The sequence below is a fragment of the Lissotriton helveticus genome, chromosome 2_1 (genome assembly GCF_964261635.1).
Source record: "Lissotriton helveticus chromosome 2_1, aLisHel1.1, whole genome shotgun sequence".
In the NCBI taxonomy this organism is placed as follows: Eukaryota; Metazoa; Chordata; class Amphibia; order Caudata; family Salamandridae; genus Lissotriton; species Lissotriton helveticus.
The window spans coordinates 577087712-577159800 of record NC_136059.1 but is presented as its reverse complement, the minus strand read 5'-3'; the positions used below and the strand labels follow the sequence as shown (position 1 = coordinate 577159800).

General features: G+C 44.7%; 1 pseudogene; it reads left to right on the top strand.

Annotated features, from left to right (window-relative positions):
• The first annotated feature begins 19373 nt into the window (after window positions 1–19373).
• LOC144820139 (small ribosomal subunit protein RACK1-like) lies at window positions 19374–43812 on the top strand (annotated as a pseudogene).
• Window positions 43813–72089: the final 28277 nt, after the last annotated feature.

Below are 72089 nucleotides of genomic sequence, written 5' to 3'. Positions count from 1 at the left end.
TAGTGGTGGGTGTATAGCTGTATATGCAAGTAAATGGATGTTTGATAGTTTATTTGCATGTGTGAGTTTGTGTATGAGTAACTCTATAGATGAGTGTCCATGTGTAATAAGATGTATAGGTGTATGAGTACATATGATGAGTGAGTACATGTATGAGTGCCTATATAGAACTGTTAGTGAATGACTGGATGTGTATGTAGATTTTGGAATTACTGAATAGGTTGTTCTAACTGGAATTGGTATCTCCATCGTTTTGAACATTTTAGTTTCTATTTTTGAATGTATATCAAGGGTTATATTACGGTGAGAGAAGGTCTGACACTCTTTCACAAGGATGATGTAATCAGTGATATCATCAGTGATGACATTTGAGATGTCATCAGTGATGTCATGAGTGATGTCACTGACCATGTCATGAGTGATGTAATATGTGACGTCATCAGCAGTGCATTGCGGGCACGCGAGTTATAGTTAGCTGAATTAACTATAACGGGGGAATTTCAATGGTTTTGTATGAGTGAAATGTCCAGCTAACTATAACATGTGTGAAACCTATGGTTTTTTCAGAGAATTTCTAAGGTTTTTTTAAATGCTAATTCCTAACTATAACGTGTGTGAAACCTATGGTATTTTCAGTGAATTTCTAAGGTTTTTTAAATGCTAATTTTTAACTATAACATGGCTGAAACCTGTGGTTTTTTCAGTGAATTTCTAAGGTTTTTTAAATGCTAATTTTTAACTATGACGTGGCTGAAACCTATGGTTTTTTCAGTGAATTTCAAAGGTTTTGTAAATGATAGTTTTTAAATGTATTAATTGTTATATTTTTTTATACTGATTTACTACATTATTTTAAACTACTTATTTTTAGCTATTTTATTTTTTAAATTAAATTACACACTTTTAATAAAAATTGAAAAAAAATGTTTTTAAAAATATTAAAATTGTAATATTTTTTTATTTAATATTATTTTAATTTATATATATTTTGTATAGCAGGCAATGATATCCTATGGAAGGCAATTCAAGGTACTGGTAAGTACAGTTAAATTTACTTTTCAGGAATAGTAGTGAGCTAGATTGGGGAATTAATTCCTCTTCAATCCTGAGGTCCCCTGTGAGCCAAATAGCCCACCAGGTACCTCCAGTATGCGCCAGGCAGCTGGGTTGCAGAGAGTCTTTCAAAGGGCATGCCCCCTTTTTACCAAACTCTGCAACACAGCTCTGTGCCGCTTACTGGAGATACCTGTTGGACTTGTTGCCCCCTAGGGGACCTTTGGATTGAACCGGAATTAATTCCCCAACTTAAAACGTGCCTCAGGGCATGTTTGCACTCACATCACCTCAAGCCCCGCCCCCTACCTTCACCACTGTGCTATCGCGCCCTGTAGAGTGTTCTAAATTGGGGGATTATGTCCCCTTGCATACTGGGGGTCCCTGGGGGCCAACTAGCACACCGGGAACCTCCAGTATGCGCCAGGAGGCTGCTTTGCAGAGACGTGTAATGAGGCCACGCCCCTTTTTACACCTCTCTGCAACGCAGCCCCCGGGTGCATTTGCAGAAGGGGAACTAATTCCCTTTGGATACTGGGGGTCCATAGGGGCCAACTAGCCCACCAGGAACCTCCAGTATGCGCCAGGAGGGTGCATTGCAGAGAGGTGTATTGAGGCCATGCCCCTTTTTACACCTCTCTGCAATGCAGCCCCCGGGCGCGTTTGCAGAGGGGGAACTAATTCCCCTTGCATACTGGAGGTCCATGGGGGCCAACTAGCCCACCAGGAACCTCCAGTATGCGCCAGGGGGCTGCATTGCAGAGAGGTGTAATGAGGCCACCCTCCTTTTAACACCTCTCTGCAATGCAGCCCCCTGGCGCATTTGCAGAGGGTGAACCACTTCCGGTTGCATACTGTGGGTCCTTGGGGGCCAACTAGCCCACCTGGAACCTACAGTATGCGCCAGGGGGCTGTGTTGCTTAGCCCCGGGGGTGGTGGTCCCTGGGGCAGCGTGGGGGGGGATTGGGACCCCCCATACTTCTTTTTCACTATGCCCCCGGGATTTGGTCCCCCTGGGGGGTAATTTGAAAAAAAGCTGACCGGGTTAAAAAAAAAAAAATTGGGGCCTTGGGGGTCCTTGTGGGACCCCCTGAGCAGGCCTAGGGGGTCAAGCTGTTTCTACCCTGCCCCCTTTTTGTGTTCTACATGTTTGTTTTTCTGCTTTCTTGTGCCTCCGTCTACCGAGCACAAGATGGCTGCCAACAGTTCCTGGTTTGGAGTGTTCCCAGCCAATGAGCATGCAGCTCGTACTCGGAAAGGTACGCGTACGGTACTCGCTCTGTACTCGTACCCCACGATTTTCGTCCCCCAAAAAAATTTGGGGGGCCTTGAGGGTCCTTGTGGGACCCCCTGAGCAGGCCTAGGGGGTCAAGGTGTTTCTACCCTGCCCCCTTTTTGCGTTCTACATGTTTGTTTTTCTGCTTTCTTGTGCCTCGGTCTACCGAGCACAAGATGGCTGCCAACACTTGCTGGTTTGGAGTGTTCCCAGCCAATGAGCATGCAGCTCGTACTCGGAAAGGTACGCGTACGGTACTCGCTCGGTACTCGTACGGTACTCGTATCCCGCGACTTTTTGTCCCCCCCAAAAATTTGGGAGGGCCTTGAGGGTCCTTGTGGGACCCCTGAGCAGGCCTAGGGGGTCAGGGTGTTTCTACCCTGCCCCCTTTTTGCGTTCTACACGTTTGTTTTTCTGCTTTCTTGTGCCTCAGTCTACCGAGGCACAAGATGGCTGCCAACACTTTCTGGTTTTGAGTGTTGACAGACAGTTGACAGCCAATTAGCATTCAGCTCGTACTCGGAAAGGTACGCGTATGGTACTCGTATGGTACTCGAACCCCACGATTTTTGTAAAAAAAAAAATTGGGGGGGGCATTGGGGGCCCTTGTGAGACCCCCTAAGCAGGCCTAGGGGGTCAGTGTGTTTCTACCCTGCCCCCTTTTTGCGTTCTACACGTTTGTTTTTCTGATTTCTTGTGCCTCAGTCTACCGAGGCACAAGATGGCTGCCAACACTTTCTGGTTTTGAGTGTTGACAGACAGTTGACAGCCAATTAGCATTCAGCTCGTGCTCGGGAAGGTACAGAGTACAGTAAGCTTACAGTAGGCTTACCGTAACACCTCCAATATATATCTATGATTTTACTTTTGATTTTCTCAGGAACTACTGAACGGATTTACACCATTTAACAAAAAGGCCCATCTGTGAAAAGAACTCTACCTTTTTGCCAAGTTTGGTGTAATTCCTTTCAGCCGTTCGGGCTGTAGCCCCGGCTAAAGGTCCTTTGGGAAATTGCATGGGGAAAACACGTTTTGGGACCCCCCTTTTTTCTCGGCCCCCGCTTCACAAATCACCCCCAAACTTTCAGGGAAGGAGCAGAGCGGAGCAGGCCATCTTCTTGGAGAAGATTCGTCCACCGGCCCAAAAGTTATTCCAAATAGAATGTTGCGTATTTCCTATGGAAACTAGGTTATAACTATAACTACCTACTGGCGACCGCCTGTAGGTAATATATCGAGTCAAACACTCCCAATTTGCTTGTTGCAAGACAGAGAAACAGACGCTTTTTCTTCTTCTTGAAGTGCCAGGTATTTTTCCAACAAAATTTTTTCAAGTGAACTGCATATATATATATACTAGCAGCCCGTCCCGACGTTGTCCGGGTATGAAATAGAATGTGTGTAATGTGTGTATTCAGATACGGTCATTCGCGTATTCCCCCGCTTGAGACCCAGCTGCAGCCCTGGTTGATGTTAGCAGGCGCGTGTCCCCCCGCTTGAGGCTTAGCTGCAGCCCTGGTTCATGTTAGCAGGCGCATGTAATTAGTGTAGTGATCCGCCGCCTGAGTCCGGCTACAGTCCTGCCTGATGTTAGCGGGCGCGTGTAATTTGTAATAGTTCAGTAACAGCGCACATGAGAGGCTGCAGTAATTGTCCCCGCAGACACGCTCAGTCGCGTGTGCCCCCGCTTGAGGGCCAGCGGCGACCGTCTAACAATTAGAATTGTGTGAGTCTTGAATGATTGTTTCCCACTGTTCTTATTTTTTTATGACCCACACCAATGCTCTTCAGCCCGAGTGCTTTTTAGACGCACTCGGGCCAAGCCACACACTGCGTTCGGCCCTTTCAGACGCACCCAGGCCAAGGCACACACTGCTTTCGGCACCCCCAGTATGTGTGAGACAACGGGTAGTCCCCCAAGGGAGTCTTGCGAATGGTTACTTACCACGCTTCGAGGTGAACGCCTTTGTGACGCCCCCAGCACACGGCCACAGCAGATGATCTGATTAATGTACGACCCAGATGGCATGAAGTGCGGAACGTAGAACACGCCCCCAGCGTTTGTCACGCTCCCAGCGTGCCCCTTGATGCGGCGCAATTGCGTAATTGGCGCTTCACATGGCATTAAGGGCGGACACACGCCCACAGCGTGGACACACGCACACAGCGTTTGTCACGACCCCAGCGTGCCCCTTGATGCGGCGCAATTACGACTCACATGGCATGAAGAGTGCAACGTACCACATGCCCCCAGCGTTTGTCACGCCCACATCAGAAAGCAGACACGCCCACAAGGGACTACTTTGCTGGCACGGTTCTTTTACCTTTTAAATGTATATGGTGGCCGTCTGCCATTAGTATGGATATATATATATATAATATTATAAAGAGAGAGCCCAAACCTTTGAGGCGGGTAATCTCAGTAACCACAGCACCAATCACAAAACCCAATACAGCTTTGAAAAGGGCAGTTGCATCAGAAGGACATAGGCTATGCAGACGGCCACCATATACATTTAAAAGGTAAAAAAAACGTGCCAGCAAAGTAGTCCCTTGTGGGCGTGTCTGCGTTCTGATGTGGGCGTGACAAACGCTGGGGGCGTGTGGTACGTTGCACTCTTCATGCCATGTGAGTCGTAATTGCGCCGCATCAAGGGGCACGCTGGGGCCGTGACAAACGCTGTGTGCGTGTGTCCGCGCTGTGGGCGTGTGTCCGCCCTTAATGCCATGTGAAGCGCCAATTATGCAATTGCGCCGTGTTGTGATTGGTGCTGTGGTTACTGAGATTACCCGCCTCAAAGAATTGGGCTCTCTCTTTATAATATTAGTATGGATACATATATATATCCATACTAATATTATAAAGAGAGAGCCCAAACCTTTGAGGCGGGTAATCTCAGTAACCACAGCACCAATCATATATATATATCCATACTAATATCATAAAGAGAGAGCCCAAATCTTTGAGGCGGGTAATCTCAGTAACCACAGCACCAATCACAACACCCAATACTGCGTTGGAAAGGGCAGTTGCAGCAGAAGGACATAGGCTATACAGACGGATAAAAAAATGTATAAAAAAAATTGCAAAAAACGACATTATCCAGAAGGCCGAGGGCCAAATTAACATCAAACAGTAAATGATGTAATACTGTTACTCACTATATTGAGACTTAGAGCCTGGAGCTAAGTTGATTGTGAACAAGGGATATGCTATCCCGAAACGCGTAGATTTGTGCCTGCCTGCTTGAGAAACTCCATGCTATGAGGATTAAATAAAAAAGCACATGAGTGAAGACAAATGCAAGTTCGTCCCGTTTTTCTCCCAGCTGGGGGAATTGGTTGAGGATTTAAATGCGGCGTGGTTCTGCCGCGGGTATTTACGAACCGGCGAGAGAGCACTGCAAATTCTGGTGAAAAGGAACCGAGGGGTATCAATCCATACTAATATTATAAAGAGAGAGCCCAAACCTTTGAGGTGGGTAATCTCAGTAACCACAGCACCAATCACAACACCCAATACAACGTTGGAAAGGGCAGTTGCAGCAGAAGGACATAAGCTATGCAGACGGATAAAAAGTTTATAAAAAAAATTGCAAAAAACTACATCATCCAGAAGGCCGAGGGCCAAAATAACATCAAACAGGAAATGATGTAATAATGTGACTCACTATATTGAGACTGAGAGCCTGGAGCTAAATTGATTGTGAACAAGGGATATGCTATCCCGAAACGCATAGATTTGTGCCTGCCTGCTTGAGAAACTCCATGCTGTGAGGATTGAGTAAAAAAGCACATAAGTGAAGACAAACGCGAGTTCGTCCCGTTTTTCTCCCAGCTGGGGGAATTGGATTTAAATGTGGCGTGGTTCTAACGCGGGGATTTACGAACCGGCGAGAGAGCGCTGCATTACCCGCCTCAAAGTTTTGGGCTCTCTCTTTATAATATTAGTATGGATAGTTTATGCAGTCACAATCATTGATGGATTTGGTAAGGTACACACAGAAATCCACAGCTACCCGATGGCTCTAGGACATGAACCAAACCACCACTGTAGAAGGCCAAAAACCACCATACATATCACCATCCCTCCCCCTCTTTCCCACATCTCAACAAAGTGATTGGGACTTACAGAACGATACATACAAGACACACACATTTTTCAGTTTGGAGGTTTTTTCTCTTCTCGAATCAACAACAGGCACTAGCATATGTGTAAGCTATGTTGTTGACATACATACAATATGATCTACATAGATGGCGTATATTCTTTGGAATTATGGCCACAACCAAACTTCAAATTGTATGATTTGATTAGCCAATAGCCTTTTCACTTTACGCCAGCTCCAAGCTACACTAGGTGTAGACCTTTCAAGCTCACAGTAGAGCTTGGAACCCCTGCCGATTGGTTTATAAGAAGAAACATGCAAAACATGGCTGTTAACGTCACATCTAATCTCATGTGCACCCTGCTACCAATGTGCTGTGCCGGTAACGTTTATGCATTCAGCCATGTGCTGCAGTTTCTGTGTGCAGACATTATGCCCTCCTCCATGTCACACAACCAGCTGTGTACAGCCTTATGCAGTGCTCACAGTGCTGTGGGAACAGGGCCACAAACCAGTAGTATGTGGTCTTCGGTTATGTGTAGTGGGCTATCGAACTAAAACAATGTCTGGATTGAAACCATGCCTTCTGCCAGCCACGGTGCCACTGAACTATGTGTGCCTGTAATTTGGCCATATACAGTGAGCTCTGGCGTCCATTATGCTGCATCACACATTTTCTTTGGCATTTGCACAGTGAATTTTCAGGATTACTTAAAAACAAATAAATAGAATTTAAACAAACTGTGTGGATGAAAATGTAAGGATTTGAGCGCCCACATTTTGAAGCATGAATCCCATTATGGTAGTGTGCTTGTTGCTAAATTTAGATATATGGGGCGTGGCCTAGCCACCGACCTTGATGGCCGTGTAAGCTAGGAGCTCCGCCATTAACTCCCTCTTCAGAACCCGCTGTGGCAGCACAGATGTCTACACGCTTTTGGACATCCCGTGAGACGCAGTAGACTATGCAACAGCTGCTGTCGGTGGAGCCTGCTCGATAGAGTGAGGCCTAAAGCTGCATGGGAAGCAGGAACCTCGATTTTGGGCGCCGGCCAGAGATGGTGCGCCTGTACGTGGGCTGGCTTGGAGATTTGTCCGGGCGTTGGGAGCGCGGTGGTGTGCGGCTGTGGCGGGGGTAACAGGCTCCCTTCCTCCACGGCAGGATGCAGGCAATTCCCGGAAGCCCCGCAGCGACAGGGGCTGCTGGCGGGCTTCGGGATGCATTTCCTCAGCGAGCTCTTCCCACTGTGGCTGTGCCCCCGCTACTCTCTAACTCTATACCGGCTGGACGCCTGCCCTATGACTGCGTGGGCCCCCCATTGTTCCTCCTTAGCGCCTCCCCAGAATGGTGCACAGTGTGGTCTGTGTGGAGGGGCACGGGCCCATGTAAACTACGGGGCCCACATTGTGTTGCTGCTCTGGCTGCAGGGTCTGCAGCGGATTGTGCAGGAGACGTGAACCTGGGTGCCAGTACTGCGTGAGAGCAGCACCTGCTTGCCACAACATCTAGCTGTGGGCTCGTGGCTTTTTTGCCATACCGACCTGGCCATCGGGCATCTGTGTCCATCCTGGTTCAGTTGATTATCTTCTAATTGCCATCTGTCAGGCCGGTGCTCATTGGGCCCCACCTGGATCACTTGCCTTTTGGCGTCTTGCTCATTACTTGGCCCGCACTCCTCCACAAAAGGATTTGGCACCGTCACTGCTTGGCATGCACTACCCATTGTTTAGTCCATGTTGTGCAGTGCCTCCTGTGTGTCGCCCCTGTTTGCCCGCTAACCTCAGTTCCTACACCAGTACACCACCTGTTGATGTTTCTGGGATCCCAGTGCAGCAGCTTAGTGGGGTATGGGGTGTAAGGACCCCAAACAAAGCATGTTCTCCTTCTGGCCGTCCGGCCCTGGTACAGCGGCGCAGCAGCCAAATATCATGGAGGGTGGTGAGTTGCATCCAGCAGAGGTAGCTGGGCCTGATGGTCTGTTGGTGGAGCTCCGAGCTGGCTTCAAAGCCTTGGACACTAGGTTTGACACCCTGGATAGGCGATTAGACTCCATGGGGGCCCGATTAGATCAGCATGAGGGCCGGATATGGTCGCGGAGAGTAGAATATCTAACTTGGAAGATAGAACAGCCCAAGCTGCTAAGAAATACGAGAGGATGGAGAAGCTGCTTAAATCGGTTGCCATTAAAAATGAAGATTTGGAGGCTCAGGGAGAAGGAACAACGTCTGCGTTATGGGTGTGCCCGAATCAACAAACATGGGGCTGCTGGACCACTTTGTTGAGAAGCTCCTGACTGATCTCTTTGGCAGTAAACCATTCACCAATACATTTGTCATTGAACGTGCAGATTGTATCCTGGGACCGCGCACGAATCCTGGGTGCCCCCCGTGGCCGATTAAGCCTACCTTTTGAACTTTAGTGATAGGAATGCCACCCTACGTTTGGCCCATGAGAAGGGCCAGCTTGACTGGCAGGGTTCGAGTATTTCTTTATACCCCGACTTCATGCCATGGTCCAGGATGCACACAGGAAATAGGTGGAGTTGAAGCTGCCCTGCGTAAGATGGGTCTACAATACGGGATGCTGTATCCTGCATGGCTGAAGGTGGATGTTGATGGACGCTCTTGAGTATTTGAATCTCCCCACGACACTCAGGAGTTCTGCCAGAAATATTCCAATGCCGCGAAGAAGAAAAACTTGGCATCCCCGCATCAGTTACAGGACATTCCACATTCCGGGGAAAGTGTGGACCTTTTTATCTCAAACTGGATGCTTGATGCCTGATTCCTAGCCCTGCAGTATGTAGTCATCATGATCCAACTCTTCGAGCTGCACCTCACGGACTCGTGCTGCTGGCACGCTCGTGTGCAGGCATGAACACATAAGTATGCAATTTACAGGCCTATGTGCCAGATGGGGGGGAAATGGTGGGGTGTTGCCACCTCCCAAGTGCGGATGTACACTTCTAAGTCCACGTGGGATTGTAGTACATTTGGTTTATGTTTGCCTGATTTCTTCACTATGTTTGGAGGTTGTTTTTCCTCTAATTTATCATTTGCAGTATAGCATGCACAGCTTCAGTGTCAGTGGTTCAGACGCGCTGGAGGTAGATTATGGCTAGTAAGGTTGTGGCGGAGGCCAATGTGGTTCTCATGTCTTGGAATGTTAGGGGCTTACATAACACCCGTAAATGTAAACAAGTGACCAACTATATGCAACGTTACCAGGTAGATGTAGACTTTCTACAGGAGCCGCTTATTGCCGCAAATGTTAAGGCGTCAGTGGCAACGAACTGGGGTGCGTATAGGTATTTTGCAGGAAATAGCTCCTATGCTAGAGGGCTGCAGTGTTTATACATAATCGGTTGCCTTTCCGGGAGGAGGAGGTCTATATGGATGCACGGGGTCGATATGTGCTTGTTAAGGGCTATATTTAATATTTGTTAATATATATGCCCCGGATGTAGACGACACCGAGTTCTTTGACAACGTTCACAATCACATAGCTCGCATGGGGGCGGACAGCGCCTACTTGGGAGGAGATTTTAATCTATTGCTTGAGCCGGACTTCGATAGTACAGCTCCTACAATGGTTACGAAGCCAAGAGCAAGGCGGCTGTGTTGGACACTATGGAGCAATTTGGCCTGGTGCATGCATGGAGGTATCACAGCGCGCGTAGCATAGGGTACACTCATTATTCTGCGCCCCATCATACCTGGACACGGTTAGACTATTGGTGCTTGTCAGCTGGAGTGGCGTTGTCGGTTGAGGTGGTTTCTCATTTGCCGCGGACGTTATCGGCCATTCTCCGGTGCTGGTAAGCATGCGGGTCCATAGAGCAGGGGGGATGGAGCGCACCCGCCGATTTCCAGATATGGTTTTGAGGGATCCTGTTTTTGAAACTGAACTGGGGGAGGCTATAGTGGAGTTCTTTGCGATAAATGTTGGGTCGGTAGATTCTAAAGCCACCCTATGAGAGGCATACAAGGCCTATGCGAGAGGGGTGTGCATTTCTGAAAATACAGGGGTGCTTAAGTCTCTGTGTCGCACGCTTGCGCAGAAAGAGATGCAGCTCCAGGAGTTAGATCATAGTGCGTCCAGCGCTGGCCCTCCTGACATGCATAAACACGCTTCCCTGTTGATAGAATTCCGTGAGGCCGCAGAACAAGAATCACATTTTTGGGGGAAATACGCCATAGCCAGGTGGTATGGGGAGGGTGAAAGTCCTGCCAGGACATTGGCTAGGCCGATGCAACATACCCGGAGGCCCACTTACATAGCTGAACTCAGCAATGAGGATGGTGAGTGGATCACTGGTAATGTGGGGGTATTACGGGAGGTACTTAAATATTACATAACGTTTTATACCTCCAGGACCGTCGACTCCCCTGATGACTACAAAGATTACCTTAACGAGGTCTCTCTCGAGCTCTCCCTTATCTGGATGGACAAGGATCACCAGGAGTTCTTGGCAGAACACTGAGGATGAGTTAACGGAGGCCATTAATGTGCTGGACGGCTCAAAAGCGCCAGGTCTGGATGGCTTAACGGGCTGTTATTATAAAAAATAAAAGTTTCCCCTTGTGCCACATCTCATTGATGTGTATCAGGAAGCTATTGAGAAGCGGTTGCTTCCGCCCATTCTGAAAGATGTCGTTATAATATTGTTGCCCAAACCTGGTAAGGATGGCTTGAAATGTAGTGCCTATCGGCCTCTGTCGCTCCTGAAGTTTGTCTTAGATCTTAGCTAAAATGTGGACAGCCAGGCTTGCATTAATAGTTGAGAACTTGATCTCTCTATCACAATCAGGCTTTATCCCCAACAAATCCATGGCCTTAGACACACGCTCGCTATTTGACACGTTGAACAGGATTTTGCCATCCGTTTCGGCGGCAGCTGTCTTGCTCGATGCTGAGAAGGCATTTGACTTGCTCGAGTGGCCCTTCCTCTACGCCACCATGAGGAGGTTGAGGGAACCGGAACGGTTTCTGGCAATGGTTCGGCTCCTATATACATTGGCCATGGCACACATTCGTTTGAACGGTACATTGACCAAAGCGTTCCCTCTTACTTGGGGTATGCGATGGGGCCGCCCCCTGTCCCCCCTTCTCTTTGTATTTGCACTTGACCCGCTGGTGCGCCTTGGAGAAGCACAGTCATCGGTGCTTGCAATTCAACACTCTATACTGATGATATTATTCTTTACGTACGGCATCCTGACAACAACCTTACACCGTTGCTCCTAGAAGTCACTAGGTACAGCACTAAGTCAGAACTTCATATAAACTGGGAGAAATCGGAAGAGCTCCCGCTGACTGAGGCGCCCTGTGCTAGAACGGGGGATTTCCCGTTGGTTTGGTGTGAAGACTTGGTGAAATACTTAGGAGTCCACATCCATCAGGACAGGGATCGCATCCTTCAGTTGAACTATGGTCCGGTAATCGAGAGATTAGAACGTAACATTGGCCGTTGGTTGCAGCTCTCTTTATCCATGGCAGGAAGGATAGCCATAATTAAAATGGTGGTTCTGCCACAATTCTTGTACCTCTTTTTGAATATTCCTATACCACCAAACAATATTTTTTTTGCTAATCTGCGCACGTTGCTAACCCGTTTGGTGTGAGGGGGTAAGCGGCCCGCTTTGGATGGGACACCTTAGAATAACCTTATGAGAGGGGGTGGTTCAGTGTACCGAACTTACAGATTTACTATCTAGTTGCACAAGCGAGCTATACCAGACACTGGTACACATGGATGTTCGGATTCCCTATTATAGACCTGAGGCTGACCTGGTGCTACTGGCTACGCTTAATACACTGCTGCCGCGTGGTTTTCCTAGGGATCCACATGACATCCAAACAGTATCTACCACCAGCTGGTCGTGGCACAAATTGATGCGTGTGACTGGTGCACGTGTATTATATTCCCCGGCGCTGCCGCTTGCAGGAACCAGCTGGACTCCCAGCTTGCAGGAGGCACTGGTAAAGTGCACGTTGTCCAAATTTCACCTGCTCACATTTGGTGATTTATTCCCTGGGGGCAAATTTTTTCATGTACTGAGGATCCCCGTTTCCGAGCGGCTACCACAATGGATCACTTTGTTCTTTTGAGAGTGCAGAAGGCACTGTGTGCGTGCCTTGATAGCTATCCCCTGGAACCCCATGACTTTTTCATCCTGACAGTGGTTATACAGGGTTGGGATGAGAGCCACTTGGTGGCACGGATGTACAATGAAGTGGTGACGCTGCTTCTGTGCCATGATACCAGTGTGCGGGCGTTGTGGGAGCGGGATCTGGGCTATCCCCTATCAGACATACAGTGGTGTCGGTGCTACGTCCAAATACGCTGCGTGTCCCCAAATCATCGACACAAATTGTTGCATTTTAAGTTTCTGTGATGGGTATATGTGACTCATAGTAGATTGCATCGTATTGACGCCTCTCGCTCTGATATGTGTCCAAGACGGTGCTCTCCAACTGTGTACTTTGCACATATGACATGTACTTGTACAAGAATAGAGGATTATTGGAGATCGATATTCAGGGAGATATCCAAGATGGTAGGGGTAGAGATTGTGCCGTCTTCCTTATTGATCCTGTTGGGGTACGTTTATGACCGTCACCTTCATCGATTTGTTGCCATAGCGCTTTTGATTGCTTAGCGTAAAGTGGCTCTTAAGTGGGCATGTGGTATGCCCCCCACACTCAATGCATGGCTTCACAGCATGACATATTGTAATGCCACAAGCGACATTTATGCGCACTTGCAACCACCGGCCTCTAGACCTCTAGATATCTGGAAACCTTTCCAAACATACCTGTTAAATGTGCAGTACAGTAACCGCTTCTCGACACAGGAGTTGCCTGCACCCACTGTATCTGTGGACACCTTAGGTTTAATCTGTATTAACTGAGCCGTATGTGTTTTGGTCATTGTGTTGTATACTTGTTTATCTAGAATGTACGGATCGGGGATGGAGATGCCCATGTTATTATATGGGGGCCGCCATGACCACATTGGTCACCTTGTTGATATGCTGCATTGTAAACGTTACTGCATGTGCCATTCACCTGCATGTTAATGCTGCTCATCTCTATATTGTATTTTTCTTCCTCTTTTTTGTTGTATTTACTTTGGAAACTTCAATAAAAATAAATAAACAAAATTAAAATTTAGATCTGAAATAAGGCATGATGTTTTGCTTAGGTCTAGTGTTTTTAAATGCATATTCACATGCATGTGTGTAAGAATTCCATTGAGATTTTTCACAGGGTGCCTCAGACATCACAGTGACACCTTGTCATGGTCCTGTAGCAAAAACAGTACAAATAAGATGTCTTATGCCTTGAGCTGTCTGAGACAGAGAGGCTCACATTCTTCAACTCATGGACTTTGTCTCCTTATGGGCACTGACTGATAATGCAGTTAGGCTCTCGCAGACTAGGCACGGCAAACTGGGGAAATTCCTCCTTTAGCTAACAGCCATACAATGCTGTATTCCACCTCTCCTTATGATAGATGTTTTAAATGCGAATTTTCATTATTCAACACCGAGTAGGAAGGGGAATTATGAAAGAAAAAATATTTATTTATACAATATTTACATTCTTCATATTCTTTAATTCCAATGTAACTGCAATATTTTTCCTTTTATTTCCATGTGCTCTGTCTTACAGCCAGATTCATCAAACCGAAATCGGCTCGCAAAGGGCCAGATTCTGAGATTCTGGCCCTTTGCGAGCGCTATTTTTGCATTTGGGATTCATCATCCCAAATGCAAAAATCGCAATTCTAGAAATCGCTAAATTGCGATTAATTGCATTTAAGGAATCTCAATTTGAGATTCCTTAAATGCAATTCATGAACCGTTTTAAAATTGCGAATTCGCAATCTGGGGCTGCTATTTACCGCGAAGTCTAACTACGTGGTAAATAGCAAAAACTTGTATGTTACTCACACACATGTCCTTTGGACATGTGTGTGCGCAACACCAGTGTACATTACCATTTCAGGGGTGCTACGGAGTGTCCTTTGGAATTGAAATTGCTTCCTTATTTGCGATTCGCTAATTGCTAATCGCAAATAAGGAATGACTCCCCATTCATTCCAATGGGCCTTTTAGGACTCACAAAACATGACCATGATGAATCTGGGGGTAAGTTCCTTTTGAATAAAAGCCTCTATTAAAACTCGTTCCGATGACTTATATGCATGCTGACTCAGGGAAAGTGTAAAGGGAACTGATTAACGATCTGCATTTGGTCGTACTACTTACTACAAAATGCAAATCACAGACCTACGAGTGGAAGTTTTTTCCTCCATCTCATCCACAGAAACTACCCCCCCTCTATGTAATCCATGCACTCCGAGTGACTGAGGGGCCATTAAAGAAAACACTTAGACCTCCTTGAACCCTGGCTAGGATCGAAGAGTCAAATGGCCCTCTGGGCACGCCATAAGAATCCATGGCATGCGACCAGATGTTCTGGACTCGGAGTAACCAGATCTCCGGCCTTTAAGGACGGCTATCTGGTTGCTCCAAGTCTTATGAAAAAGTATTCCATTCACTCTTGGATTGGGACAGGAACTCTGAGGAACTCGTTCTCGGAGCCCGAGCTGGGTATCAGGCAAATGGTTATGGGGGCCTCACAAGGTTCTGACCTGGATCCAATAAGAGCTACTGAACCCAAACACGTAGGAGAGACCTCACTGGGTCCGCTCAGGCACTTTGCAACCCGGCGCATTGGAGAAAGGAGCCCATGGCCACGGGGTTCCAACCCAGGGCCCCTCAGAGATCAGACCCAGGACCAGCTGAGAAATGCTACACCCAGACAAGCAGCGGGACCTCCCTGAGTCTGCAGCACCCTGCCCAGCCAGTTTCCCACATGGTGGCCAGAAATAGAAGACCAGGCTTGAGGGCTTTCAACCCGGGGCCAGCCAGAGCTCTTACCCGGAGCCTGGTCAGAGATTGTTATCCCGGGCAAGCAGGGGAGGCATCCCTTGGCCCGTGGTTCCCCGGTCTGGGCTCATAGGTGCAATGCAGGCCCCATTAGAGCACAGTCCCCAGGCCCAATCACAGCTTTCTATCTTGTGCAGGCACGGGGAGACTTTCCCGGGCATTCAGGTTCCCATCCCTTGCTATTTGAGACCCTATGAACCATACAATGGATCCCAGGGCTGGGGCTTCCAATCCAGGGCCTGATGGGGCTCTTATCTGGGGCCTGGTCAAGGTTTCTTATCCCGGGCAAGCAGGGGAGGCCTTGCTGGGCCTGTGGGTCTCCATCCCCGGTCTTTGAGAACTGGTCTGGCTGGGTAACTGAGCCAAGGACAGAGTCTTCCAACCTAGGGACCACTGGGCCCCTTATCTGTGGCCCGTTGAAACATCCTTCACACAGGCAAGCAGGGAAATCCTCCACGGGCCTGTGGGCCCCTATCCAGAAAATGCCCAATGGAAACTAGGTCCCCAAGGATCCTCACCCTTGGCCCACCAGAGCACTACGCATTCTTGTAATAAATACACACCAAAAAGACAGAAGAAGTCTTTGGATAGAATGTATCCGGCCTCCTGAAGACCTGACTGTCATGAAGCTGGAATGAGCCCTCATTGGGACTTCCTGGGTAGCTCGGAATTCTGAACACTGAGTCATGTGAAGCAAATTACATTTATTTATTTATTTTATTTTATAACAACATTTATAGAGCGCGAACGAAGGCCCTTGGGCATCTCGGCGCTAAGGTTGCTGCAGTGTTTATCCAACAAAAGGGGTGGGAGTTCATTGGTTGAAAAGCCAGGTCTTAAGTTGCTTACGGAAGGACAAAATGGTGGGGCTGGCTTTAATGGAGTATGGCAATGTGTTCCACAGTTTAGGTGCGGCTACAAAGAATCTTTTGTCACCCCAAGTGACAGATTTGGTTTGGGGGACCGTCAATTCAAGTGAGCTGGATGAGCGCAGCGTTCTGGGTGGGCAAAAGGGGGAAAGGTTTTGGGTAAAGAACGAGGGTCCGGCATTGTGAAGCGCCTTGTATACCAAACACAAGGACTTAAACTTGATCCTCGTTCTCACCGGTAGCCAGTGAAGCTGTCTTATGGTAGGTGACACCGGTTGATATTTGGGGATGTGCCCTAGAAGCCTGGCGGCTGCGTTCTGAATAGCCTGCATTTTCAGTAGCACTCTTTCCTGGGGACCCAGGAATGAAGCGTTGCAGTAGTCTAAGGTCGACAAGACCAGGGAGCTCACCAGTGTTTTGCCCGCGTTCTCGGGTAGGAAAGGCAGGATTTTCTTAATAAGCCTTAGCTTGTAGAAGGCTGAGGAGGAAATCTGGTCAGCGTGTGGTAGGAAGTTCAAACGATTGTCGAACACAACTCCCAGATTCCTCACCTTGTTGACCGGGTCTGGGGGCTTACCCATGGATGGGGGCCACCAGAGGGGGGACCACTCCGGGGATAAATTGCCAAAAATTACGACCTCCGATTTATCGGAGTTAAGCTTCAGGCAATTGTGAGCCATCCAGCTCTCGATTGCCAGCATGCCCTGATTGAAATCATTGGCTATTTTAAACCCATCATTCTTGACGGCGAGGACCAATTGAGTGTCATCTGCGTAGGAAGTCAGGCTCATCCCATGTGCCCTGATGACTTTGGCAAGGTCCGACACATAAATGTTGAATAGTGTCGGACTTAGGGATGAGCCTTGAGGAACTCCGCATGGCAGTGACAGCGGAGAGGATTTAAAAGGTCCAACAGTGACCACCTGGGTCCTGTTCGCCAGGAAGGAGGCAAGAAGATTCTTAGCATTGCCTCGGATACCTATGCTCTCGACACGGTCGACCGTGTCGAAGGCCGCCGATAGGTCCAGAAGGATCAGGATAGCTGTTCCTCCCGCATCACGGATGCATCTTATATCATCCGCCGCTTTGACCAGGGCGGTCTCGGTACCATGCAATTGGCGGAAGCCAAACTGAGTCTCATCCAAGAGTTTGTTTTCCTCAATAAACGAGGATAGTTGGGAGTTCATGATTTTTTCTACTATTTTTGCTAGTAGAGGGAGACTGGCAATGGGACGGTAACTTTTGAGTTCTTCCTTGTCAAGGGTAGGTTTTTTTAGGAGTGGTTTTATGAGAGTTTTCTTTAGTGTATCTGGGTAAATACCTGTGCAGAACATGGAGTTACAAATAGCAGTCATGGCCGGAAAAACTGCGTCCATAATCGGACGCAGGACCTTCAGGGGGCATGGGTCTAGGGCCGAGCCGGATTTGATGGAGGATACCGTGTTCTGTACCTGTGAACTAGTGACCGCTCTAAACTCCGATAATATGGGACCCAGATGGTGAATTAGAGGCTTTTGAGAAGGGGTGGGGTTATCAGCAAAAACGCGATGGATATCGTCAACCTTGCTATAGAAGAATTTAGACAGGGCATCGCAAAGAGCTTGGGACGGGGGAGGTGTAAGATCAACGGAGAGACCAGCTAGATATTTAGTGGTCTCATATAGAGATTTATTGGAGTTTATTGCTGTTTCTATTTTATCACAGTAATACTTTTGCTTAGCATGAAAAATGAGACTTTTGTATTTTGCCACTGATTCTTTGTACAGAACTTTAGCTTCGACTGAATAGTCAGTCCGCCAGTGTCTCTCTCTGTTTCTGCACTGTTGCTTTTGTGTACGTAATTCCTCAGAGTACCATGGGGCCGACGGGGTTGATCTGTTGCGAGATCGTTGTTTAACTTGAACCAAATCAGTGGCGGCGGAGCTCACCCATTTGTAGAATTGGGAGGTAGCGGCGTTAGGGTCGGTAGAAAATGTGGGGGAGGTGTCTTTTAGCAGGGTTTCTAACCTGATATCATCTATGTCATCCCAAGCAAAATAAGGTTGGCGGGGTTTGGAATTAGACTTGTCTGCCAAAGAATCCTGCGCTGGTAGGGATGCCAGGATAAGATGGTGGTCGGACCAAGTTAGGGGAAGTATTTGGGTCACTTGAAGGCCTAAGGCATTAGTGAAAATGCCATCTAGCGTGTGACCTCCTTCATGCGTGGGGGAATGAACCAGGGGAAGAAGACCAAAGGTAGACATGTCAGCTAAGAGCATTGCAGTATCAGAATTGTCCGGAGTATCAAAGTGAAAATTAAAATCACCTAAAATGGTGAGGGAGTTGTCAAGCGCGAATACTTCCAGAAAAGACCTGAGGTCAACAATAAAGTCGTTCCTTGGCCCCGGAGGGCGGTAGAGGAGAATCCCTTTGAAGGTATAAGAGGGGGACAATTTAATTGCAAATTCTAAGGCTTCACAGGAGGTTTGGGTAATCATCTTGGACCTTACAGCAAAGATGTCACGGGCAATGATGGCAATGCCACCGCCTCTTTTCTGTTTTTGCCTATCCAATCTGTGTGTGGTAAATCCATCAGGAACGGCGATAACTAGATCTGGGTCAGACGCCTGATCCATCCATGTTTCTGTCATGACCAGGAGATCTATTTCATGATCCATGATCAGCTCGTGAATGTCTTGGCTGTGTTTGCCAAGCGAGCGAACATTCGCAAGTGCGATGGTGTAAGTTTTCATGGGGTGAAGTTTACCACCGGGAGGTTGGAGGTGGGTGGAAGGTATCGTAGCGTGGCAACCTGGACAGTACGTGGTTGGACTTGTGGACGTAGAATTCAGGTTAAGTGTAAGACACGTCTGACTGGCCAGTGGGCGTAAATACAGGAGCTGGGTGGCTGAGTAGTGAGTACGAGAGGGCAGAGGATGTGAGACAGGGGGGGTCGCCCTGGGCCCGGGACAGGCGCGGACGGGCGCAGACGGGCTTGCCTTTGGCGCGCCTTCGGCGCGCCCCCTGCGCGGCCGGGCAGGTCTCTTGTTGATATACATAGTATGGGCGGGGCGGGAGGAGGGTGGGAGGGGCGCAGAGCTATCCGGCCAGCCTTCCCAATTGAAGATGGCGCCCAAAGTTGTGCTAAAGGCTTCCCAGCGCCTGGGGACAACTGCGCTGTGTGAAGATAGCGTGCAAAAGCCTCAGCGAAGTAATCTCGCTTCGAGGTGGGGGGCAGATATGTTAAAAAAGCACAATTAAAATATAGTACAGTTTTAAAAAAAGCGATTCTTAAATCAATCGATTTCAGACTCAAACAAAGGGCAAGGGAGCATAGAGTACCTCCGGCTTCCGCCTCAGAGGGAAAACATCAACAAACCTTATTTTATAGCTTATTTTAAGAACAAAACATCATCAGTGACGTTCGTATGGCACATGTTGTACCACCCATGTAAGCATGGTAATGGCCCCTAAGTTGAATTATAGCCAGCCCTAGTATTGGCAAAGTTAGTTTTTTTTATAGATCTATTTTACCATACAGCATAGCCTATTGTTAGCAAGAACTTATAGTGTCTTAAAGCGACCCTTTGTTTACCATTATTTGTCTTTATTGTCACTCTCCTTTGCTTGCTTCTTTTTGCTTGGATTACTATCCTGTGTTTGTCCCTCTCCTAGACCATTTCCTCTTTAATTGCGTCCTTCCACTGCTTACTTTTGAAATACTGTTTTTCTTTTTGCCTTAGCACTCCATGAGAGTGCATGTGTGTGCTGTTGTCTCCTTCAGGTGCTTCTCTTATCACTGCTCTACCTGTGCTTCCCTCTGTGTACAGCATAAACAAAAGGCATTGGCAAGCCAACTGCTCTAAAAAGCGAGACCTATTGGCTTTGTCAATGCTTGTTGTTGTTAGGAGCACATTTCACCAGTAGTTTGAATTATAAAAAACATAAAAATATATCTATCCTTCTTTTAGTTCACTAATCACGTGCATCGTTTAGAAATGGATTAAAATCTGATGAATTAGCATGACTGTGGTCTGTAAACACGGCCAAATCTTATTGCTCTATGGAACTGCTGATATTTTCTAAATTGACTGCACTGCTGGTCCTCAGTCAGCCAGCTTCCCAATGCTAACTAGATATTTTGAGGGATGGGGAATGTGTAGAGAGACTGTATATTTTTGCAATACGATGGCACACTCCAGAGTGGTAGAAAATGTTCTCATACTCCTCAAAAATACACTTGAAAGCCAACTTTGGTCCTTAGAATGAAAAAATGAAAAAAGTAGGTCATTTGTGCTGGTTATTAGAAAAGCTATCACTGTCGCTTCTAACCCCACTATAAGATCTCATAACTGAAGGCGTGTCAATGATTTGTTTCCAAGGTTTTCCTCCTCTCTAAAATTAATACTGTTGAGGTTGGTTAAAGAACCTTGCATTCGCAAATCTTTTTATTTATACTGACACAAAAGGAAAACACTAAATGGTGTAAAGAGCTAGCTTAGTATTGATGGAGCAAGGTTGGAAACAAAACTTTTTGTATACCACTCGTGAAGTTACTTCTCCATAACAGTAACATGAATTAATCGTGTGGTTTATGAAATTAACCAACATAGAATAGAATGGACACACACAAACACACGTGGGATACTAATTTTGCTTATGTTGTGAACCATATTTTACTAATTGAGTGAAGTTGTCACGTTATTTGTGCGCATTTGTCATAATCTAACCAAAGTTTGCATGAATATGCTATTTGTCTGTTTAACTGTGGCATAAATTATGGAGAATGGTGAGTAAACCATGCTTATGTGTTGCTGAATTTGCTAGGTAATAACTAATTGGGTTACCTTAGAATGGGGGGGAGGTAAACTGAAGGGCTATATTTCGAAAATTAATGTTTAATTGTGTTTGTTTCTATAATAGTTCCCATTGTGGCCTATGCGGCCTACATTAAAACGGAAGCTGTCTGCGACTCCGAGTTTGCGATGATGTACGCTTGCGTGACTAAACTCGAGAAGAGCGCGAGCAGCCTGTGCCTGTGCAGTATGGGTCAAGGACAGTGTGACCTGGACGCCCAACAAATTTGAATGTCAGCATCGTGGCCCTGGGAAAATCTTCACAACTTACGACTTAAAGGACACAAGTGGAAGAGACTGCTAAGAAACAACAGCGACTTTATTTTTTGAATCATAACGATGACTTTGCGGAAATACGAACGATAAGGTGATGAGGTTATGCTTATCCACCCCTCGACATGTCTAATCAGAACAGTCAAAGACCCCAAAAGTTACAATTTTTAGATAGATAAGTTAGGGGAAAAGGGTATAAAAGAGGACATTTGGAAGTAAGAAGAAAAGCTTGCTTGTGGATTTTATTTGCACCCCGACATGTTGCCGGACTGCTGAATCTTTCTATGGTGCAAGGACTTTGACATTTTTGTGAACTTTAACTTTTTGAATGGGTGCGGAGTCCTTATGGGAGGTGAACATCTCAGAAAGAATAGAGAGGTGGTCTTTGGGAACTATTCTGTCCTTATGCTGATGTGATGTCTGTGTTCTGTGTCCTGAAATCTTGGTAATATAAGTTTCTGCTTATTTTTCTGAACTGTTATGCTAATAAATATAAATGTTTGAATTTAAACTCTTTTCTTCTCTAAGTTAAATAATGTTTAAATGACTATTAAATTAGAGTGAATAAAACAAAGGTCGTGTTAGGAGATTTAGGGGTCCATTAGGATGGCGGGCGGGCTTTGCCCGCCCGCCACCCTAACGGAGAAGTGGACCGCCCGCTAACAGTGCGGGGGTCCCGACATTGGCATTAGGATGCGCCCGCCACACAGGCGGGCGCATCCTGTATGTTTACCATTGCGGCGGGCGGAGCAGAAATCTCCGCCCGCCGCAATGGTAAAAGTGCACGTTGTGCTTTGGAAAGCGCAACATGACAGGCACCGCACGGTGCCTGCCATGTTGCACTTTGAAATGCGGGGGGTACCCCCCAGGTGCAACCCCCCAAGCCAGGGACTCCCAGGGGGCCTGCAAGGGGCCCCCGCAGGGAGTCTCCGCATGCCTTTCCGCCACGGAAAGGCATTGTCCAAAGCCCATTGTAATATGGCGGGCGGTGTCTAACAGACACCGCCACCATGTTACTGGTTTTCCGCCCCGGCCGCAAGGCGACCGGGGCGGAAAACATGCGGGCGGTGTTTGTCACCGCTGCGGTCCCTCCCGCCATACTAATATGGCGGGGGGGAATTGAGCTGATGATGTCGGGCGGATATCCTCCGCCAGGCTGGCGGCAGCCACCGCCAGCCTGGCGGAGAAAATCCGCCCGACATCATAATGGACCCCTTAATCTCTAAAAATAAAAATTAAATAAATGGAGAACGAAGCTGGTCTTGTTGTACATTAGTTAACTTTTACTAGCAGATCCATTGACAAATAATGGTGGTGTGTTTAAATGTTTTCTTGAAAATAAAACCATGGTAATAGAGATAAACTGTGGATGTTATTAGTGTACAAATTTTAGTATTAATTTAGACACTCTGCTAAAATCCAGCAGCTCTCCTTCTGGTCTTCACCGAATTCCTAGAGCAGGGTGAATGTGTGTATAAATGACTTGCATTGTTATGGCCCCCACTGATGAGTAAGGTGTGACTAGTTCTCTGGGGATAAGGTGATGGTTTATAGGAAATTTCTGGAGCTGCGCTGCATCAGTTATAACTTGGTAGCAGAGCATAGGTTGCTATAGGTTAACTAGGATATATAATGTATAGGGCAATTTATACAGAATTTTGATGTACAGAATTTATGACTAACATTATATGTTGAGTCTGTATTGGGTTATATGTAGTCCAGAAAAGTCTTCTGGGAAGTTGGAAGCTGGTTACTCTCTCTGCAGGCAAAGGACGTGTGGCATGTGAAGTCACACATCACATAGTCTGTTTCAAAGTGGTGACATCATCGTATGTTACAAGTTTAGGGACCTTTACATGTAAAAGTGGTGAATGTATAACGAAAGCAGCCTATAAATTCCTGGCCTTAGACAAAGGAATGGATTTTCCGACTAAAACTTATTGCTAAGAGAGTAATAGAGCTTAACCTAAGCTTGAGAGAAGGGTAAAATAGAGGGATGTGCTACTTTATCGGTGAAACAAAAATTCTGTGGTAGAGAAGAGGTAAGTGCTGTCCACTGGAAACACAGAATCCTTGTATGATTGAGGAAACTATCACTTTTGTTTTAGCGAAACAGACAAATGGAGTTATTTTATGTGGTTACTAACTTTTTTTATATAAAGGTGTAAATACAGTGTGCCGATACATTTTGTAAAGGAGCGGTCAGTCGAAGCTGCAGATGCCGGAGCAGGGCTGACGTCAAAAGTGTCGCGCTGGGATTGGTCCGCGTGACTAGGACGGAGTGAGAGCTGATTGGTGCATCAGCTAAGGCTGTAAAATCATTGGTTGTGTGTAAGTGAAACGTATCTTATTCTAATTGGTGCTTTAGTGTGAACCGCGGTGTGATAGGTTGGTAGAAGGAAACAGTTCGCAGAAGAGTGAGTCAGGAAATCATTAGAAAAATGGGGTTCTATTACGGAGGGGAAAAGGAAAAACCTAAATGGTTCCAAAAATTGAAAAATGTGTTTAAAAAGGATAAGGCAATAGTGACGAGAGAGTGAAAATTGCTTCCTCCACCTAAAACGCCTGCGTCGTACATGATGACAAAATATGGCTACCATACATGTATATGCTTAGAAAATTGGGCTAGATATACCAAGAATGATGGTGCATTAGCTTTTCCAGAAGTAGGATCTTTTAGTCTTGCGGACTACGAAATTTGAGAGAAAAGATGATGAAGCTTGAACCAAGACCTAGACCGACTCAATTCGGAGCATTAGCTGAAAGGGAAGATGAGATGCATGGATTGGAGCGAGAAAGGTTTGAAGAGTTCAGAGGACCAAGAGGCATATTTAGTGGATTATGGAGAGAAACTCATGAGAGTAGAATGCGGAGATGGAGAAATGTTGATATGTGTGATGGGATGTATCCGGTTAGAATGGTTGATGAAGTGGTAGGACGGAAGTGCATGGAGAAAAGAAATAATGTGGAGACAGAAAGGAAAGGTTATGAGGATTGTGAATCAGAGGATACAATGCTGTAGGAGATATTAAATAGAAGACCACCACCATATCAACCGAGTTCTGTAAATACAACCCCAAATGCTCCACCAATGGAGGATAGGTTTGCTGATACCCAAAGACGATTTTCAAATTTCAGAGATCTTCCAGAAAGAGTAGACATGAGATATGATTCTAATGTCCCATTAATAAAAACTAGACTTACTGGTACACCTAAACAAAATGATGAAACTAGAGGAAGTGTGGCTAGAGTAGAGAGGCGAATTGAAGAACAACCAAGTACTTCTGAATATATACGCTCTACAAATAAACTACCTGAAAAGATACAGGAACCCAGTAAAAATATAGACGCTGTAACTGTTCCAGTAACAATAGGTTCTGTGATTCCAGTGTTCGAAAATCAGAAAATAAAAGAACCGTCCTTAACAATCCTTTGAATCAAAGTTTGCAAAAAGTAAGAGAAAGGTTTATCCAGATTTGTCTGAGGTTAGGCGTACTAGCCAAATGACACCGCCTGACTTGACTTTCAACCAAAGTCTTCCATATAAGTTTTCAACTGGTGCGGAATTTGATTCTGTGACTCCTGAGAAAAGTATAGAGAAAATAGATTTGTCACAAACCCCAGTAGGACCGAAAGAACAGGAATTAAGTGATTGGATTAAAACTATGAAAGTAAAAGAACATGAATCTAAAGTACTAGATGTGGCTAGACTAAAAATTGACATGGAAGAATTAATAATTGGAACAATTGGAACAGATAGGTTAAAAGCAAACCAAGATAATGAATTAATGTTTATGTGTAAAAGCATTACTTGGAAAGCAAAAACTATGTATGATCGATTCGAAGGATTGGCAAGTGAACTAAATGTAGATTTTGTAAAGCATAACGTGTTACGGAAACCTTACAGAGTAGATTTTGCAGAAAAAGACATTGAGAACATGAATACTGCTGGAAGTTTAACCCAATTAAAAGAGCTAATTGTATTGCTGAGAAGATGGGGAGATGTTGAATGGGAAAAGAAAAAGGAAGAAGGCAGTGATAAATCAACATTAGCATTCCCAGTAAGAGAAAAAGAACTTGTAGCAAATGAATTCCCTATGAGAGAGATACCGGGAGGAGGGTATGTACATGTTCCTTGGGCTAGACAGGATATATTGACGTTAACAAATGATTTCCCCAGACTGAGAGAGAAGCCAGTGGAATGATATCGTCATGTAGATCGATTTGTAAAAGTTTCAATGGTACTATGGGAGGATTTAGATGGATTGTTTGACATAGCAGTACCAGCAGATCTATGGTCTGAGTGCAAAATTACAGTGGATTGGCCAAAAACTGAATAACCACGAGATAAAGTAACAGGTGCTCCTTGACCTGAAGAAACGCGAAAGAATGAACAAGTGATAGTGTTTCTGAAATATAAAATCCAAAAGAGACAGTTTGGGTAAAGATTGACAGGACATTGAAAGAACCAAAATAATCAGTACATGCATTCTATGAGAGACTGTTATTAGTATTTAAACAGTACAGTGGATATGAGGAGTTGAATGAAAAAGATAGGAGTCATTTTGTGGATCGTTTTGTGTTTGGATTAAGGCCAGAAATAGGAGACATGATTAAGCATAATGTAATGGGATGGCAGTCATGTTCGGTAGATGAAGTTTTGAGACACGCAAAATACTGTCGTGATGAGATCGAAGTTAAACAAAGAAAGCTTAAAGAGAAAGCCATGTGGGCACAAGTGAAAGTAGCTGAACATCAAGTAGCTCAATTAGAAAATAAAATCGCAGAAGGATGTCAATGAAAATTGAAGGTAAATTTCAATAAAACAAAAGTAATGGGAAATCTGGATGAGCTTAAGAAAAAGTTTCCTTGTCATCATTGCGGCAGGATAGGGCATTGGAAGAAAGAGTGTAAGTACCCACCAAAGGTTAATCCCGAAAATACATCATTGAATCCGCAGGTGCAGCCATCGCCACAGCAGCAGGTAGTTACTCAACAAAGTCAGATGCCACAACCTCCACTTCCACACAGTGTAAATCTACAGAAATACGGTACAGAGACAGGATTCTGCGGAGGAGAACAGTACCCACCAAAGGTTAATCCCGAAAATACATCATTGAATCCGCAGGTGCAGCCATCGCCACAGCAGCAGGTAGTTACTCAACAAAGTCAGGTGCCACAACCTCCACTTCCACACAGTGTAAATCTACAGAAATACAGTGCAGAGACAGGATTCTGCGGAGGAGAACAGGTAATAAGATCACCAAGAGTAGATTTGAGTTTGTAGTATTGGTTGAAGGAAGATGGGAGTGAGTCGGATGACAGCTTCTGACGGGGCCTGAGAGAGGAGGAAGAGTGCGTACTTGGCGCCACTCTAGAGGTAGATCAATCTGGTCCTTTTGTGAATGGAAAGGTGAATGATGTACATGTGACTTTCCTAGTGGACACAGGTGCTACCCGTTCTACTGTCAGATCAGTAGAAGTTCAAAATCTTCCTCTCTCTGGAGAACACATCCAAGTTGTAGGTGTAGCAAATAGACAGATCAAAACATCCCCAACAAAACCAGTTGAAGTAGAAATTGGAAATTTCAAAGACATGCACCGATTTGTGGTGTGTGACAGTAGTCCTGTTAACCTTCTTGGTAGGGACATTCTGTGTAAAATGAACTGTGCCATTTACTGTTTACCAGATGGCATTGAGCTTCAAACCCCAGATGAAGATAGGCTGTATAAAATGTCTATGTCACTGATAGAATCAGAGAAGAATGGTATGTTTCCTGTGTTTAATCAAGAAAAGATACCTGTTGAACTGAAAGAGGTAGTCAAAGAACAAGTGTGGGATTTCACAGAAGAAGATATTGGATTAATGAAAAATGTAAATCCTGTGAAAGTTTCTGTAAAAGAAGGAGTGAGTTACTCAAACACTCCCCAGTACAAAATGACAGCTAAAATAGTTGAAGGAAAAACCAAAGTGATAAACAAAATGATTGAACAAGGAATTTTGAGAGAAATAGAAAGTAGTCCTTGTAATTCACCTATAATGGGACTGAAAAAGCCTAATTGAACGTTCAGAATAGTGCAAGATTTGAGAAAGGTCAGTAAAATTGTTGTCCCATGTTTTCCAATTGTGCCAAACCCAGCAGTAATCCTATAACAAATTCCACATGATGCAGAATGGTATACAGTCATTGATCTGTGTAATGCACTCTTTACTATTCCATTACATCCTAAAAGCCAGCCAATATTTGCTTTCCGGTTTGGAGATCATATTTTGGCATGGTGCCGAATTCCTCAGGGGTATACTGAAAGTCCATCTATCTTTAATCAATTGCTAAAGAAATCACTAGAGAGTTTAAGCATGCCTTGAGAATCAGTTTAGGTTCAATACATTAATGACCTGTTGGTGGCATCAAAAACAAAAGATGCATGTGTTTCAGACACTGTTGCATTACTGAACCACTTAGCAGAAGAAGGACATAAGGTGTCCCCATCAAAACTACAGTTTTGTCAGAAAGAAGTGCAATACCTAGGTCACAAGATTGCTAAAGGAATTAGGCAAGTTACTATAGAGAGAATTAAAATGATACAAGAAATGCAGCCTCCAAAAACACAGAGACAAGTGAGGATGTTTCTAGGAAAGGTAGGTTACTGTCCACAATGGATTAGTAGATTCTCACTAATAGCAAAACCTTTACAGAGATTGACAAAAGCAGATGTAAAAGATCCCATAGTGCTGAATAAAGCTGAAATGGAAGCTTTTGAGCAGCTAAAAACAAGCTTATGTGAAGCACCCGCATTAGGAATGCCTGATTATTAAAAAGAGTTTGAACTATATTGCAATGAGCGAGAAGGATGCGCATTGTCAGTTCTAATTTAAAGACATGGAATACTGAGAAAGCCAATTCCATATTTCTCAGCTGTTTTGGATCCAGTTGCAAGAGCATTGCCAGGATGTCTAAAAGCAGTAGCTGCTACAAGTGTGAGTTTGGAATAAAGTGAAGGTATAGTGATGGGATTTCCTGTAAGGGTATATGTACCTCATTCAGTGGAGATTCTCCTCATAAGGATAAAGACACAGTTCCTTATCAATAACAGGATGACAAAATATGAAAAGACTATTCTAGGTGCAGATAATGTGACGAGTTCGCGATGTGTGAATGTAAATCCATCCACACTGCTACCTGATGTTATGGAAGTTGAAGTGAGAAATGAAGTTGATCAGAACTGTTTGGATGTTCTTGAACATTGTACCAAGCCACGGCCTGACATCAAAGATGAGCCATTGCCTGAATCTGATTATGTAATGTTTGTTGATGGTTCATGCCTGAGAACAGATGAAGGTGCTCTGAGTGCTGCATATGCTGTATTCACAGTGGCAGATGTCCTGGAAGCATCTTGTCTGAAAGGAATTTGTTCTGCTCAAATAGCGGAATGGATTGCTTTGATTTGAGAATGTGAACTGGGAATAGAGATTAGGGTCAACATAGTGACTGATAGTCAGTATGGGTTTGGGGTTGTCCATGATTATGGCCAACTGTGGTCCCAAATAGGTTATTTGACTTCTGCAGGATCCCCCATTAGAAATGCTGAATTTGTGAAAATGTTGATTGATGCAATTCAATTACCTGATACAATTGCTGTTGTGAAATGTGCAGCTCACAAGAGAGGAGATGACTATGTCACCAGAGGTAACCGGTATGTTGATTCAATTGCAAAATGCTGTGCTTAAAATCTTGCATCTATAAATCGGGACAGAAGAGCTGAACATGTTTCAAGTCCTTTAATGCTAACAACAGCAGTTGAAACTTGGCAGAAAGTGAGGCAGATACAGGAAGAAGCTAGTGAGGAAGAGAAAGACATCTGGCTAAAAGCAGGATGTAGACAGAGAGAAGAGGATGACATTTGGGTTTATAAAGATGAAAGACCAGTAATGCCTGATAACATGATTTCAAACATGACCCGAATGTACCATGGTCATGCTCATATTGGAAGGGACGCAATGATTAGGATATTTAGACAGACATGGTAAAATCCTAAGTTTAGGATGATTGCTTAAATCCTATGACTTGTGTGTCAACAATTGAATCCAAGAAGAAAAACTGTTGTGAGTTTGGGAACCATACGACAGGAGGGAGGTCCATTCACGCGAATGCAGTTGGACTTTAAAGAGCTACCACCCTTCGATAACCGACTTCGATATGTACTTGGGATCATTTGCTTGTTTTTTCGGTGGGTGGAGGCTTTTCCTACAAGGAGAAACGATGGAGTGACTGTTGCAAAACTGTTGTTGCGTGAAATTATACCACGCTACGGTTTCCCAGTATCTATTGAGACAGATCGTGGAACACATTTTCACAAAGAGCTATTGCAGAATATTTGTGAAGAACTGGACATTCATCAGAAATTGCATTGTGCTTACAGACCAGAAGCTTCTGGGGTAGTTGAACAAGTAAATGGAACAATAAAAAACAGAATTGCAAAAATGTGTTTGGCTACTGGACTGAAATGGCCTGATGCTTTGCCACTTCTAATGACCTTCAGGAGCATACCTGATAAAAAGACAGGACTAAGTCCACATGAGATTCTGATGGGAAGAGTGATGAGACAAGCATTTGTGCCAGTTGATAAACTGTTGACTATTAAGGATGATATCATACTGGATTACTGCAAAAATCTGTCTGACGTGGTAACTTCTGTGTTCCATCAGGTGGGAACTGAGGCAAACTCGAAAGAAAAACATCCATCTCATGATCTAGTCCGTGGAGATTGGGTTCGGATAAAAGTACACAGGATAAGAAACTGCTTAGTGCCTCGCTGGCAGAAACCCAGACAAGTTATTCTGGTTAGCACGACTACAGTTAAATGTGCTGGAGTAAAGAGATGGGTACATGCAAGTCATACCATCCGTGTGCCTGAACCTGAAAATCCACGAGACGAAGGTGAAAGCACAACTGATTCAGATTCTGAAGGTGAACCAGAAAAAGATCCAGATAATGAAGCTCGACCTGTTCGTCGACATCTGGAGATATCAGATGCTAGTTCTGCATCTGAAGGAGAACGTGAAGCTGTTGAAGTACCAAATTTTGAAGATCAACCTGAAAGTCGAGACTTGGTTAGAACTGATACCAGTATGGACACTGAGCAAAGTGAAGATAAAACTGGTAGTCAGGAAAATACTGAAGGACAGTCTGAAAGCTCTGAAAGCAGGAACCAAAATCTTGAAACTGGTGAAAAGGAAATAACTCACGATGATGATGAGCTTCCAAGTACCAGCTATGGAAAAGTTCCTAACAGAGTGAAAGCACTGACCAAAGAGAAAACAAGTTCAGATAAAGAACCAGACATCGTAAAGTTCACCATAAATCAAACTGTAGAAAGATCTGAAACTGAAACTGAAGACAGTGATGATGAAACTCAATTGAGGAGAAGTTCAAGAAAAAGAGCTTGGAGAGTGGAACGTAACACTGTCGAACCTGAAACAAAAAGAGCTTGTAAGGGGGTAATTGGCCTAAAGAAATCGATGGACTAAAATTTAAACTGGTCAATAAAGCAAAAGTACCAGAAGATCAAGTAAATGAAATAACCAGTCAAAATGAGTTGTTGGGAAATAAAATAGAGATTGTGCAGAGGCCTATGAGAGTGAGAAGACCAAATCAAAAATACAAGTCACCTGAGTGGACTTACATGGTCTTGCCTCCAATAAATGAAGTAAATAGCAGCCAAAAAAATCAGAGTTGCCTAAGTGAAGAAAGAGAAAGTGAGTAAACTGTGACTCAAAGAAAGAAAAGAGATACTTAAACCTGGGAAACTGTGGAAGAGAAAAGCATAAAGCAACTAGATTCTGAAATTGTGGTGGAAAGGACACTGTAACTGTAAAGTAATGGTTTTAAGAGAGACAATATAAGGGTGAAAAAGATTGTGAAAACCGCTGTGTAAAAAAATAAAAATGGTTACTAATGAAATAACTAAATCGAAGTGTACCATTTTCAGAAAATGTTGTAGAATGTGGTTAATATGTACTGGATTATTAATGTTGGTATGGTTGATTTTAGCTACTATTATTCCTTTTAGGCCAGATTTTGAAAAAATGAAAGCAAATGAGAGTATGAAAGAAAAGAATAATGAATCGAAAGGTGAAAAATTGCATGTGTACAGGCCTGAAATTCATCAAGATAGCTCCATCAGTGATTTCTCTCAAAATACATTTTTAAGGTTATTATCTGAGTATGTGAAAACTATGGATGCCAGAGATTGTTACGTCTGTGTGAAATTGCCAGAATCAGTATCAGAGGGTGTGACCTACCACCATCTTCCATTAACGTAAGGAGTTACATGTAGTGTATTAACAAGTTTATTTTATAGAACTGGAAAATTAGAGTATTAATATTCAAATTCTGATGATGTCTTTGCAAAACTGAAAATTGTAGCTGAGTTGAATCAAATTAAGCCTGGAGAATATTTTTGGGAAACACAAGAATTGACCCATGATTATGCGTTTAAACATGATTTGACTTGTACAATGAGAAATGAAGAAAAAGCTTTTCTGGATATGGTTGAAGAGAGAAGAAATCAGTATAAAAGGAGGGAAAAAGTGAAACAAACTAAATCTACAATGTGGACATTTGAGGATGATAATATTGAAGGACATAATGTGAATGTGGTTATAAATATAGATACACTAATTATTAGGCAAATTATGTATTCGGAGAGATAACACTGTGTAAAGTCAATGTGAAGATACATATATTATAAAAGGGGGTTGGGGATTTAAAGGTGGTAATGACCCAGTCTTTCCTGGGATCTATGTTCTATGTGGGAACAAAGCTTATTATAGATTGCCTGATCAATGGTACGGGTACATATGTCTGGTCTTTCCTAAAATTTTCCATGTAGATAGAGGTACTAATGGAATTCATGAGATAGGTAAACCTTTAAGTCGTAGAAGAAGAGAAAGTGTGATAGAAATAACAGGTGATGTTTTTGGAGCACTGATACCAGCAGTGGGTATATCCTTTAATGCAAACAGAATTCAGAAATTGTCAACGATAGTAGACCGTATGTCAACAGATACAGCTGGAGAATTTTTAATGGTAAACACTGAAATGGTTGCTAGGAGAGCTATGGTGATGCAAAAACGACTTGCTCTAGACATAAATTTGGCAAAAGAAGGAGGAGTTTGTGGAATTTTAAAGGTACAACATTGCTGTACCTACATTCCAGACAAAAGTCAAAACATTGAAAGATATATTACAAATCTTACAGAGTTGCATAAGGAAGTTGAACCATTGGAGGTTGAAGGTGTTCTTGAGAAACTTGGTAAAAGTTTTTCAGCAGTTAAAACATTTTTATGAAATAGGTAGATCTATTATAGGAAAGGTACTAATTCCAGTAACAATAATAATAGTAGTAATTTTAATTTTAAGCTTAGGTTGTAAACTCAGAAAGAGAAGGAACGTCAAAAGGTTTATAAAGAAAGTAATTGAAGAAAAGCAAGAACGGGAACGTGAAAAGGTTGCTATTGAGATGGAAGAGTTCATAGAGAAACTTTATCAAGACAGAAAGAAATTAGAAGAAACTAGAGTATAACTCATATTAATGGAAAGAATTTGAAACATGTTGAGATGAAATTTGCTACATTTAGGGAGTTATTTGGTGATAAATCACCAAAGGAGGGAGTTGATGGTGTGAGGTTGGAAACAAAACTTTTTGTATACGACTTGTGAAGTTACTTCTCCATAACAGTAACATGAATTAATCGTGTGGTTTATGAAATTAACCAACATAGAATAGAACGCACACACACAAACACACGTGGGATACTAATTTTGCTTATATTGTGAACCATAATTTACTAATTAAGTGAAGTTGTCATGTTAATTTGTGCGCATTTGTCATAATCTAACCAACATTTGCATGAATATGCTATTTGTCTGTTTAATTGTGGCATAAATGATGGAGAATGGTGAGTAAACCATGCTTATGTGTTGCTGAATTTGCTAGGTAATAACTAATTGGGTTACCTTAGAATGGGGGGAGGAAAACAGTAGGGCTATATTTCCAAAATTAACGTTTAATTGTGTTTGTTTCTATAATAGTTCCCATTGTGGTCTATGGGGCCTACATTAAAATGGAAACTGTTTGCGATGATGTACGCTTGCGTGACTGAACGCGAGAAGAGCTGTGTCTGTGCAGTATGGGTCAAGGCCAGTGTGGCCTGGACGCCCAACTTGGTGCCAACAAATTTGAATGTCAGCATTGTGGGCCTGGGAAAATCTTCACAACTTACGACTTAAAGAACACAAGCGGAAGAGACTGCTAAGAGACAATAGCGACTTTATTTTTTTTAATCATAACGATGACTTTGCGGAAATACGAACAATAAGGTGATGAGGTTATGCTCATCCACCCCTTGACTTGTCCAATCAGAACAGTCAAAGACCCCAAAAGTTACAACTTTTAGATAGATAAGTTAGGGAAAAAAGGATATACAAGAGGACATTCGGAAGTAAGAAGAAAGGCTTGCTTTTCGATTTTATTTGCACCCTGACATGCTGCCGGACTACTGAACCTTTCTATGGCTCAAGGACTTTGACATTTTTCTGAACTTTAACTTTTTGAATGGGTTCGGAGTCCTTATGGGAGGTGAACATCTCAGAAAGAGTAGAGGGATGGTCATTGGGAACTATTCTGTCCTTATGCTGATGTCTGTGTCCTGAAATCTTGGTAATATTAATTTCTGCTTATTTTTCTGAACTGTTATGCTAATAAATATAAATGTTTGAATTTAAACTCTTTTCTTCTCTAGGTTATTAATGTTTAAATGACTATTAAATTAGAGTGAATAAAAGAAAGGTCGTGCTAGGAGATTTAATCTCTAAAAATAAAAAATAAATAAATGGAGAATGAAGCTGGTCTTGTTGTCCATTAGTTAACTTTTACTAGCAGATCCATTGACAAATAATGGTAGTGTGTTTAAATGTTTTCTTGAAAATAAAACCATGGTAATAGGGATAAACTAGATGTATTTAGTGTACACATTTTAGTATTAATTTAGACACTCCGCTAAAATCCAGCAGCTCTCCTTCTGGTCTTCACCAAATCCTTAGAGGAGTGTGAATGTGTGTATAAATGACTCGCAGTGTTATGGGCCCCACTGATGAGTATGGTGTGAATAGTTCTCTGGGGATAAGGTAATGGTTTGTAGGAAATTTCTGGAGCTGCGCTGCATCAGTATCTACAGGTCAACATCTGTAGGTCAATATAGGAGAGACTCATCATTTCAAAGGTGAACTGATAAAATACTATCTTTCCATGGAAAAAGTAAATCTTAGTTGTGGACAGATGCCATCCTTTTTTGTTTTCAACTATTTTGGTGCTTGGTGATGCTTAGTGTACTCTTGTGACACTTTATGAAAAGGTTTTGCCTGGTTCTTTTACAGTGTCAGTATTGCCTATCCTGTATCCTGTATGGATGCCCTTCTCAGAGTCAGGTGTTCCATGGTGTGAATAAATGATGTGCCCATAGATTTGGGTTTGTTTGGCTGGAGGGGTAGGATACAAACACACAATGATTGGTTTTCACGACAAGGTGTTATTGAGAATAGCTACGACTAGATGATGTTGTTCACATGAGCAAAGCTCCCAATTGAGAGCTTTGGAGTCATAGCATATAATTAAAAAACTAGAAAAATAGACAGCAAAAAACATCCACTTAAAAATATTGAAGGCAAACATCTTGACCATCCATAAATTACAAAAAGGTGGTATGATAGATAAAAGTTTTACAGGAAGAAGACAATACTAAAATTGGATATTTAAGCATAGCTTTACATTTATTTAATACAAAGGTGTGTACATGGCATCACTGAATAATTAGACATACAACAGCTCTTTTTCAAGTAAGGGTTCACAAGTAAAGGTTCTTATCAGTTTCTAGATGCAGCCTGCTTTATGGTTGGTTTTTATATTTCTGTTATTTTGGGCCAAAATCCAGCCTCTCCGTGTGAAGAGTGAAAAGGGCACAACCATCCTGTAACACCTCATCCCAAGTTGCCAGGATAATCCCTAGCTAAACCCTTTCCTTCTCCCTTTTCCCTGAGTTGTGAGTGCCTGTATTAAAAGAGAGAAGATGCCATCAGCATCCTCCCTTCCAGTCCGGTAACACCCATAGACTGGCACAGAGGAGCTGATTATATTGGTTTATAGGGTTGTTTCCTGCTCCTCTCCATTTTCCATTGTCCTTATTGGCTGTTGGCAGTATGAACCATCTTCCATTCTTCTCACAGTACATAATAGGGCAAAGTGTGTGCCTGGGTCTAAGTCTTTCTATCCTTATATTTGTTGGCCCTTCCCTACTTTTGTCCTAATCATAGGGTATCAACATGACAGCCGGTCAGACATGAGGAATGAATTAGATCAACCCCCAAAAATGGGATGCTCTGTGGAGTTAGTATCTCATCTGGTAGACCACCAACCTGACCAAAGATTTTTCCAGCTAGACAGATTATAGCAATGCTTTTATCGGTCTATAGAAAGTCCCTGCACATGTTCCTGCTAAAGGGGAATGACTCTTATACCTTCCTAGCTAATGAGCCTTGATGGATATCACAGTTTGCACACAAATGAGATCCTCTTCCTGCTCCTAGGTTCACATGAGGAAAACAAAGTGGGGCTGTTGAAGAAGCCCACTTTGGCATTTCTGTGTTTGGCATCCTAGCCCGCTCGCACTATATGGGAACTTGGGACAGTGGGCACTTTAACTATTAAATATGTTGCTTTAATTTGTGCAACGATGTGACCATTGTTTGGTATTGTAGCCCATTCTATATCTGGGCACTCTGTTTTGTGAATCATTGTTCGACAGTCCATGTTCTGTTGATATGTGGATTGTGTATTTTTTGTTTGGACATTCAGAATTAAAATGGTTTATGTGAGTTACTGTGAAAGTAAAATGAGTACGATTTAGGAAGCTCTTAGTTGTTGTTTGTGTGTCTAGGTGGCTGTGCCAAAGGACTTTCCATTTTCTCTCTTGTCTAGGAATTGTCCATTAGTAGTAGAGTGCTTATTTTAGTATTAAATCTGTTTTATTAGGTATACTCAAAACCAGCAGACATAAACAAAGAGGCGCCTCCAACCCAACGGGCCGGCTCAGTAATACGATTTTGTGCAATCAGATCAATGAATCACGGTGGGTCCCGGACTATTTAACACAGCAAGCCGCCTACAACCCAGTCGGGCCGGCCGCGTCATAAAACAGAGGGAAGAGGGGGGAGAGGAAGGGGAAAGTGTGTGCTCCGGGCACTGTGCCTCCGTCGCAGTGAGCGCTTGTAGTTAAATGGGCACCACCGCCCCCATTCTCCATGCCCTGAGCTGTGTGTCAAAGAACGGGACGGGCTCAGGGCAGCTAGACCCAATGCCCCAAGGCCGCTCTGCCTGCCCCATGAAGGGCCTCTGAAACATGAGTCGCCTAGGTGACCCTCTAGTGTAGTTTGACAGAATATGCAGTGCAACCATATAGGCCTCGTTGTTGGACAAGTAGAACGCCAAAAATTATAAAGAAGAAGAAAACACCCCGCCCCCTTACAACCCCCCCTAGTCTAACACCCCCTCCTCCCTGCCCCCCCTCCCCCCCAGTTCCAGGTCCGATCCTCCCCAGTAGAGGGTAGTCACCCTCCCAACTCATCAGTCGTCAGTCTGGGACAAACGCAGTAGGCGCAAGTACCTAGGGCACGTGACTTTTCTAAATTCCGTGGCTAGTAGGGAAAGGAATGGCTGCCACAGGTCCGCATATTTGGCTCCCTCGCCCGCTTTGATCAGTGACAATTTTTCCATGCCCAGGACCGCCCACAGGCGATAAAGCCATCCCTGGAACGTAGGAATATGTGTGGTGCGCCATAGCGACATGATGTTCTGTAATGCAGACTAGCGATGGTGATCAGTCTGCCCCTGCGTGACCATAACGGGTACGTTATGGGATTTGGCAGGCCCAACAGGACTTAAGAAGGGAATCGTGGGATTTCAGTAGCAAAATGGGAATCGACTTCATCCAGGAATGACTTCCAATAACCCTGGAGGTGGACACAGTCCCAGAGGAGATGGACCAAGGAACCCCTTTCCCCGCAGCCGCGCCAGCATGACGCCTCTCGATTGCGATCCATTTCGTGTAGTCTTTCTGGGGTATAATACCAGTAGGATACAATTTTAGTGAAAGTGTCAGTCAAACCCATGTGGTAGGTGGAGTGGCGTTGCGTGGTAGTAGATACCGTCCCAGTCTTTTGAACTGAGCGTGCGGCCCAGTTCCCGCTCCCAACGGGCCCTACCTGAATTGTACACCTGGGAGTATCGGTCTAGTAGCATGCGATAAAGGTCAGAGATGAGGTGCTTATCCGCAGTCCTTGTGATCAGCCAATATTAAAAGGGTCGCAGTCGCCTATCGGCCTCAGCTCGCACCTGGCTATTAAGCGCCCAATGCCGAGCCTGCAGGTACCGCAGGCGTTCCGTTTCCGGTAGGCCATAATCTTGCTTAAAGGTTTCGAAGGGGATGATCCCATCCCTGTTGTACATATGGAACAAAACTCTACATCCTGCTGGTCACCACTTCCCGTAGGCCGCCGCAACATCTTGTCAAGGAGTGAAATCGGGGTTCTCCAGTAAGGGAGTAAGCGGGGACGGGAAGGTGGTCAGGTCATGTTTCAGATTGGTGCTATCCCACACCTCCAACGGTACCCTCGTAATATAAGACGCGTAAAGGTTAGGAGGTCTGTGCTGCCTGCGAGAAAGGGAACCTCCTGCAGCGGGCGGCCTGCTATTGCTTGGTCTTGAAAAAGCCAATGCTTCCCCGACTCCCATCTGCTCCACTCCACAAGCGTTCGCAGTTGGAGCGCCTGTTAGTACAACAGGAGATCCGGCAGCCCTAAGCCCCCTTTTTCAGGAGGCAGCGTAGCTAACCTGAGTTTCATCCTGGGCTTCCTGCCGTTCCATATGAATTGTGCCAATTCGGCTTGCGTTTGGCGAAGCCAGCCGTAAGGATGGCGTAGGGGGATGGCCCAAAATAGATAAAGAATCATTTTTACAGCCGCCACTTTACCCAACCACGACAACGGTAGATGTTTCCACCGACTCAACTCTTTGCGAATAAGGAGGCGCAGGCGCGTATAAGAGTGCTTATTTTATATGTATCGCAACCCAGGTACCTCTTTTGCTAAGCTGTGTTTACAAAGAACAAGGGAAACCCAGGGATATGTAGGGCCCAGGGGTATATAATTCTTTTAAGGAACAGAGGTCCCTAAACAGAACATGTATACCTTTTTTAACTAGGAAAACAATTATGCACAGACACGCTGTCTATTTGACAAAATAAAATCACATTTATTAAACAATTCATTCAAAACAATGGGTGGAAACACAAATGACACAAAATGAAATAAACAAAACAAAAACAGAAACACTCAGGCGATAGCGTTTGACATAAGAAGTCTGAAAATAGGTTAGTCACAATTGAATCTGAAGCAGATCTTCTGCCCCTTTGTTCATTATTCTGTACATTATAATAGGGTGAGTGCGCGAAAGTCAAGGGCATTTCAATCCTTACAAAATAACTGGATCATTGTTGGGAAAAAATCCTGTAAACGGTCAAATCATTTAATAACCACATCTGCAACAAAAGGGAGTACAAAAAGGTTTATTGTACATGCCAGGCTACTTCAGCTGGGAGAGTGATGTGCTAAGAGCGAAGCACAAGTCAGTCTCAACTTGCATACACTTCAAGTCTACTTCTTATAATACTAATTTTTACCTATATCCATATTTAATACAATGGTCACAATAGAAAAAGCTTCCTGCTTTTCCGTTCTGTCCCACCCAGATTACATACATTTATTTCAAGAACAGCTCTTTCCTGTGTTAGTGACTTCTCATGTCAAACTTACAGACTACAATGGAAAACATTCTTGCTGCTCTGAATTTCCTGTTAAATATCCTAGGCAGGACGTTCTCAGCTTGAATACAAAAAAGACGAAAAAACGCTTAAAGCAGGCTGCTTTTAGACCTTTTTTTGAAAGCAGACTGTAGGTTATTTCCAGATACAATTGTGCAACTTTAACATGCACGTTTAAACAGCATTATACCATTTCCTGTCTTTCCATAATATTTCACAGTTTGTGGGCAAGTGACAAATGAAACTGAATAATTAGGTCCTAAATCTAAATTAGGGTTTTGATTCCTTTCATCATCATCAAGATATTCACAAATCATGCCAGAGAATTTATACTCAATGGTAAGCAAACAGAACTGAAAAGGAAGAAAAGGAGGAAAAAGAGGGGGGAAAAGGGAGTTAGTTGCCAGTGGGATGATAACTGTAGAAGTACCACATACCTCTATGCATGTGTGGGGGTGTGATGCATTAAGTGCTAAGGCCCAGCCATATGTGGGTCCCATTAAGGGGACGTATACCATGCAGGAGTCCAAAGGGGGAACTGGGAGGTATGAAGTATCAAGGAATTACCTCAATATTATATGGTCATTTACCGCCCACAGAAGTGGTGGAAATAAAGTAAAATACGATCCACTTGTGCGGAAAACTAGAGTGCATTAGCATCCATCTCACAGGCTGATGGACAAGAAGTTAGTTGTTAAAAAACCAAAAAAAAACGAAATGCTTCATCAAAGTGCTTATATAAGGAAGTGGTAGAATATACCTTAAGTGAAAATGATGTCAATGTCGGCCACTGAACTAAATAGTAACCATGTAAGTCAAATTCTGAAGTGAAGATACGCTCAACTTGGGTGCTAGGAAAGAGGAATTAAAAGTTGTAAACATTGAAGTGGAAGTCCCATCAATTACATTAGCCTAGTAAAGGATACATACCTGTAAAGCATCAGGATGAGTTGGTGGGCAGGAGCTACTGCATAAAGCGGCTTCAATGTGAAAAGCTCCATTGCGAAGATACAGGCCGACATGTAGAGGCGCTCGCTGATGCGAAAGTCAAGTAAAGCCGATGTAGTAATACGCTCGGCTACTTGGCTTCTATGAATAAAATATAAGAGGACGGTTTCAACAGTACCCAAATGGTGTCGTGCAAAATAGAACAATAATAGGGCAGTATGACTGGCCTTACCTAATTAAGTGTGGTGCAAGTGTCTGCTCCTGACGCCTGCACGCGTCGTAGAGAGCACCGTGTTATGACCGGTGCCAGTATATACAGTGTATCAGCACTGACAGGAAACACAGACTCAGTGTGCTTCACTGGGGTGGGGGAGAATGAAACAATTGGAATGAGTTGGTGGCCATGTTGGGGGATTACCAGGAAGGAAGAAAACAAAATGGGTACAGAACCTAGAGAGAATGGTCCACACGAAAAGGAAACCAAATACTTGAAGACTTGCAATACAACCAAAGTGCATTCAATATACATTAAATGTTACATACAAAATCAATGTACACACCCATGTTGGGGGATCACCAGGAAGGAAGAAAACAAAATGGGTACAGAACCTAGAGAGAATGGTCCATACGAAAAGGAAACCAAATACTTTCAGAATTACAATGCACCCAGAGTGCATTCAATATACATTAAATGTTACATAAAAAAATCAATGTTCACAACAGTGTCTAATAAATATTACCATACAATAAGGAAAAGATACACCAATTTACAGAAAGCACAATAAACTGCAAAAATGGAAAAGTCAGTACAATTACCGTAGGGGCCAAGGTGCACTTACCCTTCAACGCCATTTATGGTCTCGGGCGGGATGGTGTCCCCAATAACTACAGATTATATTATAGTGTGGAAAAGGACACTTTAATGAAAGAGGTGCACAAATGGACAAATAACCCCAACAACCTGGCTTTACGCCATACATACTAATCATAACATTGACCCCATCATATATTGTATTAACTATCTACAAACCCCCTTCCCCTAAGCAACCCTTCAAACCCAAACCAATCAAAATACAATCACACTCTCATCACTCTTAAATCTCAGCATCCACCACTGTTATCCTCTCATTCCATAACTCCCCTTCTCCTCCCGCCAATATTCAACTGGGTATGAACATTGACGAGTGCTTTCTTTTATAAACCTTTTGAACTGGTGTTGGAGCCACCACGCACCTGCTCATGAAGTACCAAAAGACAACCTACTTCCACGTCTCATATACCAAACTCATCATTGACTACTTTGGAAATGGGTGGGTAGGAAATGCTATTTCTGACCCTGCCAACTGGGGCGTTCCCAATAAAATGGCACATCTGGCCACACGCTGTCAGATAGGCCCAGGCCCTGAGGAATTGCAGGATTGTGGCCTGGACCCGCAGCCGTATTCCCTCTGATCTACCCCCCTGGCCCAGACACAAACGGTAATGGCCTGAAACGGGGACATGCCCTGCCTCACAGCATGCTTCCCCTTCCTCCTCTGCGGCCAGAAGCACCCGCAGCTTGGCATATAACTCAACCTGTTTTCTTTGCTTCCCCCCTCTCTGCCAGTGTGGCCCTGAAAGCGCGCAACACGCCGGGCTCTGGCGCGCTGTTCCAGCACCTGAGCCTCCCCACTAAGCATGACATAGAGCCTCAGCCCAGGACAGTTGGCCAGCCCTTTTTTCCCTGCTTACACTCAACCCACCTTTCTGTACCTTGCGGGACAGAGACATGCAAACCATGATGGCTGCCGCCACCCATCTGCTTCAGGCGCTCTAGGGCAGCTAATCCCGTCTGCTCTAGCTCGTCCTCCGACAGCAGGTCGACTCTGCCTGCTTGTTGTAAAACGAGCAGCGCCTGCTTTATGTCATGTGGGAAATCCATAACTCCACCATGAATGCTAATTCTGAAACACTATTTAACGCTATTTCTGACCCTGCCAACCAGGGCGTACCCAATAAAATGGCACCTAACCCTAGTAATTGATGCACAAAGGCCTAAGTAACCCCGCACCCATTGGACCAATCACGATGCCCTTCGCCCTCAGACCCTCGCCCCCCCCCCCCCGAGGAAGGTGGGGCCTTTTGCCCACCCCCCAAAACCATAATTGCACCAATGTTTCAAGGGCCAAGTTTGGTAACAAAGAGGGTCGGTTTTAAACCGCTTGATTATATAAAGAGAGACAACCATAACCAAAGTCCTTATTGGTCATAGTAGGGAAGTCCAGTCTTAATTTTTTGTCAATACGGTTTACAGGTTATTAGTCCATAGGATCCATATACATTTTTCCTTCTTAATTATGGATAAAATGTCTCCACCCCTGTCCGGTTGCTTCACCAAAGCGATGACTTGCCAACGTATGTCATGCTCGTTGTGATTGCGTTCTATAAAATGTTCCACCAGTGGGGTATTTGCGACCTTGCATCTTCTGTGTTAACGTATTTGGACTCAAATCTTTGGCGTGGTTTGCCCTGCGTATACCAGGTTGCATGAACAGATCATGGCATAAATCACAATAGCTGTCTTACCATTCGAAAAATTTTGCAAAGTGACTCACATTGTTATGACTCAATTTGCTTGTACCAATAGTGAATTCACATACATTGCAATTCCCACATTTGTTGTGGCCTGTTAGAGGGGCCAGTCCCCATAGATCACGGGCGCTTGTTTCTGAGCAGATGATCCATTGTGGTACCCTTAAGAGCTTTAATGGACTAGTGAAGCAAATTGGTACAACCCCCCATTTCCCGGACATGATCTGAAATTGAAGCAGGGATAAGTGTCTTTGTGTGGAAGCTTAACCTGGATGAGACCAGTCATTAGAACCCTCAATGGGCTCTTCCTTGACACTGACACTTCATCAGTCATGTGATCACTTCCTTGAATGGCCAGTTTGTGGATGACACCTTGAAGTTTTGGGATCTTACTGCAGGTACCACCACCCTCCGCTACATGGGACACAGAAAGAATGTTTAGAGTGTTACCTTCTTAGGCGATAACCATCAAATTGTGTCTGGCTCACATGAAAATACCATCAAGCTGTGGAACAACTTTGGAGTTTACAAGTACACCATGCAGGAATAGAACCACTCTGAGTGGGTTTCCTTTGTCCCCTTCTCGCCCAGCAGTAGAAACTCAACAATTGTCTCTTGGTAATAGGACAAGATAATTGAGTTGACCCTGTCTCACCTGATGGCTTGCCTTGTGCCTTTGAAGGGAAGTACAAATAGGCAATGCTCTGGGATATGAATGATGACAAACACCTTTTAGATAGCTGAGGTGCCAGAAGTGCTTTAGCCACAACTGCTACTGTCTGTTTGCAGGCACTGGCCCCACATCAAGATTTGGATCTGGAGAGGAAGAATATTGTGGAAGCAGGATGTGATCAGCACCAGCAGCAAAGCAGAACCCCTACAATGCACCTCTCTGGTATGATCTGCTGGTGGGCAGATCTTGTTTGCTGGGTACATGAATAATCTAAGCAGAGTGTGGCAGGTCAACAATGGAACACACTAAATGAGCCGATAATCCAAATGCCTTTATTTCTGTTCAGAAAAATAAAACAACTGAAAACAAAAAAGTCAAACAGCCCAGGTCCTTGCTGTATAATGTGTTATCATGCACATTAGGTTGTGTTTATTTTATGCTAGTTGCATCAGTGTGTTCCTAGGGAGTATGTTGGTGAGGTGCAGGAGGACAGCTATTAACCTGGAAGACCTTTGATAGCTATATGCCTCAGATGCATGGTTTGCTCAGGCATGATTGTGAATGGTTTATGCCTATACAGGTTGTCTGAACTTGATTATTTGTAGATGACATTGGAACAATGGTCTATTGTGTTACTACTGAGTATAGAATTCTGTTTGATCTCAAATGTGAATCCCAAAAATACATTATTTGAGTTTGTGTTTATGTGTAATAAGGGCTCACTATAATGTATAGATTGTGGGAAAGTGTGTTGGCATTGGGTTTGGAGGTTAAGAGTAGTTAAACAAGTAAACCTATTTTTCAACTACACAAAACTACACAAAAGGTGGTGGGAGGTATGTTTGCAATTTGTCTAACCACTGGCAATCACGTGGTGTAGCATTCCAACCCATCATTCTTTTCCCCATGCCACCTCAGGTTGGATCTAGCTATATGCAAATCGGTAAGATTCAATAAGAACAGACCTGCCCGATTTGCCAGGCCAGGTCCTACATTAACCGGAACAGAAGCAACCCAAGACCGGTTGCACCCTGATTGGGGATCTTCAGTTGGGTCTAGCTTATTTCCAATGGTACAGTGAGACCGGGACTCCTCATCTGCACATACCCTTGCCACTTATGACGGTACATCAGGCACACTAAAGGTGATGGGAGGTATGCTAGAAATATTTCTAGCCACCTACAATCTCTCGAGGTAGCATTCCAACCAATTGTTCTTTTGCTCACCATGCCCTCAGCCATTCCTGGTGGACAACTTTACCTTGGTGAGGTAAATTGATATAAATGGTTCATTTTCTGTTTGTGTTTGCTGTCCCATGTCATATTGGAGGATAAGACAAGGAAGAAGACACTGACCAGGACGATTAGTCGAGGACAACATTGCAAAAGTGTGCCCCAAATTGTGGCTGCTAAAGCGTGCTCTGACCTCCCCACAGGCACTAGGGTCAGCTTCTGGGTTGATAAGCTTCAGCCTCGGGGGCCATGTGCATGCTCGGGAGATGAGAGGAGCTATGGAAAAGTCAAGGCGCTCTTCCCTAGCTCCTCTCACCTCACAAGTCATCAGTTGATCCTCCCCCATGGTGCCATCTTAGAAGGGCACATCGAGAGGAACACACTATGGAGGAGAGCTTTGGAGCTACAAATTAAGCTCTGCCCGGATCCATCTTACAAGACACAGGTTTTTACTTTGCCAAATTTTTGTATTAAGTGGGTTTGCTTAAGGAGCATGTTTTTTTCTTATTAACTGTTGTGTTCCGAATTATGCTTGCTTAAGGAAATTACTATATCTTAAAATATGCTGTCCTACATTATGGCTGTTCGAGTAGAGTCTTTGCATGTGTACAATCAGGAGGATTGGTTCCACCTAGTTGTACACCAGAAGAGTGCATTGTGGTCTTGATAAGAGTTGGGAAAGCACAATAAAAAAATATAGAAGATGAAGGTAAGTGTGGTGAAGATGTCAATGTAAATATCAAACAATGTAATGAAGAATAGGTAAGTATAAATTATCCACAGTGGGTGAACTGCTGCTCTAAGCTTCTCTTCTCCACTGTCTCCAGTTTATGAGTTAATTAGAGAGTTGGTGCTTGTGCTGGAGACTTTGGCCTTTTGTTTGGTGACAGGAGCTACACCAGTCACATGCTGCAGTATGGCAAGTGCAGGTATCTGTATATTCAAACGTGGGGCCAGATTTACATTTCTTTCAGGCATCGCAATGCAGCAAGCCAACTTGAGTCACAACACTGTGTGAAAGGGAGAGAGAAGTTAGGCTCCATATCAACTAAAATATGGCACATTTATCCTCTCGTCCAGCGCTGAACACTGTGTACTGCCTAGCGGCAATGCAGTCCTCCAGGGTGCCTATGTGCAGAGCGGGATGCTTTTTTATGCAGGAAGAGGTTCCTTCCTGCACATAAACAATCCATAGAGGCCTATTTCTCCTTCCATGTGTGCAGCAGAATGCAGTACGCATGGAAAATAAAGAAGGGACGAGGAGAAATAAAGATGCTCCGCCTCGTTACACCTCGTATAGGGCATCATTTTGGTTCAAACTCAGCAATGTGTTGCAATACTCTGTATTTACTAAACCACAAAAAGCCACGCAAATCACATTTGTGTGGCTTAGTAAATGCCAAAGTTTATGCAATCCTGTAAATCTGGGCCAAAATGTGTACTACAGTCCAGATGACTGCAGATTGAGTGGTGTGCTAAGTGACCTCATGATCTTTGCCCAATGTCCGCTTGGAAGTTTCTACGTTCTGTGCGCCTCTTTATCGTGAACTCAAATCGAAGGTGACAGAATTCAAAGTGGAAGAAACCAAAAGACAATTTCTGAACGCAGTAGATTTCCAACATGCACAGCTGTGAAGGTTCTTTTAGCTAACCATGATAGTGCTTACACAAGATTTTGTAATATTGACCAGGATTTAGGGCTGGAATTGAAAGGAATGTGTTTATACTGCCAATAGTTTGCAATACTTAATAGTAGGGGAAATTGCCAGTTCCTTCAGGTAGATGGAAGGCAGTGTACCCTGAAGGTGTCACGAAACTTTGACAAACAAAATGAGTGCCAAGTCCCTATTAATGTTGTTCAATGGAGCTTCATAAAACTGGATAGAAGAATGCCTGGCTCAGAAAATTTCTGGAAAGTAAAAGAGAACGGAAGCTGAAAATCTAGACTTAGTGCACTGCTTTGCATAACGGGTCCAGTTAAAATAGACAGGTGAATGGGATACTTAAGTGGCTGGCAAACAGTTCTGTATTGTGTAGTGAGTCAAACAGATCCAAAATAGCAATTACAAAAGTGAAGGCATGAGTGGATAAATCTCACTAGCTGGCATCTATTTGCAGTTCTGTATGCAAGTCTTTATAAACACAGGCTACTTAGGTATTTACCTATGATGTCCGTTGATGGAAGGCACCACTTGTAAACTCATTGAATGGGGGTATAGTACCCAGGCGCCCAGTATAGGAGAGTTGCAAACAATATTGCCCTATGCAAAGTGCACCAAAATACTTTGCCTAGTCTCCGCGTGAGCTGAGTCTAATTTTACAGGACCATAATTAAATTTTTCATTTATTATTTCACTTGGGGTTTTTGTAAAGTGCTTTTAATTGCCCTATGGTAGCCTCAGAGCACTTTGCAGTAGGGGGCATATAATCTAAGCTGGCTGCCGAATCTTAGCTAGAGCCTGGTGATCAAGAACCAGTAGTCCTGCCAACAAGGGTGGGGCATGCTGAGGCCGCCCACCATCAAACAAGGCCTAAGATGATGACAACGCGTTAGTGAAATCAAGAGTCCCTAATGCCATTGGTAAAGAGGGGTTGTTTGTCTCAGATATTTGAGCAGGCAGGACTTCGGGGAACAGCTGAGGAAGAGTATTAGAAGGGAGAAGTGGTGAGCCTTTAAGGATGTTCTGAATCTGACAAACTCCTTTTCCAGTCTAAAATGTAGGGATAGGGAATTTCACAAGGAGTAGCATTGGACATAAATAATTAAGGGGCATATTATCAAGCAGGGCGATAGAATTATCGCCTCTTTCGCGGCAGAAAACGTCCGCTAAAGCGGCGATAATGGGCTTATCGCCGCTTTAGCGGTCGTTTTCTGCCACTAAAGCGGCGATAATTTTAACGCCTGTCCTTGATAATATGCCCCTTAGTCACCAAGGGCCATATGTATCAAGATACCCATTTGCGATTCTCAAATAGCGATTTTTAAGAAATCGCTATTTGAGAATCGCAAATGGGTATGTATGTACAAAATCGAATTTTTTTTGCAATTCCTTAAAATTCCTTAATTGCGATTAGCAAATTGCGAATCGCAATTAAGGAATACTTTCCCATTCATTTCTATGGGCCAGGAGGCCCATAGGAATGAATGGGAAGTTATTCTCAATTTGCGATTCGCAATTTACTAATTGCAAATTGAGAATAATTTCAAGGGTGCAGGGGTATCCAAAGGACACCCTGTTGCACCCCTGAAATATGCATGGGTGCACATGTGGCACACATACATGCCCTAAGGGCATGTATGTGCGTCACATGGCACTTTGAAAAATGCAAAAATGTACATTTTTCAAGGAATTCGCCTTGCGATTCCTTAAGGGCATTTTGCTAATTTTTAGTGCTACATACATTGCATTTAAGGAATCGAAAAATTTGCGATTCCTTAAATGCAATGCAAAATAAGGAATCGTAAATTTTGCGATTCCTTATTTTGCACCAAATTTTTCTTGATACATTCCATTTAGCAAATTAGCATTTGCAAAGGCCGAAATTCTGTGAATTTCGGCCTTTAAGAATGCAAATTTGCTTGATACATATAGCCCCAAATCTCTTGTATCTAGTTGGATGGAAGCTTAAGAGACATCTGCTGGAGGACCTGAGAGTTTTAGTCTGTAGATGTGGGATGAACAGTTTTTTGAAGGAATTCAGCTCAGCAAAAGGCCTTTGGAAGATGCTTTCTTTTAAAAGGTGCCAAATAAGTAATTTCAAGTCTTCTCTGACATAGTAATGTAATTTCAAATAGAACAACATGCTGCATACTTTTGAACTCACAGGAGCTTTGACAGAGATACGTAAGAGACATGTGTATGCAGCTGTTGCAGTAATCCAAATGGAACTTGAACAAGGAATACAATAGTGCGATTTTCTGGGAGTTGCAATGCAACGGCAGAACCTTTTATCGGAGATGCAGATGGTATAATTCTAGTTTGGTAACCTCATTCAGTTAGAAGTTACCTGATACATCAGTTTTGAAGGGTACTCTAAATTAAGCACTACTTATACAGATCTTGATTCTCTAAATGTAGTGAGGTAGATTGTCTGGAAACAAAATGATGTATTTGAAATTGCCTAGAGTGTTTACTAATGTGCATCACAAATAATCATGCGAAAATGTTTGTCTCAAGTCTGAAGTTTCAAGGGTTAATATGAGAACAACGATCTAAGGGTCTGATTTAGAGTTCGGCGAACGTGTTACTCCATCACAGACTGTCCACCATATTACAAGTGCATTATATCCAATGGCACTTGTTATACGATGGACAGGATATCTGTAGCATTTATGAGGAAGTAACTCTTCATCCGAACTCTAAATCAGGTCCTTAGTCACTCAGCTAAATTTAGGTCACTCAAGTTCAGAACAACTCTTAATTTGGGTCATTGGTTGCCGGTGGGGCCCTCTGGCACTCATTTTTTGGGAAGGGGCACTTATTGATACAAATTAGGCACTGGTTCCGAACATATTTTAGGAGAAATATCAAGTTAAAGACTATGACTCTAAAACCTCTAACAATTACAAACAAGCATTGGCATAACCAATAGGTCTCACTGTTGGGACCTTATAAGTATTTAGTTATGCAGCACAATGCCCTTTGTGCAACAACATCAACTGTTTCATGGCTAAACATTTATAAGGTCCCAAAAGCGAGACCTATTGGCTATGCCAATGCTTGTTATTTAATTCAGTGGTGTTGGACCCGGCCTCGTGGCGTGGTCCTACCCCTCCCGCATGGCAGGCCCTGGACGACATCGGCCCTCCATCGACCCGCTGTCGCCCCCCGGACACCACCCTCAACGAACTCTCGACGAGAGCCGCCCCCGGCAAACCCCGGCTCTCCCCCTCTGGAACCCGGCGAACCCGGTTCGCCCCAACTCTGCAGGTCCGGTCACCACCCCGGGCCACCCTCTCAGGCCCGACTCCATCTTGGGCCCATCACGTCCCGAGCACGTGGCCTCGGCCCGACCCCGGCCGCGGCCCCGGCGAAGCCCCGACATCGTGGCACCAAGATCAACCCAGGTGGTAAAGTGGCCACTTGACGGATCCCGGAGGAGAGGAGTTTCGATGGCCCTCCAGCCGTCCCCGGACGCCGCCTGGTATCGATCGCCCTCCGGCCTCCCTGGGCGCTGGCTCCACCCCCCTGCTGGGTGTCTGGACACCTTCATCCCGGCCCCGCTGACCCCCAGGCGTGAGGGTCTGGACATCAAAGGACTCCAGTCCTATATCTGGGCCAGCCCTGGATCAGGAAATCAGTTGTATCTGGGAGTCGAAGCCCTGCTGACCTCGTCGCGGCTCTGCTAAGCTGAACCATCCGCCGAGCCCTGCTGACGCTGTCGCGGCTCCACTAAGCTGAACCATCCTATGAGCCCTGCTGACGCTGTCGCGGCTCCACTAAGCTGAACCATCCGCCGAGCCCTGCTGACGCTGTCGCGGCTCTACCAAGCTGAACCATCTCCGGAGCCCTGCTGACGCTGTCGTGGCTTCCCGGCACCCCCCAGCTCGAGGATTGAGAGCTGTGCGCAGGGTTTTCCTAGTACCCGCTGGTACCAAGACTGTCCCGCTACCCCCTTTCCCGGACATTGAGACTGTGTTGGGATCCCCCGATCCCCCCTGTACATATTGCTGCGGAACCTTGCCTTTATTCCTTACATAAAGACTCTTAAATCTACTCTTGTGTGGTGTCTCTCTGTGGTGGTGTGATTGCTCGGCTGTTACGATAATAGGAGAGGAGCCTCGCTAAGGAGGCCTCTCGACGGCGCTCGGCCAATTCCATACGGAAAGGTGGGTTTCGGGGCGGCAGTCAGACTTCTTCTGTCTCCCCTGGAATCGCCTTTCTAACAAGTGGGTAAAATATAAAATCTAACAAACTACTCACCCAATCTCTTCCTGTATGACTGAAATGCAGTGATAACAGCATAGTAGCCAGGTTCACCAAGGTTATACCCTTCAGTCTTTGGAGTCTCGAAGAAGGGTGAAGTCTGTAGGGTCGAGATGGGTCAGAAAATTGGCCCGGGCACTGAAATAATAGTGGCCCCAATTTGTGTTTTAGATAGCTAAAACAGTGGCACATTTGCAAATTGGGGCAAAATCGGAAGAGAAAACGGAAACTCATCAGGCGCTATTGGTTGCAATAGTGATCACAGACAAGATTCCACATGCAGCAGGCATCATTCACGTCTTAGGTAGGGTTGCAACAATGCCCAAAAATGACCACTATCAATTTGGAACGCCGATACACGGTTAACAGTTATGGGTGCAGTGCCCCTGCCACCAAGGTAATTTTAAGTGACTTCCCACGGTCATGGCTTCAAACATAGGCTTAAACTATATAGGGGGTCCATTTTCTCCAATTTCCAACTGAAAACACACATTAAACATTAAAGTCTTAAAAGCGTTTCAATTTTTCAATACATAAACAAAGTAAGAGCCTCTAGTTTATTAGGGGGGCGCACATATAACTTCTACACCCTCACGAGCGATTAGATGGAAAATCCTGCCCCAGGGAATTACTGAGCAGCAAAATCTCGGCGTTTTGGAAGTGGTTTGCTTTTGCCTCATCCAACAGCTGTGAGACAACGGACAGTGGGAGGGGGGCGGAAACAAAAGGAACATGGACAATGGCAGGGGGGATGGGAACAGGAAAGACTTCCGGAGCAACTGAGGGTTCTTTTCCGGTGCACCCGAGGGATCGCCGACACGGTAACATTTCAGCTCTAACAATGTTATGCGCTTCACTCCAACTAAAAAAATAACATGTCTACGTGCCTGGGAGCAAAGTCAACAGAAACTAAAACACTGGCTCGCATGAAACTAAAATGCGCTTGCCTCGAAGTAAAAAGAACAAGCATTGGCTGCGCAGGAAAGTGAAAGTGATCACGACGAGGAGGGAGTGGGAGAAGGGAGGGGGCAAGGGAGGGGATTCACACGCGCGCTGTAAGGCTTAATGAGCCATTACAGAAAGCCAGATGGCAGCTGTGCATGTCGCACGTGCTTGTGCGCGTAACAGCAAGCTGGTGGCTGGCAAAAGCCTGTGGGTAGCAATTTTAAAACCCAGTTACTAAATGTCTTGCCAGAGCAGCGCATGTGCTGGCTCAGACGAGACCTAAAAAGCTTATGTTTAACAATGGCATGGAAAATAATAAAATTAGGTATGCATAAAATAATATGGATGTAGGAAAAACATTTTTGATTGTGGATAGACAAATGGAATAGACAATGGACAATAGACAATAATACATAGCTAATAGACAAACGTGAAGTAAAGTTCATTCATGTATTTTCTTGGCCTTCTCTGAAGAGAATCTAACGCTGTAATACAGGCAGAAGGCTTCTTTGTGCTGTTGTATACAGGAGGACCATCTGCCCCAGGTGTGCCACACTGAAAGTGCACATGCTCCTGTGAAGGTACAGGGGGAGGGAGCAGATAAAAAAAATATGGGAAATCCTGTTAATGAAGTTTTGAAGAGCTTGACTGTAGTTTTGCAGGTGCTGTGCACAATGGGGATTGCTTTCTTCCCGGCGTGAAACACACTGGTGCATTCCTACTTTGATTATAGTTACATCAGTATCCTGGTATCTAATGTGTTTTTTTAGGTCTCGGCCTGATCCAGCGCATGCGCTGGCCTGGCCAAGACTTTCGTAGGTGCTCTGAGAAATGCTTCTTTCGTGGCGATCAGCTCACTGTCACACGCATAAGTGCGCGCGTGACGTGTACAGCTGATCGCGATCACTTTCACTTTTGCTGCCGCGCGGCCGTGTGCCTTTCACGGCCGCGCGGCAAATGCTTGTCTTAAATACCTGTCTTTCGGTCTCCTCTGCAGCTTCACTGATTGGGCTGTGACTGGTCTCTTTATTTGTATGGGGCTGGCCATCCCTTGGCTGCACTCTAGTTGCGCTGATTGTGTCGTCGCTGCATGTACTCATGTTGCACTCTCCATTCTCTGGCTGCTCCCTCCTTTCCCTCTCTGGCTGCTTGCTCCTTCCGCTGGCTGCTCCCTCTTGCAGTGCTTTGCACTAACACAGATCATATTTGGCTGCAAATTCTATCGAATGGGTCTGTAAAGACTGACTATTCTTTCCAATACCGAGGTATGTGTATGTCCCTACTCTTACTTCACTTTCGCAGCTGCTCTCTGTAGCAGTTTGCCTCCTAACTGCTTCCTGACCTCTCTGTGTAGCCAGGGAGCGGGTTGTCAGCACTCCCTGTGACTGCTTTCCACCTTCGGTTTGCAGGTCAGACTGCTTCTACTTCCTATGACCGTTCTCTAGTATGCAGGCCTCTACCTCCTATGGCTGGCTTCTATAGCATGGGGGTTTGCATTTCCTCTGACAGCTTTCCACCTACTATGGCTGCTCTCTGTAGTGGAGGGCAGGGCTTTAAGTCGGATGAAAAAAATGGAGGTTCTCTTAAAGGGGTGTGTCCTCTGCAATTAAAGGCTTGGCTTAACATGTAAGCTAAAAATGTGATTACATAGTGTATTCACCCACTGGTAACCTCTCATTCTGCCATTGCTTGTTACCCCCCAACCATAAATAAAACAAGCATTTGTAAGGCATTAGTTCTCGCATTTGCAAGATTTTGTGCTATTGGCATTGTAAATGATAATGCTTTTTATTATTGTATGTTTTTTAAATATATACATAAAAGGCATTCTCATTTACAATGACAATAACACAAAATCTCACAAACGCCAGACCTAATGCGTTGCAAATGCTTGTGTTATTTTAATGGTACATTCATACTGCATGATTTATGCCTCTGACCAAGTTATTTTGGTGCTGCCATTGTTTTCCGTTGCCTGGCACTTTGACCCTTATTGTGGACTTCTTCCTTTTTGATTGGCCGTGGCTCAAACATCGGTGTTGGGTGCAAATTCTAGGGCGTCCTCTTCTTTTCAACTTGATATTGTTTTTTACCTGCTTGACACTAGTAATGATGCCTCTGACGCTAGGTGTGTACAATAGCTTACTTTTGCCTTATCTAGCTTACTACATTTATGTTTATGTTGTTCTTTCTTTACCATGTAGTGGTTGTGTTTGCCACATGTCTGGTTTTTGTTATATGTTTTGCCTATTTACACCAGCACTGTTTGTCTTGAGCTTAGTTTTTTAATGATTTTGTGTAGTATATATAATAAATAATATCTTTTTTGATACTGGTAATACAGTTCTCTGGACTTCTTCAATCATCTTCTGCTGTTGGATGTTTTATGATAAATTTCTTCACTTTTTTCTTAAATAGACCACGCATAGTTTTAGGTTTTCTTTCCCTGAACCTATTGTTTGATGTAATAACCGATTGTCCCGGGTTCGGGGTTGATGGACAGCCCCTGTGGTTGTTAATGATACCTGTCCAATAAAGCGGCCTTTTACCCCACTTTGGCGTGAGGCGTGGTTATTGCCCGATTGGTAAGCAGTGGGTTGGCTGCAAGTCCTTTACTGATCACAATAGTGGCGCAGACTCGACCATAAGAAGTAAGCCAGCACAAAGAAGTCATTTATTTATTCTAGAAAAATAAAGGAGCCTTGAATGTTGTATTTCATGGGTTCAAAGTAGGTCACAATGCGGTCTGTCATAATCAGCTGGCTTATTTGATGTCTAGAGGATGAACATGTATTGTGGCAGCAGCACACTTTCTGAGATACTGTACACAGCCCCCAGAAGAGGGATAAGAATCACTGGCTATTCACTTGATGATTAAAAGCGTGCAAACCAAACTTTAAAAAGAGATTTGTATGTGCAACCATGTGTGTTATGTGGGGCATAAGAACTATGCCCCTCACTTTGTGTTAACCTGAAGTATAACCTTTTCTGTGACGCAATAGTTTTTTTGCTTATGTGCAACTAAGTGAAATCATTAAACTTTTTGAAAATAAAGTACTAAAACTTTATATCAGAAATACAAAAAATCCACTTTGGTTTCATTTCAGTACATAAATGGGCATTTTCTCAAGGACTTATTGCCGACTTAAAGGCACTGTATCGCAGCCAAAGTGGTGATAAATGTATCTCCCCATTCACAAGCTGGTGTTAACAGCCCATATCACTGGTTTACCTGCGATAGCAGCCGCAAAAAACATCACCACAGATGAGCCCGACAACTATTGCTAATGAGATGCAGAGTAGGCGATCCTGTGCCAAAAGCCTCAACAACACATTCTCAACAGCCAGATAGGTGATAAGATCACAAAACACGCGATAAGGCGCGTTTGGCAGCAGGAAATTAACCCCTGCTCTGACCTGGTGTAAAGTCGGACTGCAGCCTGCACCACAAAAGGGAGCCCGGGCCAGAGCCACACCTGAAGAGCAACAGATGCCATGGAGCCAATGATCATGCATCGCGGATCCCCAACAGGGCCACAACACCCACCGCCACACCTTCCAGGATCCCCCCAACCAACAATGAGGCAGCACACACAAAGACAGCGACTTCGAGAAAATTTACCATCCTCACAGACCCAACACCAGAGAATGTCATTGCCCACTACATGCTCAAAGGGACAACCATCCTCCACATCCTGGCCACCATTATCCACAGGCTGATGGTACCAACACAGCGGACAACCAACATCCACTTCCAGATGGCTTCTGCCCTCTGCATCATGCCCTGGAAAACACCTTCCAGTATCCCCCACAACCCTCTGCCACATTCAGCCCTGACATCGAGGAGGACCTGTTCAGTCGGAGTGGCCCTGCTTCAGTGCACAGCAAGTCACAGTCCCGTGGCGGTGTGCCTGTGCCGACCGCAGTGCATCCGGGGCCACTAACTCTGTGCTGGTCAAGTCAGAGACCCTTTCTTCTGAGATATTGGATGGCCTCTGAGACGCCATCTACGCCATGTGTCTGTTGCCCTGCACTGTCTGCTGCCTCCGACCTTAACTGCGGTCCACCAGGGCGCACACATCAATTCGAGTCCTGAACGTCCCGAACATCGCATGACCGCAGGAGGCACACGCCACCACCGCCAGGACCACCTCCAACCACCAACTGCCAGAATCACAACAGTCTTACTGGCAGACTGACGGAGTTGCTCACACCTGTAGTGGATGCCATCATCTGCCTGATACCCTGCTCAGCACTCCAGGTGCCACTAACTCAGTGCACTGCAACCCATGGACTGTTACAGATTGAGTTTTGTGCTTGGGAGAGGTTATACAGCAATGTCACCTCAGGCAGTGTGGGAGACCTCGGTCGATGATGAGGAAGATGATACAGTTGAAACATACCCCACTGCAGCTGCATCAGGTATTCCCTGAAGGGCCACATTCCTAGACAATTCATTCACATGGGCATGCTCAGTTCTAGTGCCCCAACCTCAGTGCTCAGCAACTCATAGACACTTCTGTTTGCTTTTGTGTGTACTCTGTGCTTGCTCCGGCTACCACCATGATGCTTCGCTGTAGTTTCTGTAATGCTGATGTGTTCCGTTTTGATATTGATCACTGTTCAAGTTGTTGCCAGCGCCAACCACTCCATGAGGGCTGGCTTACACTCACCCCACACACATCCAGCACAGGCATCACTGTACATGTAACCCTGCCAATGAAGGGGCCAGGAGCACGTGCCCGTAGCCAGTTCAACATACTATCTGCGTGTGCCCGTGTGGTCATGATGTATGCATGAGGGCCCTGGGCCCTACGACATTACATTGTGCTGTGTTTAGCAGACGCAGACATGTCACCCCAGGCAGCAAGTTAGAGCTTGTACATGTAGCTTGGTCATCACCCACGCAATACGTAAGGGGAGTTGGCTGGACCGTCGTATGAGGTTCAGCACGGGTGTGTGACTGATAATAGCGGGGCTCTGGGCGTGGTTCAGTACAGATAATGTTCAAATGCATGTGTCTCTGTCGCAGTGTGGGTTTCCTTTGTGGGGTGTAAGTGGTCCATTAAGGGAAGGAGACACCCATGTATGTGATCTAGTTCGTCTTCAATGGGTTCGGACCCCACCCGCACCTGTTCGACCACCTCCTTTTGGCATTCTGACACCTGGCATTGGGATGCCACGTGTAGATCGGTGAAGTGTTGGGAGCCAGCCGTGCTTGCGGGTGCTTCCTGCTGTGTGGTCTGTGGCAGAGGCTGGGTTCTCCTCTATGTAGCTTGGCCACCCTGGTCCTGGTGGTGGGTTGTGTGGGATGTCCATGGGCTGTTGAAGGGCATCGGTGTCCAAGGTGTGGTGGTCCTCTCCGGCATCACTGATGGGTGGTCTGCTCTGCTCTGCTGGAGGTGTTGTGTGTCCCTCTGCAATGTGAAGGGGAGATGCATGTTGACCTTGTGTTGACATGTATGTTGGCGCATTGTTCTTGTTTACATGCAGACTGTATGACAATGTACATTGTGACAGTTTTGGAGGTGCAGGATTTAGAAGCGTGACAGTGTACATTTGGACTACATGACGGATGTGAGGTTGTACGTGTACATTTCCATCTTACAGTTTCCAGCTGTAGTTGGCCTGTTTCAACGCATGTGCGGAGCCATTTGAGTTCTCTATTCTGCAGTGTCGGGGTTGCACACTGTACCACATTGTCGTCAATGTGGATGTGCTGTAATTGCTATGTGTGTGTGCTGCAGTGTGCCACGGGGATCAGGGACATGATCCTGGATCATTGTGGGTTTGCAGTGTGCTACACATCGTTGTGCATGTGTGCCATTGTACCCATATCCCCCTGTCCTCCCAGTCCCTGGTCGTTACTCACCCTGTTGATGTTGTGTCAGGTCCTTCTGAGCTGTGTCCGGATTCCTGACTCCTTGCACCGTCTCCACAATGATGACTGTGGCCTCCATTTCCTCCAGCTCCTCCGGTAGCGCAGGACTCCCACCTCCTGTCGCAGTTGCTGCCTTCCTGTTGGCAGCGGCTTTGTGCCTACTTTATATTTTCACATCATGCCATAGCCTCTTGACCCCCTCCATTGGCCTCCTCGACATTCCAACTGCATTCACGGTGGTCTGATTGTGGGTCAGTTGATGGTAGTGTTCTGTCACCTCTGTGACGCTGGTCTGGTTTTCCTGCGGACTGCACCCCGTCTTCACTTCCCTCTTCTCCTTGGCCTTCCCCTACCCCATTGTTCCTTGCTGGTGATCTGTGTGGCTTATGGGGTTCGCGTTGGCCTCTGCGCTTGGTCAGGGTGCATCCATGTTGCTACGCACTTTGGATTGTTTTGTGTGTGTTGTTTTTGTGGCTTATATAGTGCATTTTCGTGCCAGACGCAAGGGATTTGCAGGCCTGCGCTGGTTTTCGCAGCTTTTTGTATCGCGATTGGCCTCTTCACAAGTTTTCTTGCGTTCGTGTTTCGCATTTTTGAGGCGTCGCGTTGACTTTATCGCGGTGTTTTGAAGCTTTGTTGGGGGTCTATCACATGGTGCCTCGGCGTTGTGAATACTTAGTTAACACAGCGTAATTTTCCCTCCATAGACTGCGGCGATGTTGAATGTTGCGTTAAGTTACTTTTGCAATGGTTATTACACGTTCTTGTGAATATGCCCCAAAGATCCTTACTTGGAGAAGGTCGGAAGAGTTATTAATTGTATTAAAAGCTCAGTAAGTTGACTACAAAAAATAACTTAGTTGTATTATTCAAAGTAAAGTGAAATCACCCTCATTCAGAGTGGTAATAATATTTTTCTGGAATTGTAAAGCAGTGTTTGTCACTCAGCACAAGAAAAGACATACGCTAAGATTCTACCTTTAAATGCACAAAGCACTTATTTTGTATGTTTTACTCCATTTAACTGAAAATGTGCGCTTACATTGTGGGTATCGATTTCTGTAATACAATAACCAATTCATGTTATTACCACGAAATGCTAGTCAACTATGAAAATACTTTAAAGTGTTTTTGCTTCATGGTATATGAAGTGACTCTCTGATTTCACTTACTCAAGTACACTGTATAACCACCCTTATGTATGTACCATCGTTTTAATCAAATGTATTAATTTGCAGCTTTCTATAGTGCTAACACGACCGAAGGTACTGGACTGTTTTGCAAAACATATTCCTTCTTTTTTTAAATGTTTTAGGCACAGGGAGATAAGATGATGTGACCAGAATATAGGATGTTGAGCCAAACCCGAAATTCGAACCTGGCTCCCCAACTTCGAAGACAGGAGCTCTGGTCATTGCGCTACATCCTCTCCCATTCCAGGGCCGGCTTTAGGCATGTGCAAGCTGTGCACCTGCACAGGGCCACCAAACCCCAGGGGCCACCACGCCAATATATATCCTTAATATATTAATCCTCTGAGAATGGATACATATTTGCGTGGTGGCCCCTGGCAGGGATTTGGCGGCCTCCGGCTCTGTTCCACTTCTAAACACCCTGACCCCCTCCCCTCTTTACTGGCCTGCGTGCTCCGCCCCGCCCGGACCCCCTCTTCCGGTCCCCCTACCTACGCTCCCTGCCCAGGGCCACCATGAGCCTAGAGCCGGCCCTGCCCATTCATGGCGTTTAACCAGGCAGAAAGTGGTATTTCAGTAAAATATACAAGACAGCTGTGACGTAATAGGTATGCAGTCGTAGTAGTTGCATGACCAGCAGGATTAGACATTTGCTGCTTGAGTGGTTGCTTTTTGTCCCATTAACTTCCGTTCTGCCATCTGTCCAAAGGCTGGGGCGTGGACAACATACTTCGTGATCTCTTTGTCACAGAGGTTAAGGACAGATAAAAATGATATTTGGTGGTTATAAGTTGCATGACAGAGACCTCACCTGGGCTTAGACCGACCTAGAGACTGCAATGGACAGTCACCTAAGCTCCCAGTAAGTCGATTAGTTCTCCCTCTTGTTTTGAGCACAATAACCAGCAGCAGTGCTTTGCTCTTCGGCGAGGGGAAGAAGGGAGAGTGGTCGGGGGAGAGGGTAGGAGAAATAGTACCTCAATTACGTCGGGAGCAGTGGATGAGCACTGATTAAGTTTGATTACTCTGTGCCTGGTCCCTGCTCTACCTAGGCAAGTGGAACTGATTTGACTGTACTGGCCAGTTAGGAGACAGCAAAGAAGACTAAAGCTGGAACTAGCAAATGCAAAGCAAGGGAGGGCTGTAAGTACTTTACTGAATGCAATAGTGTTGCAAGCGAGTGCATGCCCTCGCAGGCTCTACTCTAAAAACCAGGTTGGTTGACTTGTGAATCAGCACATATTGGGGGAATACAAATTCTCTACGGAAGAGACCTTGAAACAACCATCGTCGGGCCTCAAGAAACCATCATCAAGGCCTATGGTGCTTGCCTCCTCCCCCATTGACTCTGACTGATAGCGTAATCGAGCCCTTTGTGTTAACAAAATAGGGCGCAAAAAGCAAGTGTCTACTTTCTGTCCCCTTGAGTTAATCCAATGTTCCTGCAATAGCAACTTTTACTCAAGTGTAATTTCACGTAAAAAATGTAAAGCAACATGCCGGAAATTATCTGGATTTCACCTGGGATTTGTCTCAATGCACAGGCTACAAATCCACTCAGACCCCAAGTAATGCCCACACAATCCTACAAAAAATTAGAAAAGAGCCCTACTAAATGGTCTCAAACGTGGTGAAGGGGGAACTCACAATGGCAAGTGTCTAAGAATAGTTTATTGAAGTCCACAGGTCCAAGGGCTAGAGCTTGGGAGTACAGTGAGTTCCACTTCTTGAACGCAAATATCTGTATGCTGTGCTCAAAATACTTCAAAGTGCTATATCTTAGGAAATAGTGGTTGTTATGGTGGTTTTGTGGTCATAGGGTACCCACTGAACCTGGGAACCACACATTTAAATGTCTATATCATTGTAAACACACAACAGATTTGGATGTGGTCAACAATTCCTAGATATGTGCCCTCATCTCCAGTGACCTCTCTGATAACTCCAAGTCATAGTTGGAGCCGACAGGGTCTTCGTGGAGTCAGCTGCACACAAATTACCTTGTACCATGTGTGGGTCAGGGATAGATCAGGGTCACCAATGGATAATGGTAGTGACACATCTTCCCCTGGACTGTCAGGTATTATAGTCTGAAGATGGGTGATGGTTTCTTCAAGCAGCTGGTAATGCCTCCTGTTATATAGCTGGCTAAGTCTAACAAAAACTCCCACTGATCTTATCACTCAGCTGAACTGGGGTCCTCCTCACAAGGCACAGCACAGCTTCTGTTCTCAACAGGCTGTAGACTCCTTTATGCATGGTAGTACAGCAGCTTTTCTTGTTGTGCAGGATCGAAGTTAAGCCTCAATTTAGTGTAGAAGGAGAGCCACTGGTTCATAAGTGTCTCTGCTACACCACTGTACAAGCTCTCCTAAGATTGAAGGGAAACCCTGGAACAATATACTGGTCAAAGGGGACAACATTTATATCAGAGCTGACCATTCAGCTCTCCTTTAAGTGTTGAATTCTGTGGATCATCTTCAATAAACACGTACATGGCTCTGCATCATTATCTGGTGTCACTGCCATGTAAAACAGTAACCCTCCCTGAGCTTGCAGTGAGCTTACATGAGTGTTGGGCTCACTAGTGCAAAAAAGGACAAATACATAGACTGCCCAGGAAAAATGACATAGGCATTGGGATCAGACTCTACAGAGCCATTTAGAGGCTTCCGCCGGGACTGGGATAAGATGTTTTGTGGGGCACATCCATAAAAAAATAAGTCACAGAATAAAAACAGATCAAGACAAAGCAATGTCTTTTTTTATGGAATCCCAGACAACAGGTACTGCCGGTCCATTGGGGCTGAGGGTCCACACCCCTCCAACGTTCGCCCCTCTTGAACAGTGTCTGTCAGGCTGAACAAAGGTCAGCCTGACAGACACTGTTCACTTTCAGGTCAGACAGCCAGGAGCCAGACATGTGCATTTAGCGCAGGCGCCTGGCTTCCCACCATACACATCTACAAACCTAGCATACCACATCTAAAATATAGTAAAATAAATCATGATTCCAATTGATTTTAAATAATTAAAAAACAATTAAATAATTACCAATTAATAATAAATTGTTAATTAATTATTACTTATTTAACTTCTCACCCTAGACTACTACAAACATAGTAGCTTGCAACTAAAATATAAGTAAAATAGATAAGCACGCCATAAATTACAGAATTAAAAATCCATTAATAATTAATTGTTAACTATTTTTGGCTTAATTAACTTTCCACTTTTTACCCCTACAAACAACAGTAACACTTTATTAGTTAGAATTAGTGATATTATTTACAACAATATTACTTACCTTAAAAAATAATATTCTTGTGAACAGTATTTGTGCAACATGATATTTGTGTGTCACAATATTTAATCTCCTGCTATTTTTAAATTGATATTTTATATCAATATTTATGTCCTACCGCACCCATATTCATAATTATCCAAAAATGTGGCTCATTCAAAGGAGTTGTCTCTGGACTATACAGTATTACTACAAAAGAGCTATCCTCCAACACAAAATCCAAGCCTAGCAATTAATCTCATTCCAAAAATACACATCTTCTCTATGGTCCTCACAATTAAGTTAGACTTATATTTACTTTTTGTAAGCTACAACACAATTGGAATTGGACACGCTCCTCACAGGTTTGAGCAGGGAAACTAAATGCTTAAGATGCAACTACACTGACAGTGACCTTTAAAATACTTTAAAATCCTACCTGTTTGCCCTTTACTGGGTAGATATATGCAACACACTAACCAATTCCAGGCAACTGACATTCCAACCTTCGCTGAACTTGCCACTCTTACAAGACAGAACAGATATTCTAGAGAATTCCCCCATTGATAGCAATGGATATCAACCTCCATGGCAGTTGAAAAGGTGTGCATCCTTCACTAGGAATCACCTCCAGTGCAACCCACATAGAAGGATTGACAGTCTTATTTGGCGTAGCCTCATATAAGCCACTGATATACATACTTCAAGACAAGATGGTGGTTTACATCAGAAAATAGACCCCTTTTCTCAACTAAATGTCAGCTTACACATTATAACTGTGCGTAGTTCTACAACTTGACAATTAGAACACTCATATAATCGAAAAAGAATAGACAACCAACCCTCTCTACAATATCAGTCCTTGGCACTGATGTTCAGAAGCACAGTTCATGTACCCCTAAGTTGAAGACCTCAGCGTTTAGGTAAAAGAATGCTAGTATCAATTAAAAGGCAATGAGGCTTCCTTCCCATTCCCTATCCTCCTCCCTATGTATGTGTGTGTATGCATATATCTATATAGTTGCAAAAAAAGCAAAAGGCAAAGTGACGGTATAGTTAGGTGAAAATTTGAGTGACAACATAATGTTTTAAACTAAAAAAAATTGAAATTCACCAGTTACATTTATCTCTAGAAACTATAACTTCTGTCCTAAGGTAACTATAAACCACGCCCCTCCATGCACAGTCCTCTCATCAATTATGTTATTTCAAATGATGCAATGATGTTATTAATACTGTGATAGAAAATGTCATGAGTGATGTAATAGGTGGGACAATTAGCTGTGTATGTCACTTAAACATTTGATCTTTTGTTGTTGTGAATTTCTAGTTTTTTAAAAATGTAAAGTCATATTGTCATACATAAAGCCAACCCTCCCTTTGGCTGTGTTCGGCAGTTGGCTGGTGGGAGAGGTCGGAGGTGCAGCCAGGGGATTTTGCCAAAGGACTTGGCCTGAGAGCCACCAACCCTACGTCTCACATGGCCTGCTGACATGTGCAGCATTAGGTTAGTCTTACAGGATCTCACTGCCCTCAGGCAGACTTAGTGACTTTGTCAGAGAGTCACAACACCAAAATATAAAAATTGAGTCTATTGGCTTCATCAAGGTGTGAGCATATCTATATATATTAGGTAGATCTATCATCTTTATCCAAAATTAGAAATATTTTTAATCAAATGTATATTTGAATAATTCACAGAATGCAATGTGCATAAATATTGAGTCTTATAAAAATTCTTAAGGAAGTTTTAATTAAAAAAAACAATCTGTCACTTTAATTTTTTTAATAAGTTTTAGTATTACATTTTCTGGTTGAAAAATTCTAAGATCGGGGGTGTGGCCTGCAGCCGGCAAAATGGCCGCACACTAACTAACCTCTGCTAGCAGTCAGTGTGTGATCCCCAGAATATCCGTCATCATCCGTGGGTCCTTGGTGCACTTTCTACGAAAACCTTAGCGGTGCACCGAGGTGCACAACAGCGGGTTATTACTGGCTGGGGAGAGTGGCATAGATGATCGAAACTCTGAAGCGGATCACAGATGCAGCCCAAGCTGGCGGTGGCCATAGCTCTCTCCTGAATGTAGACAAACAGCAATGCAAGGGGGGTGACGGATGAGGTCCTTGAGCCCTTGCCCTCAATTCGGTCAGCCAGTGGCGGCATAGACTACGCTTCTCCTCTGCTTGCTGATGGGGGCAAGGCACGACTGGCAAGAAGGCCGAGGGCAGCTGAAGGTGTCCTCAGAGGCCGAATATTGCTGCTGGGGCCTGCGGACATCGGCACTGCTGTAGGTGAGAGGGGGCAGCTGGTTCCGCGAGCCTGACCTCAGTGACTGGTGAAGATTGCGGAAGAGGCTGAAGGTGGCCGGTACAGACCTGAAAATCTGTACACATTGGTGCCCGTGCCTGTGCACGGCGGCTGAGACAACGGGTGCGAGGGCCAAAAGGAGTTATGCAGAACCCCGACGGAAGCTTGAATAATGTAAACCTAGTTACACTGTGCCCCTGACGAGCTGACTTGGTCATGAGAAGGGCAGGGAGGAGACATTGCGGCAACATGAATTGCAAGCCATAGATGACAACGCGGCTCGATGGTATGCACTGGCCACACAGTGTCGATTGTACAATGTGGGGGACAAGGGCTCCAGACTACTTGCCTGGCCAGGCAAGAGAGATAGGGACAGATTGTGGGTAGTGGAGGTCCAGGATAGGGCTGCAATATCTGAGAAATTAGCTTCCTACTATATGGGTTTCTATTCCCGTTTCAGCACTAGATCAGGAGCTGATTGCATGGAACTGTTGAGAGACTTTTCCCTCCCGACACTCACTAGCGACATGAGGGGCACTGTGGATGCTGACCTCACAGAGGAGGAAATACTAGCAGTCCTCAAGACACTGCAGTCCGGGAAGGCGGTGGAGCCCAATGGGCTGCCAGTTGAGCTGTTCAAGGGGACATCAGGCAAAATAATGAAGCCAATGTTAGTGAAGTTTCAGGCGGCAAAGGAAGCCAGATCCTTGCCTGAGGATCAACCAACAGCCATGATAGTAATCATACACAAAGCAGGCAAGCCCCTACAGTCCGATCTCTCTTGTAAACGTAGACTCGAAGGTGCTGGCCAAGGCTCTAATGACTAGGCTCACTGCTGTCCTCACAGCAATCATCCATGTGGATCAGTCCAGCTTTATGCTGCTTAGGAGCACCCGGCACAACCTGCGTAGATTGTACGGTGTCCTGCACATGATGGGTGCGTCCCTGACCCAATAGACTATGTTGATGGAGCTAGAAGCATCAATGGCATTCAATAGCATAGAGTAACCCTACCTGTTTGCCGTGCTACCCAGAATGGGATTTGGCCTTAAGTTCTGTGAATGGATTAAGCTGCTATATCAGGCCCCACTAGCTAGGGTGAGATCTTCCCAATGCGCAGGAGTACCGGGCAGGGATGCCCGCTATTCCCCTTGATCTTTGCCCTGGTGCTAGAACTACTGGAGGCCTGAATACATAATGATCCACTGTGAGCATTCCGTCACCGAGTAGGTGGGAAGAGTGCATCTCCCTATACGCAGATAACATAGTCCTGTACCTCTCCAGACCATATTCCACATTTTTAACTCTTTGGGAGCTACTCCGTTTATCATAGAAACTGGGCCAAATCAGTGGTATTTCCTCTATCGGCCCCCCTCCGAGACTGCCAACGAGGTGTGAGGCACTGATTGTGACCAAGGGTTTCAAGTAACTCGGAATATTCGTGACCCGGGACCACCAGTTGTTTCTGCAGTAGAACCTCTCCCCTCAGCTGACCCGACTCTGTGCCGATGTGACTCTGTTGCACTCTTCCACTGTCTTTTAATAGACAGGGCAACCTTGTATAAGATGATGGTCATTCCATGCCTTTTGTACGTCCTTCAAAATACACCTTATACAGTCCCACCAACCTTTTTAGGTCTCATCTATTCGCTCCGTAGGGATGGTAGGCGAGATTTATAGTAAGCGTTTCGAAAAGTCTACCCACAGCGGATCGCGTACAGTTCATGTGAGCCAGGGGCGTGTACAGGAATTCGCTCCCCCTACCCCTCCCACAAAGCAAGACAAGACAAGAACATCAAAGTGACTGCGGCAGCTCTGATTCCATTTGCCACCAGCCACTTCACGTGCTCCGCAGGTCATAAACAGGACCATTTGCTTGTGAATCGGAATGCTGGCATGGTAGCCCAGCCCCCCTCCCAGCGCTGCCTTTCCTCTGCCATTATATGGTTTCCAATACGTCTTACTAAAAGTGCACTTTCCCTGCCCCCTAACAGAGGCTTCTCCACTATAACCCTCTTTTCGTTAATTTTACTCAGCTCTCATCTCTAAGCCAACCCACAGACACACACACACACACAGACAGACACACACACACACACACACACACCCCGCCCCCCCCGCCGCGCAATGCAGAGAGCTTCACTGACACTTTCACTTTAATTCGGTTCTGGAAACGCAAAATGCGTTCATTGACTGTAACATGTCTAAAAATATTTTAAGGTAAATTTCACACCGTTTTGATTTAAAGTGGAACAATGCATGTGCCTAAATAGTAGTATAGCTTTTTCGGATGAAATTGGCGGCGAAAACTCTCCATGAGAAAATTGATCTCAAGAACCAAGAAAAGTTTCGGTGACGTCATTTTGCAGCACTCATTTTAAAAAATCGTAAATCCTACTTGCTACAAATAAATATAACTTAATTTGACCACACATTGTGAAATGTTAAAAGTCACTCTGACAACAACAATGCTTTTGCAAGGTGGAAGTTCAATGTGTCACATCACGGCACGCAAGAAACATTTTTTTGGGGGGGAGAGTTGTGCAAGCACGAGGTGCCTAATTGACAGCGTGCTGTTACTGTGTGAATGGAAACATAATATTTTGCAATCCCGAATGTGTAGGAATGTACGGAGTGAGCGCTCGGAGAATAGACGTCTCCCGGAATGACAGATGAGAACAGCATGGGGGAAATTCTCCTGTTAACTTTAAAACGGCTCTTGGGATGGCTTCACGGCAGAGGAATGCGCCTAGCCCGTATCATTTCATTCTATCGGACCTGAACCCGCTCCAAGTAAATGAAAACAACTGCTTTCAGAGACACCGTGGCCCAACCTCACTCACCCTCACACCCTCACCCTCACCCACCCTCACACACCCTCAATCACCCTCACACCCTCACCCTCACACACCCTCACCCTCACCCCCCTCACCCTCACACACCTTCCCAAACGCTCACTCACCCCCACACCACTCACCCTCACAACCCTCTCACCCTCACTCACCCTCACACCCTCACCCTCACTCACCCTCACATTCACACACCCTCACCCTCACACTGGCCCACCCTACCCCACCCTCACACACCCTCACACCCTCACCCTCACCCTCACACCCCTTCACCCTCACACCACCTCATCCTCATATCTCCTCACCCTCACATCCCCTCACCCTCCCTCACACCCTCACCCTCACACCCCCTCACCTTCACACCTCCTCACCCTCACACACACCCTCACCCTCACTCACCCCCTCACCCACCCTCTCACCCTGACACACCCTCTCACCCTCACACACCCTCACCCTGACACACCCTCTCACCCTCTCACTCTCACCGTCACACACCCTCTCACCCACCCTCACCCTCACACCCCCTCACACTCCCTCAACCTCACACCCTCTCACAACTTCACCCTCACACCCCCCTCACCCTCACCCCCCTCACCCTCACACCACCTCACCCTCACCCCCTCACCCCCAAACCTCCTCACCCTCACACCCCCTCACACCCCCTCACCCTCACACCCCCTCACCCTCACACACCCTCCCCCTCACACACACTCACCCTCACACACCCTCTCACCCCCTCTCAGCCTCACACACCCCCTCACCCTCACACCCCCTCACACCCTCACACACCCCCTCACACACCCTCTCACCCTCACACACCCTTACCCTCACACACCCTCACACACCCTCATCCTCACACCCTCACAAACCCTCACCCTCACACCCCCTCACCCTCACCCCCAACACACCCTCACCCTTACCCCTGTCACCCTCATCCCCATCACCCTCACCCTGCTTCACACTCACATACCCTCACCCTCACACCTTCACCCTCACACCCTCACTCTCACACCCCTTCACCCTCAAAACCCCACACCCTCACCCTCACAACCCCACACCCTCACACCCCCTCACCCACCCTCTCACTCTCACACTCACACACCCTCTCACCCACCCTCACCCTCACACACCCTCACCCTCACACACCCTCACTCTCACACCCCCTCACCCTCACACCCCCTCACCCTCACACACCCTCACACCCCCTCACCCTCACACACCCTCACCCTCACACACCCTCTCACCCCCTCTCAGCCTCACCCCCCCGCACCCTCACACCCCCTCACAAACCCTCACCCTCACACCCCCTCACCCTCACACCCTCACACACCCTCACCCTTACCCCCGTCACCCTCACCCCCATCACCCTCACCCTGCTTCACCCTCACACCCTCACCCTCACACCCTCACTCTCACACCCCTTCACCCTCACAACCCCACACCCTCACCCTCGCAACCCCACACCCTCACCCTCACACCCCCACACCCTCACACACCCTCACCCTCACAGACACCCTCACCCTCACACCCCCTCACACCCCCTCACCCTCACACCCCCTAACACACTCACCCTCACACCCCCTCACCCTCACCCTCACAACCCTCACCCTCACATGCCCTCACTCCCCCTCACTCCCCTTCACTCCCCCTTACCCTCAAACCCCCTCCCCTTACACACCCTCACCCTCACTCACCCTCACTCCCCTCATCCTCACTCACCCTCACACCCCTCACCCTCACACACCCTCACCCTCACACCCTCACACTCCTCAACCTTACACCCGCTCACCCTCACACCCCCTCACCCTCACCCTCACACCCCCTCACACAATCACCCTCACACACCCTCACCCTCATAACCCTCTCACCCTCACACACCCTCACTCACCCTCACTCACCCTTACCCTCACACACCCTCACCCCCTCATACACCCTCACCCTCACACCCCCTCACCCTCACCACACTCTCACTCTCACACACCCTCACCCTCACACACCCTCACACCCCTAACCCTCACTCACCCTCACACACCCTCACACACCCTCACCAGCATAGCATAACAAAACATAGCACAGCATAACAAAACATAGCATAGCATAACAAAACACGGCATAGCATAACAAAAAAAACATAGGATAGCAAAAAATAGCATAGCATAACAAAACAAAGCATAGGATAGCAAAACAAAACATAGCATAACAAAACAAAACATAGCATAGCATAACAAAACATAGCATAACAAAACAAAGCATAGCACAACAAAACAAAGCATAGCAAAACAAAACATAAAATAGTATAACAAAACATAGCATAGCATAACAAAACACAACAAAACATAGCAGAACAAAACATAGCATAACATAACAAAACATAGCATAACATAACAAAAGAAAGCATAGCATAGCAAAACATAGCATAACAAAACATAGCAAAACACAATAAAACATAGCATAGCATAACAAAACACAACAAAACATAGCATACATAACAAAACATAGCATAGCAAAGCATAGCAAAACAGCATAGCATAACAAAACACAACAAAACATAGCATAGCATAACAAAACACAACATAGCATAGCATAACAAAACAAAGCTTAGCATAGCATAACAAAACATAGCATAACAAAACATAGCATAGCAAAACAAAGCATAGCATAATAAAACACAACAAAACATAGCATAGCATAACAAAGCATAGCATAGCAAAACACAACAAAACATAGCATAGCATAACAAAACACAACACAACATAGCATAGCATAACAAAACAAAGCATAGGATAGCAAAACTAAACATAGCATAGCATGACAAAACAAAGCATAGGATAGCAAAACAAAACATAGCAAAGCATAACAAAACATAGCATAACATAACAAAACATAGCATAGCAAAACATAGCATAGCAAAACATAGCATAGCATAGCATAATAAAACACAACATAGCATAGCATAACAAATCAAAGCATAGGATATCAAAACACAAGACAACATAGCATAGCATAGCAAAACAAAACATAGCATAGCAAAATAAAGCATAGCATAATAAAACACAACAAAACATAGCATAGCATAACAAAACATAGCATAGCATAATAAAGCATAGCATAGCAAAACATAGCATAGCATAACAAAACACAACACACCATAGCATACATAACAAAACATAGCATAGCAAAGCATAGCAAAACAGCAAAGCATAACAAAACACAACAAAACATAGCATAGCATAACAAAACACAACATAGCATAGCATAACAAAACAAAGCTTAGCATAGCATAGCATAACAAAACATAGCATAACAAAGCATAGCATAGCATAACAAAACATAGCATAGCAAAACAAAGCATAGCATAATAAAACACAACAAAACATAGCATAGCATAACAAAGCATAGCATAGCAAAACACAACAAAACATAGCATAGCATAACAAAACACAACACAACATAGCATAGCATAACAAAACAAAGCATAGGATAGGAAAACTAAACATAGCATAGCATAACAAAACAAAGCATAGGATAGCAAAACAAAACATAGCAAAGCATAACAAAACATAGCAAAACATAACAAAACATAGCATAACAAAACACAACAACACACAGCATAACAAAACATAGCAAAACACAACAAAACATAGCATAGCTTAACAAAACACAATACATAGCATAGCAAAACAAAACGGGTAATAGCATAGCAAAACATAGCATAGCATACCAAACACAGCATAGCATACCAAACACAAGACAACAGAGCATAGCATAGCAAAGCAAAACATAGCATAGCAAAACAAAGCATATCATAATAAAACACAACAAAACATAGCATAGCATAACAAAACATAGCATAGCATAGCAAAGCATAGCATAGCAAAACATAGCATAGCATAAAAAACAGCATAGCATAACAAAACACAACATAGCAAAGCATAATAAATCAAAGCATAGGATAGCAAAACACAAGACAACATAGCATAGCATAGCAAAACAAAACATACCATAGCAAAACAAAGCATAGCATAATAAAACACAACAAAAATAGCATAGCATAACAAAACATAGCATAGCATATTAAAGCATAGCATAGCAAAACATAGCATAGCATAAAAAACATAGCATAGCATAACAAAACACAACATAGCATAGCATAACAAATCAAAGCATAGGATAGCAAAACATAGTATAGCATAACAAAACAAAACATAGGATAGCAAAACAAAACATAGCATATCATACAGCATCACTCAGGGGCACCACAGCATCACTATGCTCTACCACTGCATCACTGAACGCCACAGCATCACTTGTTCGCCATCACAACAACACTCAGCGCCACCACAGCATCAATCTCTGCAACCATTCAACAACAAATGGTTCAAATATGTTCTCTCGTAGTTTCAAGCTTTATTACAATTGTAACAAAAAGATGTTAATATTTCACTTCTGTTCTTGGATTTTCGTCACAATAAAATACAGTGAACATAATCTTCACAAAAGTTATTTACAAAAGTTTAAGCTATTGCCATTATAAATTACAATAACTTTTATTTAAGTATTAATTATTTAAAAAAATTAAAAGCCATTGTTATTTGTAATATCAAAACATGTAAGTTACGTAAATACAACACATATTACATTACAAATACTATAGGTGTCACATTTGCGAATGTTATAACTATTGGCATTGTAAATGACAAAGCTATTAATTTCGCTATTTTCAAAAACAAAACATAAATAAAAAATGTGTCATTTACAATACCAATAGCTCAAACTTTCCTAATGCGAGACCTATTGCATTGCAAATGCTTGTTTAAATGAATTGCCTAGGAGCTCCGGACATTGCTCTGGCATGGAGGTGTACCACATATTGCCCTACATAAATAGCAGCGAGGAATCTACGAGGATGTATTGGCAATCCCTGATGTTAAAATGTACTATTGGGTCTCAGAACTCCTAGTGATTAAC